Here is a 69,894-nt window from a genome sequence, read left to right on the forward strand (position 1 = left end):
CCTCCACCGCCACCCCCCCCACCCCCACAAATCCCAACCACCACTTATGAAACAGTGAGCATTGTAGGGCCACGCTCATTCGAGAAATGGTTCTTATAGTTCCCTTCTGAAAGAGTGAAACACAGAGTAACCTTAATCTAATGAAACAATTTCCTTTCTTTGCCATGCCTCCAACACAAATTGAAGAATTTCAGCCCCCACTGTGTGCAGGTTTTACTTATGCTAATAAGAGCATAGCCATTTGGCCCTTTGAGCTTGCACTGCCATTCTACCTCAACTCCACTTTTGCGCACTCTCCCCTTACCTCTCGATTCCCTTTGTACCCAAAAATCTATTACCCTTGCCTTGAATATACTCAACCACTGAGCATCCACAGCTCTCTGGGGTAACAAATTCCAAAAATTCACAAACCTCTGAGTGAAGAAATTTCCCTTAATCTCAGTTCTAACTGAATGACTTCTTATTCTGAGACTGGCAGCCTCAGATACTTGCTACCAAGGCCGGGTAGTTTGAGTCGGGAAATTTCCTGACTCAGCAGACCTGTCTTGATATAAAGGGTTCTGTCACATGTATTTTTCACCCTAGGGAGGCAGGGGCATGATTTCAAATCCCCTCAAGTGGTCAATTGTTATAAAAACAAACAAATGTCTATTCAGTAACCACATCAAAGATCTCTAATCCTTTAATAGCCTCTTAAAATTGTCAATCAAAAAAGTGAACTCAGCATCGCACCCCCCCCTCCCCACCGCCGAGATAAGCAGTTTTGAACTTATGAAACTAAGCCAAGCATTCGTAATGAGCTCAGCCTGTTATCAATGCACTCCAGCAGTTGTGATTTTTCTTTACTCTAACTGACAGCTGTAGCTTAGTTTGTTTTTTTCATTTCTAAAGGGTTGAGGCTATCAATAAGTTAAGATCATGACACTTGAACAGACCTTATCTGCTCTTCAAGAGCATTTATATCTCCTCCACAAATTTGTGACTCTCACAGTGCAGGTGCTTGGAACTGTGAAAATAGGGTCTGTTTAAACTCAACATTATTTTCATATGGCCCAGCAGATTAGTGTTACGTGCCCATGCGATTCATCCCACACCTTCTTTCCCCTACTGGCGAAAATTGTATTGGCTGGAAATGGAGGAAGGACTTCTGCATCCAGGTCCCGCCTGCCATTTTTAAAGCTCTATGGAGTTGTCCAACCTCCACAAAAATCCAGCCCCGTGACTCCTAGTTGTGGACTCTCCTGTCAGGGAAAATGTCCTATTGCATCTACCTTGTCACTCCTTAAGAATTTAATATATTTCAATTCTTTCATTCTTCCTAACTGTCGGGCATATAGGCCTAGTCTACTCAACCTCTCCTTATACAACAACCCCCTCATCTCATTGCACTCCCTCGAAGGCAAGTACATCCTTCCTTAAGTAAGGAGACCAAAAAATGTACATATTACTCCAGGTCTCACCAAGGCCCTGTAAAACTGCAGCAGGCTACGTTAACTCTATAATCAAATCCCTTTTCGATAAAGGCTAAAAGAGCATTTGCTTTCCTAATTACTTGCTGTAATTGCATGTTAACATTCCTCGAAACATCAACATTCCCCAGTCTCAGTTAAAAATATTCTATTTTTCTCCTACCAAAATCGATAATTTCACATTTGTTCCCAGTGTATTCCATCTGCCAAGTTCTTGTCCACTCACTTAACATGCTTACATCTCTTTGCAAATTCTATGTGTCTTCCTTAGGTTCTGGAACAGTCCCAGCAGATTGGAGGGTGAAAAATGTAACCCCACTATTTAAAAAAAGAGGGAGGGAAGAAACGGAATTACAGACCAGTTAGCCTAACATTAGTGGTAGGGAAAAGGCTAGAGTCTATCATAAAGAATGTGATAATAGGACATTTAGAAAATATCAATGGATTAGACAAAGTCAACATGGATTTATGAAAGGGAAATCATGTTTGACAAACCTCCTGGAGTTTTTTGAGGACGTAACTAGCAGAATTGATAAGGGAGAACCAGTCGATTTGGATTTTCAGAAAGCTTTTGATAGAGTCCCACATTAGAGGTTAGTGTGTAAAATTAAAGCACAAGTAAATGGGGGGTAATATATTGGCATGGACTGAGAATTGTTTAGCAGACAGGAAATAGGGAGTAGGAATAAATGGGTCTTTTTCAGAGTGGCAGGATGTGACTAGTGCGGTACCGCAGGGACCAGTGCTTGGGCCCCAGCTATTCACAATATATATCAATGATTTGGATGTGGGAACCAAATGTAATATTTCCAAGTTTGCTGATGACACAAAGCTAGGTGGGGATGTAAGTGGTGAGGAGGATGTTAAGAGGCTTCAAGGTGATCTAGACAAGTTGAGTGAGTGGACTAATACATGGCAGATGCAGCATAATGTGGATAAGTGTGAAGTTATCCACTTTGGTAGGAAAAACAAAATGGCAGGGTATTATTTAAATGGCGATAGATTGGGAAATGTTGATGTACAAAGGGACCTGGATGTCCCTGTACACCAATCACTGAAAGCAAGCATGCAGACGCAGCAAGCAGTTAAGAAGGCAAATGGTACGTTGGCCTTGAGTACAGGAACAAGGATGTCTTACTCCAGCTATACAGGGTCTTGATGAGACTACACCTGGAGTACTGTGTGCAGTTTTGTTCTCCCTACCTAAGAAAGGATATACTTGCCATCAAGGGAGTGCAGCAAAGGTTCAAGAGACTGATTCCTGGGATAGCAGGATTGTCGCATGAGGAGAGAGTGGGTCGACTAGGCCTGTATTTACTGGAGTTTAGAAGAAAGAGGGGATATCAATGAAACATATAAAATTCTGACAGGGCTGGACAGGCTGGATGCAGGGATGATATTTCCTCTGGCTTGGGGGGTCTAGAACAAGTGGTCACAGTCTCAGGATATGGGGTAGGCCATTTAGGACTGAGATGAGGAGAAACTTCTTCAGTCAGAGGATGGTGAACCTGTGGAATTTTCTATCACAGAGGGCTGTAGAGGCCAGGTCACTGAATATATTTAAGAAGGAAATGGATAGATTTCTAAACTCTAAAGGCATCGAGGGGTATGGGGAGAGAGCGGGAGTGTGGCGTTGAGATAGAAGATCAGCCATGATCATACTGAATAGTGGAGCAGGCTCTATGGGCCGAATGACCTACTCCTGCTTCTATTTTCTATGTTGCTATGTTTGATCAAAACTTACCCAGCTTTGTTTTGCCAGTAAATTAGGACACATTATACTTCGTTTTACTGATATGTTGCAAGTCCTTGATGCAATTTTCTAATGAAGTAACATGAGCTGGGAGATAACTACTTTATGTTGTAATTTTTTCACATTAAGACACAGTGATTAATTCAACTTCATCATTTTCATTTGTTTCTGCCCTGCAGTAATATATTATTTACACACAAGAACCTCCTTTATAGGGTGTGGTCCTCAATAGATTTCTGTGTAGGGTATTTCTAAAATTCAGAAGTTTTCCCCTAATACTTAATCCATTCTGAACTTTGCAATAGATACACAATTTGATATAAATAAATGTGCCAATTAATATCTCAAAATATTTTGCATCATAAACTTTAAAAAAGTCATTTTGTCTTAACATATTGTAGTACAACAGTTCAAAATGAAAATGTTGCACTCTGCTCTACATCATTGATTTTAATCAAGTGTGTAAATAAATTGTGAAATGTATTGATATCTCAAGAAGGAACTCTAGCCAGACAATTAATATAATAAAAGTTGAGAATCGTTTTGTGTTTCATCTCTCCAGGTCTAACCAAGAAGGAGACTATTGTAGCACATGCACCAAGACTGAGAAAGCATATCAAGCTGCTGGAAAATGACGCTGGAGAAGTAGTAGTGGGGAACAAAGAAATGGCGGAGGAACTGAATAGGTACTTTGCTTCAGTCTTCACGGTAGAAGACACGAGTAACATCCCCAAAGTTCAAGAGAGTCGGGGGGCAGAGGTGAGTATGGTGGCCATTACCAAGGAGAAGGTGCTAGGAAAACTGAAAGGTCTGAAGGTGGATAAATCACCTGGACCAGATGGATTACACCCCAGAGTTCTGAAGGAGATAGCTGAAGAGATAGTGGAGGCGTTAGTGGTGATCTTTCAGGAATCACTGGAGACAGGGAGGTTCCCAGAAGACTGGAAAATTGCTAATGTAACCCCCCTGTTTAAGAAGGGAGTGAGGCAAAAGATAGGAAATTACAGGCCGATTAGCCTGACCTCGGTCATTGGTAAGATTTTAGAGTCCATTATTAAGGATGAGATTTCAGAATACTTGGAAGTGCATGGTAAAATAGGGCAAAGTCAGTATGGTTTCATCAAAGGGAGGTCATGACTGACAAATCTTTTAGAATTCTTTGAGGAGGTAACGAGTAGGTTAGACAAAAGAGAGCCAATGGATGTTATCTACTTGGACTTCCAGAAGGCCTTTGACAAGGTGCCGCACAGGAGGCTGCTCAGTAAGCTAAGAGCCCATAGTGTTAGAGGCAAGGTACTAACATGGATAGAAGATTGGCTGTCTAGCAGGAGGCAGAGAGTGGGGATAAGGGGGTCCTTCTTAGGATGGCGGCCGGTGACTAGTGGAGTTCCGCAGAGCTCAATGTTGGGACCGCAACTTTTCACTTTATACATTAATGATCTAGATGAAGGAACTGAGGGCATCCTGGCTAAGTTTGCAGATGATACAAAGATAGGTGGAGGGACAGGTAGTATTGAGGAGGCAGGGAGGCTGCAGAAGGATTTAGACAGCTTAGGAGAATGGGCAAAGAAGTGGCAGATGGAATACAACGTGGGGAAGTGTGAGGTCATGCACTTTGGTAGGAAGAATAGAGGCATAGACTATTTTCTAAATGGGGAGAGAATTCAGAAATCTGGAGTGCAAAGGGACTTGGGAGTCCTAGTCCAGGATTCTCAGGTTAACTTGCAGGTTGAGTTGGTAGTTAGGAAGGCAAATGCAATGTTGGCATTTATTTTGAGAGGACTAGAATATAAAAGCAGGGATGTACTGCTGAGGCTTTATAAGGCTCTGGTCAGATCCCATTTAGAATATTGTGAGCAATTTTGGGCCCCGTATCTCAGGAAGGATGTGCTGGCCCTGGAGAGGGTCCAGAGAAGGTTCACAAGAACGATCCCAGGAATGAAAGGCTTAACATATGAGGAACGTTTGAGGACTCTGGGTCTATACTCGATGGAGTTTAGAAGGATGAGGGGGGATTTGATTGAAACTTACAGAATATTGAAAGGCCTGGATAGAGTGGACGTGGGGAAGATGTTTCCATTAATAGGAGAGACTAGGACCCGAGGGCACAGCCTCAGAGTAAAGGGAAGACCTTTTAGAACAGAGATGAGGAGAAACTTCTTTAGCCAGAGAGTGGTGAATCTATGGAATTCATTGCCACAGAAGGCTGTGGAGACCAGGTCATTGAGTGTATTTAAAACCGAGATAGATAGGTTCTTGATTGGTAAGGGGATCAAAGGTTACGGGGAGAAGGCGGGAGAATGGGATTGAGAAACTTATGAGCCATGATTGAATGGCGGAGCAGACTCGATGGGCCGAATGGCCTAATTTCTGCTCCTATATCTTATGGTCTTATGGTCATATGATCTGGTAGGTTAGAAATACAATAAAGACCTGACTGTTTGTCTTCTTTTATTCTTTATGTGGTTTCCTGATATTGGATATCCAATTCATCTTAACTAATGCTTTAATTTCTGAAAATGTCAGTTTGCTATCTTGGAAACCACTGCAGAGTTACCCATTGCGGTGAAGATTTTACACTGAAAGCTATTGAGAGCTGCATTTTGCCATACACCCCCACTCTTTAAAAATCTTATCATTTGTTCTCCCAGATTAAAAAACAAACAAAAAACCCTTTGGTTAAAAGTCGTGTTATGTTGTGCCCACAAAGGCAGCTGGCCTCGTGTCAAGAAACCAGCTTTCAGATGGTTTGCAACACAAAAAGCAACGGGAAATGAAAGCTGGGCGATAGAGTCAGTTGACAAAATGAGAAAGAAAATGTACTTTAGACGCAGCTTTGACACCTGAGAGAACATATATTCTGGTGATGTTTAACTCAAGTTACAATGTTAGCCTGTGTTTCCTTTACTGCTAAAGTGGTTTTCTACACGTTACATGGCAATATTAGATAATTGCTTTCTGATTCAATGTGGTAAATACGAGTTGTGAAAGACAATGCTAGGCTTACAGTGACCAAAAACAGTGGTCTGGCATTTGTCCTAGATTTCCATATAAGGATCTGTGACTATTTTATAAGAAAAACCTATGCTTAGGTCTAAACTATTGTACATACCTCCCTATAAATGACCAATTTGCAATATTTACCACTTAAATGTACCATCAATTATTTCTTCTTCTTTAGAAGCCCAGATAAAATGTGGGACCTCTAATGGAGGATTTTTAGTTATCTGTGTACACGAAAGAAATCCATTGCCATGAGTCTCCAACTCAACGTACTGGAGAACTCACACAGGTAGATTTTCGGTTTGCTTGTTACGGGATGTGCATTATTTCCCTATGCTGAAATTCCACTTACTCAGCTGCAGATTGGCAAGAGTCAAAGCATAGGGAACCCTCACTTTTGTACAAGAATGCTGTAGGAGTCTAACTGGCGAAAACTGCACAGCCTACCACTATAGAACACTAATATTCCAGCTTATCCAGTTAGGATAGCACTTCATTGGAGCATTGGCTTGCAAATTGTTTTTTGAAGATAAGCATCCTGCAGTCAATTGACCTGATATCAGATTACTGTCTGTACAGAGGGTTTGCACTTATGATGGTTCATCCTGGTTCAACTCTGATTCAAATACCTTAACTCTCCATACCTACCAATTAGGCTTTAAAAGAATGAAAGAAGCCATTCTTCCAATAAAGATAGAACAAGTTTCTAGTTTTTTTTTTACTACTCCTGTGGGGTTTTCCCCCAATTCCATGTTTGCACTTCCTTGGACTCTACCTATGCATCTTAATATTCTCATAGCCATGGCAACTGCAAACAAACAATTACAATATTTTTGATTTTTTTCCGTGTGCCCTCTTGACTCACTCCCGGTTCTGCTCATTGAACTATATTGCACTCATTTTGCAACAATTGGTATTAGGCAATGTGGTCCTTGTGGACTCAATGCTAAATACATTCAATTAGTACATTTCCCAGATATTAAATCTATGTGAACAATTGAATTAAAAGCTGTCAGAATATTCATGCTTTTTTGTACAATATACAAACTACAGTATTCTAATTGTATATTGACTTTGTAAGGGGCACTGGTTGAATTCCTACCAGTGATGCATAAAGATATTCCAACAGTCAATTACAATGTGGCTCTGATTATCAATTAAATTTATGTCACCCAACAGTAATTTTTGATTAATGATGTGCAACAAAATCAAAGAATGTACAATCTGTATGAAATATCCTGAATGAATAGCAACTGAAAAGAAAGACTTGCCCTTCTGTAATGTGCCTTTCATGACCTCAGGACATCACAAAGTGATTTACAACTAATGAAACAAAAACAGAAAATGCTGGAAAAACTCAGCAGTTCTGACAGCATCTGTGGAGAGAGAAACCGATTTGACATTTTGAGTCCATATGACCCTTCTTCAGAGCAATACTTACCCCTTAAATGTACCATCAATTATTTCCTCTTATTTAGAATCCCAGATAAAACGTAGCTCCCCTAATGGTGGACACCACATTTCTGAAGAAGAGTCATATGGACTCGAAATGTCAAATCTGTTTTTCTCTCCACAGATGCTGTCAGACCTGCTGAGTTTTTCCAGCATTTTCTGTTTCTGTTTCAGATTCCCAGCATCCACTAGTATTTTGCTTTTATATTACAGCTAATGAAGTTCTTTTGAAGCGTAGGCACTATTGTATTGTAGGAAACACGGCAGCCAATTTGCACACAGCAAACTCCCACAAACAGCAATATCATAATGACATTATGTCAAGGTCTTGGTTTAACATCTCATCAGAAAGCAGAAAGTAGTATAGATTGGTATGAAAACGTTTCCAATAAAGTTCATTTAGTATACATGTGAGATAGCCTTATTTTTCCTTTAAATTAGTGTGTGTCAGAAAACATCTTCAAGCCACTATGAAGGCAAATGACAGGATTGGACTTTTTCAATCTGTGAATAAATTTCCATGTATATAATAAACTTTACATGTGCTACAAATTCTGTGTGTGTTTTATTGCATTTCAATCAATTTGATAATATTTTCCAGGGAAAGTTCAGCGATCGTTTGAAAAGCAAAGAGATGGGAAGTCATGTTTGTTTCATCAAGCACAATCTTTCAGCAGAACACCTAGAAGCTCTTCCATCAAGTGGATAACAAACCTGTTTAATTTCCTGAGGAAAGATTCTTCAAATTGTCTCCATATGACACACATAAGTAAGTCAGGAAAATTCCAGAATGTCTATCCAATTTGTGCAGTGCATGACACATCCTCGAACAGTTACTTTGTTTTGGCATGACAATTCCATCCTGCCAGGAACTGTAATGTTCCATACTCCTTAAATGTTCTAATTAAAGGTACATTTGTGTGTGTTCTTTCTAGTGTTCTGGGATTTATTAATACATGTCCTGGTAAATGATGTTTACTTCAGTTCTAAAATACCGTGAGACATGCTGTTGAAGTTCGAGTCAAATGAAGAGAAACCAATTGTTTGAATTTTGTTTTTCAACCTGACAGTGTGATTCATTCATGTAATATTAGGGTCATTATCTACGAATAGGTCAAGAATTTTTTAACTTGTTTTGCTAAAGATCACAGACCTGAGCTTACATGCATATGTACTTGTCATTCAGGAAAGATTTCACTTCATTAAGTAACAATCATAATGCTTTATTGTCTATTAATACAAGATTCAATTCAACACAACTTATTACAATTATAAAACTTAAACATCTTGTAGCAAAACATGGCCTGGCCTATTTTCTGGGTAGTCAGGTAACTGGCAGACGTTTGGATATTTTGTTTAAAATCAACCAGTAATGGTTAACAATATTCTTCACAGAGGAAGTGACTGAAGGACAGAACATCAGAATTAGGGACACTTATTAGAATTATGAACTGAGTCATGATTTTCTACTTAATAATACTGACAGAGACTAAGATGATGGCAATGAAGACAACAACTGGCATTTATACAGCGCTTTAGGTGTAGAAATGTTCCAAGTTACTTCATAGAGGAGTGAGGAAAATGGCCACTGAGCCAAAAACTGGAGATTAGGAAGGGTGATCACAAGCTCAATTAAAGACATTAGTGAAGGTCTTAAAGGAAGAGAGAGAGTTAGAGGAGCTTTAGTGGGGAAATTCCAAAGAGTGGGACCAAAGCTGCTGAAGGCATAGCTACAAAATGTTGGTCCAAAGCACAACAAGAGGAGAGTTAGAGGAACGGACCATTTTCATGTGCGGTTCTCAGGTGGAGGGTGGGGCTATGTCACAGAGGGATTTAAAAGAGGATAAAGAATTAAATTTAGGAAGTTAGGAGTAGGAGCCACTATAGATCAAATGAGGACAGGAGTGGCACATCGCCAGCTGAGATTTATGGAAGGGATCAACAGGCTGACTAAAATTGTGCACTCCCAAATTTACAAAGCTGCACAGTCTCTGAGCACAAATAGAAACATGTCCCTTTCAAACATACTTAGGGGGTTGGGGGGGTGGTGGGAGCAGTGTTTTATTTATTGCAACCTTTACCAACTCTTCAGACAGTTTTTATGCTTTCTGCTCACTAGTAATGATCATAAATGGCCAAGATGTGGTTGGCTCAATATTCCTATATCCTGTTCTTGCCGGAAGATGAAAACATTCAAATGGTTCATGGCTAGGCTTACCAGCAATGCTCATCATTTGTCATCTACCCAAAGCAGAACCCAGGCCCGATCATTTTAAAAATGTTTACAAATCACACACGTTCAACTTTCAACTGATACAATAACATAGATAATAATTACAATAACTTCAGTTCCAGGATAAGTTAATTATTCTGATCTAAAATATATGTTACTTCTGTATAGGTTAATATACAATATACAGAACCTAGAGAGCTACAAGAGGTGCCAGTTGGTATATTACCATTTTAGTTAGCTCCATCCTTTCCTTCTGTTTCTACAAGACTGCATTTCCTCCAGCTCATAGTGAGGAAGGTGACTTGCTCTGCAGCTTCCACCTAGTCCTTTTCCAGAGTGGAGATTAGAAGCTTGCAACAGTGGCTTAATGATGACTCCCCATTGTCCATGGGGAGATGATTGGCATTTTGACAGCTCTGTAAAAGCTGCACCATAAAGTCCTGCTTTTCACCTCAATCAGTCTATGCCAATGTAGTGCACCTCTTGCCTAAAACCTATTTTATTTTGAGAGAACAGGTTCACAAGAATCTTTTGTTTTCACTAACATGTATCCTGTATAAATTTACAATGTACTGCGCCACAAAAATTGTTTCTTATGAACTTGTGGATACTTGACACAGGAAAAGCACCATTTGTAAAATTAAACAGAAAACAACAATGCTACAAAATCAAACTATTTTAACTAGCTTATAAAAGTGTAGCCATAAACATAATAGAGTATAATTTTCTTGTGCAAGTATCATGTCTTCAGATAGAAATGAATTCAATGACACGGTGTAAACTCTGTAACAGAAAATAAAAGTTTAAGATATGAAAGTAGAAATTGCTGTTTGTAAAAAAAATTCACAAGGTTTAATGTTACTTTTTGTATTTTAAGACATATCTCAATTAATACAGACTTGCCAACATTACACTGCCAGCCCATACAATGTTTTTTGTAATTATAATTCATTCCATACAGTAAGTTATATGTGGGTTTGCACTCATGATTTCTCCAAGCTACAAAATGCGAGGAAGAGCAACTCTGAGGGTGAAACACCCTGTTTTATTCTCCTTCTTCCTAACTACATGGGAGTAAGTATCAAGGCATCTGGGAAAAGATGGAGGAAATTTTAGGGATCATACCTTTTGTTCAATTTTGCCTTGTTTTATAGATGCTCTAAGATCTCAGCCTCTTATTCTTCTCCCTTTTGAGCGTTGGTGTGTACAAGGGGTTGGGGAGCATTAGAAGGAAACAGACCTATCCATCAATAAAGCAAGCCTTGAAGTGCAATGCCTGTTCTAATCTTTTCAAATGATGAATACATTTCCATGCACAAAATTATGGGGCCTTAAAGCTAAAAAGTAAATCCACCGCACAGTAAAGTGGTTCAAAAAGACCCATTTTAAATTGTGGAGGCATCAGATGGTGCCATGTCCAAAGCAGTAACAGTACACGTAAGTAGCTGACTGCATAACATCGAAATTTATGTACGCACCACAGATGTTCCTAGTAAATAGTGGGCAGGTACAGTATAATCTTGCTCAGTTGAATTGATGTGAATTATTTACATAAGTGCCTCCACAGTTTAAAATGGGTCCTTGTGAACCACTTCACAGAGTAGTGAAGGTACTTTTTAGCTTTAAAGCCTCAAAATTTTGTGCATGAAATGTATTCACTGTTGAAAAGAGTTGAACTGCTTTACACTTCAAGGCTTGCTTTATTGGCAGACGGGTCTGCTTCCTCCTGACGCTCCTCAACCTTTAATACTCAATGCTCAAGAGGGAGAAGCATAAGATGCTGAGATCTTAGAGCATCTGTAAGACAGGGATAAATTGTACAAAAGGTATGCATCATGAATAATACACTCGGAGCAGTGCTATAAAGATCATAATGCCTCATAAAATGCACAATTTTAGTAACTGGAAAAGAGGTGTTAATTGAAGGAACCAAACCCATGCCTCTATTCCAACTCACGTACATTTACTTCCTTCTAAAAGACAAGTTGAAAGTTTCTGTTTTAGGATTATTCCAAAATGCAATCAATGAATCACTTTGTGCAATGTCTACAAGTTTTTTTTTTAATCAGGTAAATTTGCTACAATAGAGTAGTTGGGTGAGGGATTGTGCCTGCAATTCCTGGTGTGAACATTTCCCAATCTTGAGGCAAGGTACTTGCAGGTGATGAATAAGTTAAAGGCTGAGTCACTGCAGGTTGCTTTCACACACCCTCACTGGATAGCTATATATTATCCTGGATGCAATCATCAAGATGTTGCACAAGGTAGAAGGCTTAAAGAAGTACATCCTGATGATTCAGTGTGTAAAGGCAATCTATAGCATGATACTTAGTCATACTTGCAAAAAAGTTCCCTGAATTAACCTCTCCTTAGCTGTTGCTTTAACCTTGTAAACTAGGAAACGAGGTGCTTGAAATGACAGATGAAAAACAAATAGCACTTATGTCAGCTGTAGCTCAACCAGTAACACACTTACTTCTGAGTCAAAAGGTTATGGGTTCAAGACCTACTCCAGGGACTATTTTTGTTCATGGAATGTGGGCATCGCTGGCTAGGCCCACATTTATTGCCCATCCCTAATTGCCCTTGAGGAGATGGTGGTGTGCTGCCTTTTTGAACTGCCGCAGTCCATCTGTTTAGAGCACCCACTGTCCCACTTGGAAGGGAGTTGCAGGATTTGACTCAGCGACAGTGAAGGAATGATGATATAGTTCCAAGTCAGGATGGTGAATGACTTGGAGGGGAACCTGCAGGTGGTGGAGTTCTCATGCATCAGCTGCCCCTGTCCCTCTAGGTGGTGGAGGTCATGGGTTTGGAAGGTGCTGTCGAAGGGGCCTTGGTGAGTTGCTGCAGTGCATCTTGTAGATGGTACACACTGCTGCCTCTGTGCATCAGTGTTGGAGGGAGTGAATGTTTAAGATAATGAATGGGGTGCCAATCAAGCGGGCTGCTTTGTCCTGGATGGTGTCAAGCTTCTTGAGTGTTGTTGGCGCTGCACTCATCCAGGCAAATGGGGAGTATTCCATCACACTTTTGACTTATGCCAACTGTAGATGGTGGACAGGCTTTGGAGAGTCAGGAGGTGAGTTACTCACCACAGAACTCCCAGCCCCTGACCTGCTCTTGTAGCCAGAGTTTCAGGTTCTGGTCAATGGTAACCCCAGGATGTTGATAGTGGTGGATGGAACAATGGTAATACCATTGAATGTCAAGAGGAGATGATTAGATTCTCTCTTGTTGGAGGCGGCCATTGCCTGGCACACTCGGTCAAATGCTGTCAAGTGCTGTCACTCTCAACCCAGTTCTTGAGTTCAGCTCTTTTGTCCATGTTTGGACCAAGTCTGTAATGAGGCCAGGAGCTGAGTGGCCCTGGCGGAACCCAAACTGAGTATCAGTGAGCAAGTTATTGCTAAGTATGTGCTGCTTCATAGCACTGTCGATGACACTTTCCATTATTTTGCTGATGACCGAGAGAAGGCTGATGGGGTGGTAAGTGGCCGATTGGATTTGTCCTGCTTTTTGTATGCAGGACATACCCGGGCAACTTTCCACTTTGCCGGTAGTTGCCAGTGTTGTAGCTGTACTGGAAAAGTTTGGCCAGGGGCGCAGCTTGTTCTGGAGCACAAGTCTTCAGTACTATTGCCAGAATGATGTCAGGGCCCATAGCCTTTGCACTGCCCAGTGATTTCCGCTGTTTTTTGATATCCCGTGGAATGAATCGAGTTGGCTGAAGACAGGCATCTGTGATGCTGGGGACCCCCAAAGGAGGCCGAGATGGATCATCCACTCGGTACTTCTGGCTGAAGATGGCTGCAAATGCTTCAGCCTCCTTTTGCAATGATGTGCTGTGCTTCCCCAACATTGAGGATGAGGATAGTTGTGAAGCCTCCTCCCCACAGTAGGTTGTTTAATTGTCCACTGCCATTCATGACTGGATGTGGCAGGACTGCAGAGCTTAGATCTGATCTCTTCGCTGTGGAGCCATTTAGCCCTGTTTATCACTTGCTGCTTACACTGTTTGGTGTGCAAGTAGTCCTGTGTTAAAGCATCACCAGGTTGACAGCTCACTTTTAGGTACACCTTGTGCTGCTCCTGGCATACCCTCCTGCACTCTTCATTGAACCAGGTTTGATCCCCTAGCTTGATGGTAAAGTAGGTGACATGCTGGGCCATGGGGCTGCAGATTGTGGCTGTAAACAATTCTGCTGCAGCGGATGGCCCACAGCGCCTCATGGATGCCCAGTTTTGAGTTGCTAGATCTGTTTGAAATCTATCCCATTTAGCACAGTGGTAGCACCACACAACATGATGGAGGGTTAGGGATACCTCAATGTGAAGACAGGACTTTGCCCCACAAGGACTGTGAAATGGTCATACCTACCAATACTGCAATGGACAGGTAGATTGTTGAGAACGAGGTCAAGTATGTTTTTCCCAATGGTTCCCCAACCAACTGCCGCAGATCTTGTCTAACACCTTTGTCCTTTAGAACTCAGCCAGCTTAGTGAGTAGTGATGTTACTGAGCCACTCTTGGTGATGGACATTGCTGTCCCCCACCCAGAGCACACACTGTGTCCTTGCCAACCTTGGTGATTCCACCAAGTGGTGTTTAACATAGAGCACTGATTCATCAGCTGATTTAGAGGAGGGGTGGGGGGGGTTGTTGTGGGGTAGGTGATAATCAGCAGGAGGTTTCTTTGCCCATGTTTGATCTAATGCCATGAGACTTCATGGGGTCCAGAGTCAATGTTGAGGACTCCCAGGGCAACTCCCCACCGACTGTATACCACTGTGCTGCCACCTCTGCTGGGCCTATCCTGTTGGTGGGACAGGATTTACCCAGGGATGGTGGTGCCTGGGACAATATCTGTAAGGTATGATTCTGAGAGTATGACTATGTCAGGCTGTTGCTTGACTAGTCTATGGGACAGCTCTCCCAATTTTGGCACTATCCCACAGATGATAGTAAGGAGGGCTTTGCAGGGTTAACCAGGCTGGGTGTGCCATTATTGTTTCTGGTGCCTAGGTCAATGCTGGGTGGCCTGTCCTGTTTCATTCCTTTTAGACTTTGTAGCAGTTTAATACAGCTGAGTGGCTTGCTGGGCCATTTCAGAGGGCATTTAAGAATCAGCCACATTGCTGTGGGTTTGGAGCCACATGTAGGCCAGGCCAGACAAGGATGGCAGATTTCCTTGCCTAAAGGATAAGTGACAACAATTGGCAATGGTTTCCTGCTCACCATTGGACTAACATTTTTAATTCCAGATTTATTAATTGAATTTATATTCCACCAGTTACTGTGGTGGGATTTGAACTGGTGTCCCCTAAGAATTAGCCTGGGCCTCTGGATTACTAATCCAGCAATACCACCACTATGCCACCACCTCCCCTTGAGTGCAGAATGTAGGCAACATTCCAGTGTAGTACTCAGAGAGTGCTACACTGTCGGAGATGCTGTCGTTTGGATGTGGTGTTAAAAACTAGGTCCTGCCTGATCTCTTAGATGGACATAGACGATCCCATGACACTTTCTGAAGAACAAGAGGGGTATTCTCCCTGGTATCCCGGCTAATATTTAACCTGTAACTAATGTTACTAAAAAAAAAATGATCTGGTCATTGTCATATTGCTGTTTGTGGGAGCTTGCTGTTAAGATGCACTGCAGGAACTCACCAAGGCTCCTTCCACAGCACCATCCAAACCAATGACCTCTACCACCTAGAAGTACAAGGGCAGCAGATACATGGGAACACCACCGCCTGTAAGTTCCCCTCCAAGCCACTCACCAACCTGACTTGGAAATATATCGCCGTTCCTTCACTTTCGCTGTGTCAAAATCCTGGAACTCCCTCGCTAACAGCACTGTGGGTGTACCTACACCACATGAACTGCAGTGGTTCAAGAAGGCAGCTCACCAACACCTTCCTAAGGGCAATTAGGGATGGGCAATAAATGCTGGCCTAGCCAGCGAAGGCCACATCCCATGAATGAATTAAAAAAAGGAAACTGGCTGCTGAGTTATCTACATTACAACAATGACTACCCTTCAAAAAGTACCTGACTGGCTGTAAAGGGCTTTGTTGACATCCTGTCATGAAAGGCACTATATAAATGCAAGTCTTTCTTTTACTCCAGGTATCAACACTGAACAACAATCAGCGGGTCATGAGTGAGGGCTCTTTTCTAATCTCTTAGGAGGAGGAGGGAGTGTAAGTGAGAGGGGAAAAAAAGTCACCTACGGACAGCTCCAATCCATCAAATTCTCACCGAGTCAGTTCCTACTGAATATCTAAGAAATCAAGATCGGTCGGTGATTTTTGTGGAATGATACTGGTTCCCATTCCCGCTTCCCTGACCATGTCATAACATGAACCAACATTCTCCCATGAGGAGGGCATTCAATTCGATAAAAGATAATTATAAAAATGAAGATAATTGTTAAAGGTAAGCATAAAAATATATGTATAACCATAACACATCAAAATACATGTTGGTGGAATGTAACACATATGCTGAATATAAATGGCAGGCTTTTAAAGAGAAAATCAGAATCCATAGACACACAGGCCAAAGTCAAAAGATGTATTTGTACGATAAAAAAGCCAAGGTAGATGACTAGTCACATATAAACACAATGTAAACAAAGCGTTCTTTGTATCCAGTAAAACAAAGAAACACAGAGATAAAAGCAAAGAACTGCGGATGCTGGAAATCCAAAACAGAAACAGAAATACCTGGAAAAACTCAGCAGGTCTGGCAGCATCGGCGGAGAAGAGCACAGTTGACGTTTCGAGTCCTCATGACCCTTCAACAGAATGGTTCTGTTGGAGGGTCATGAGGACTCGAAACGTCAACTGTGTTCTTCTCCGCCGATGCTGCAGACCTACTGGGTTTTTCCAGGTATTTCTGTTTCTGTTTTGAAAACAAAGAAACACCCTATGAATAGGTAAAAGAGATTAAGACCACCATTAGGTCAGCTACAATGTTAATGGTAAAGAGGATAATGGATGACTGTGGCAGTAATGGCAAAACATTTCCAGCTATCTTAAGTGTCAGACGGCCATCAAAGTCTGTATCGGGCTATTGAAAAATGCTCAAGGACTGCTTACATTGGACTCTCAGGTCTCGATACTAACCCCTCCACAGTAAGTAGGAGAAGGTTGGGTGGGTGTTTAGACCTTAAAAAAAATGGGGAACTTACCCTCAACTTGCTGTGTTCATGCCAGTTGCTGTCTTTTTTATGGTGATGGGTGTGAGGCGTATGTTCGTCTCATCCTGGGAAAGGCGAGGCACTTGACTATCAGATTAGGTCAGGTTCCCACAGCGCAATGAGAACCCAATTTAAATGAGCTGCTGCTGGGTGGACTTCGCAGGCATTAGGAAACTCACCAGCAAAATTAAGGCAAGAATTTCAGATTAGTGTATTTTACAGCACTCCTTGTGGGCCAGGAATCGGGAACTTTCCCCCTAGTCTGGGAAGATGCCAATGTAGCCCCCAAGTAAGTCTCACTTTTGCAATAGGCTAGATTCTCAGAGCAACAACAAGGATTCCTGATATGACTACTTTAGCCTTGTCGAACACAGCTTCTGCAAAATAAGGTTGTGCCTTATAAATGTGGTCAAATTTTCCCAAGGATTCACCAGGTTGGATTAGGGCAAACCAGTAGACATTTTCTACCTGGACTTTCGGATTGCTTTTGATAAGGTACCGCACACGAGTCTGCACTATGGATTGAATATTTTGGAATCAGTGGTAATCTGTTGCGATGGATTGAGAATTGCAGATTGTCCGTAGGCCAAACTTTGTTGTCAATGGAATATAGCTGCTTTGAGATCAGAGATCAGTCAGATCCCACAGTGATTGGTATTAGGACCCTTGTTATTTATTATTTTCATCAGTGACCTAGGTACAGTGTTTCAGAAATGATTCATAGACTTAAAGACAATACCTAGCTATGTGTGAGTGTTAGGACTATAGAGGCTGCTCAACTACCCGGGAGGAGATCTCGAGTTGGGGAAATGGGCCACTGCCGGCGAATCATGTTTAACCAGTGGGCAGGTCTATTGCTAAATAGTGAAAGAAAGAGATTTGGGTGCAATAGTGCATCACTTTAAAGGTTCATTATCAAGCCCTGGAGCTTAAATCAAATAAACTCATAGGTTGTATTCACAGAACAAGGCTGTGTGCAGTTTGATCTCCTCAGATGGTGGGTGATATTTAGGATTTGGGAAGTGGAAGGACGGGGTTTACAAGATTAATTCTCATTTTAAAACACCTTGGTTACCCAAATGGGCATAAAGAGCTGGGTCTGTTTACTTCAGCAAAGTGTTCGCACAGAAGAGAATTGCTTGAGATTTGTAAAATAATGAAGGGGCAAGATTGTGTTTAATTGGACCAACTATATCAAATGGATGGGTCCAGGGAGAACCAGCGATCACGCTTACTAGTTATGTAAGGGTAGGACTAGATTGGATGTTTCTTCTATTCTTTGGGAACAGTGAACCTGTAGAACAGGCTGCAGTCTCATGCAGCGAACGCTCATTTACTATATTCCTTCAAGACAAAGCTGGGTCTGCTGGCTGGGGGAGATCACCTTGTACAAGAACTGGGTACCCTGTAATATAAATCAGGGTCAATGTGATCTCCTGGACTAGTTTTGATCAGCTAAAGCAGTTGAAGAGGAATTTTCAAAATTTTTCCTAATTGATCTGGATTTTTATTGAGTTTTTCACCTCTTCCAAGAGATTACATCTTGCCAGAGGGGTAGGAAGTGTTTGGATCATGATGTGTAGGGACATCAGAATCATATAGGACAGGTTGGATGGAGCAGTGCGTCTTTTCCTGTCTATTATCATCACATGTTCATGCGGAGCAGCATTGCAGTTGTCTCACGTTGTACAGAAATGATTGTAATTTGAATTGGTTGCAACATTCGTCTAGCACAAATCAGGCAATGTGCCAAACTAGTTTTACACTTTCATAACATGTTGATGTAACCCCCCCGTTCTCTCTCACTCATCCAGCTGAAATAATTGATCCACAGAAACACAATCTCATCCCTTTTATAAATCTTACTGATATTAGCATTATACTTGTCTTATAATTGACAGCACTCTGCGCACTGTTGGACCTGATTTACTATTTTAATTTGTGATTAAAGCAACATGTATACATCACAGTAAAATACATGCATGGTGTACCCAATCCATATCATCTACAATTTTTGCACTTTTACATTTCCATGAATTTTGTTGTTGTGGCTTTTCTGCTGCTAAATCCCTAAACACCACACAACACAACACATTTTAAAGTGGGGTGGCTGCTTCTCAGTATTCATGCACAGCTGAGAGTTACTTTGAAGCAGGATTTACAGACAACAGATTGCTTTTGTTGTGCACTTGGCTAAGGATTAACCACTGTCTGTTACCTCTATCTTTTCAAATACTTCATACTTAAAGGTGTGTACACATCTCAGCTCCTAGGAATAGGAGAAGACAATTTGTCCCAACAAGGTCAACACATTTTCACTTACCCACCTTCTCATCTTATCCCTCAGCCTTTCTCTCTAAAGAAAGTCATCCAATTGCCCCTTGAACCCCCTAATATTGCCCACCTCAATGGCTCTCCTTGGTAACCTATTTCACAGGACTGTTTACCCTGGGGTTCAAAAGGCCTTTAGATTTTACTCTTATGTTTTGAAAGCTAGGAATTACTTCAGTGAGGAGTCTCCTGATCAGCTGCCTTAACTCCAGATTGATACACAAATTTGGCTTCTGCCAGTAAAGGCAGCCAATCAGGAGCATTTCCCAAGTAGCATTCTGGCAGAATATTTAACTTGGTTTGAAATGTATTGCCATAGTGAACACTTTCCTTCGTTAACTTTGCAAACCTTTTTCATAATTTTAACAGTTTAATTCAATTTGAAGTCCATTTTTTAAACAGGATGCGCCAAACATCTTCAACCTTCCCTCGTGACTCAAGGTTCCTGATAACAGGTACCATCTTGATACCTTCCATCCCCTCTCATGGGTGATAATATTCTTCCTCTAATTAAATGGCCAGAACTCCACAAAGTGCTCCAGGAGTTTCTTCATTGTGTGTGAGATTGAGTGCACCGTAAAGCAATGGAAAACAGCAGGAGAGAATGAGGTAAGGGCAGAGATGGTTGTCACACCAGAAATGAAAATGACCAGTCTTGATGAAGGATAGGATGTGTTTTTTAAATCTCAAACCTGGATCATCACTGGTTAGAGTGCCAGTCAGTTGAGTTTACTGATATCAACATGGGTAATAAAAGAGCAAATTTCAATTTGATGGTTACAATCCTCAGGATGAAAAAGGTAAAAAAAAAAAGCCAGTTATCTTTTTATTCTTTATGGCCAGGACTTTTCCTATGGTGGGTGGGCGGGGGAGGGCGTGGAGATGATCACCGCCCGCCTTTGGTTGCATGCTGCCATTTTACGCGGGCGGGCCAATTAAGGCCTGCTCAGCATGATACAAGATCGGTAGTGCTCAGCGCTACCTTGTGCGGGCGGGGGGGGAGGAGGGAGAGTTGGGGCCAGCGCTCTGCTGCGCATGCACACGAAAGAGCGCAGCAATCTCCCTGAGGCACGGAGCTGCCTCGGGGAGGTTGGATGGAGATTAAAACAATTCAACAAATTATTTAAAAATTTGTTTAAACATGTTCCCCTCATGTAAGTGTGTCGCATGAGTTGGGACATGTTTTTAAATTTGTGAAAATTTATTTTTTTATTTGATTAAAAGCTTCAGGAAACCTCAGCCCGCCCGTGGATGAGGTTTCCCGAAAAACGCGAAGGCCGCATGGGCTTTCTGCCTGTCCCCCCCGCCAACCTTAAGGTTAGACGGGCAGCGTTCGCAAGTGCCTCAATTCATTTCTTACTGGCTTTCGTAGGCTGTTTACATTTCAGCGGGCGCGCAGCCGACTCCGGCGTGCGCCTGTCGAACGAAATATCGCGATGACGTCAGGACACACGCCCGACGTCATCGCGCATCACTCTACGTGCTGGCGTGTTGGGCCCGCCCCTGCACGCCGATGGAAGAATCCTGTCCCAAGTGTTATCTGTGTCAAAACATTTCGAACCAGGCAACTTTAAAAAAAAACTTTTAACGCCAAGGATGTTTTCATAAAGTCCTAATGTTGGGACAATAGTGTTTCAGAGGTTATCTTATATCATTCTATTTTTGAAAAATAGGAGCATTTTGAGTATCTTTCTTCAGCATTTAATATTCCAAATTTTGTTTTGAAATTGGTCTTTTGCCTGATCATAATCTATTGATTTGGGGAACAGTTTATGTGTTTAATTAGGCTAAAAATGACAGAATATTAAGATCTGTGTATTCGGTGATTTAAACTTGGAGATTAGAGGGTTAGATTTCGGCTTTGTGATAGCCCATTCTACATTTCTCTTGATTATTCTTCCAACTGAAGTTAATGAAAATAAAAATCAAGAGATGTAGAACACTCTGCCAATTTGCTATTGTCCGTTTTACACAGTGTCAAGATCTACCCCACAGCGTTACATTGGTTTATAAATGCTGAGCACGTAGGTCAGATGTTATTTTGCTATTTTAATGGGATATTAATCATGTTGAAATAAATAAATTAATACCTTAGTTTAATTACATATGCATTAGGTATTGCTAATCTAAAAGGGCACACTGTAATTTCCAGGCTTTAATACAAACGGGGAAGTCTTGTGATGCAATGGGCAGCATTGCTGCCTCTGACCCAGAAGCTCTGGGTTCAAGGCCAACTCCAGGCCTTGATGGCCAAGGAAGGTGCGCTCATAACACAGCCAAAATAACTTGTATACCTTCCAACATGCGCCAATGGTAGGCGGTGAGAGCAGAGATTCTGGGTCAGCCATGTGATGGAGAGTAATTGGAGCCTCTATCAGGCCACAACATGCATGTAAAAGTGTATGTTGCCACAGCAACTGGTAAGGGGGTGGTGGGGGGTGGGGGTGCATGATTGGCTCAGCTGTCTGGGAGTCTGGTATGGATCAGATTGGTGCCAACAGCATGGGGTTCAGACCCTGTTCCGGCAGGGGTTGATTTGGGACCTCCTCCTTACCCTACCCGGGGCGGAGGTTGTGACACTGTTGGTCAGAGCTACCTTTGAGCAGGGAACTCAAGAAGAAGAATTACAAGTGGTTTGAAAATAATTTTCAATCCACATTCAGGTGTAATTGTTGTTGTTGTGCTTTGCAATATAACACCTTCTTGAATAACAAGAAGAGCTTTTTCCTCCCAAATGTTAAACTCATTGGGCAGCATTTCCCTCCCACCCCACCAGGGGGTACGTGTGGGAGTGGGCGCGGGCGGGTGGGTTCCCAGTCGGTGCCCCCCTGTTGGGGATGTGCTGCCATTTTACGTGATGTCCACTCGGAAGCGCTATGCGCTCCCTGTGCGGGCGGTGGGGAGTGCTTGGGGGATGGTTCCCTGAGCCGGGAGTGAGCTTTTCCACACATGCCCATGGAAGAGTGCGCAGGTCTCCCTGAGGTTAAGTGCCGCCTCAGGGAGATCGGTGGAACTTTAAAAATTTTTTGGAAGGGTAGAAAAAATATTCCTGACATATCCCTTCATGTGACACTGTCACATGAGCTGGGACATGTCAACTTCTTATATTTAAACATTTTATACACATTTTAAATCCCTCATGGAACCTCACCCCGCCCGTGGATGAGGTTTCATGTGTTTTATGAAGGCCGCCTGGGCTCTTCCCCTGCCCGCCAACTGTAAGGTTGGACGGGCAGCTCCATTAATTGGTTTAATCACCTTTGTAATGGCCTTAAGTGGCCCTTGACAGTTTGGCGGGTGCGCAGCTGACTCAGCTGCGCGCCCGCCGAACTGAAAATCTAAATGACACGGGGTGACGTCGGGATGCACACCCAATGTCACACTGCGCCATTTTACACATCGGCGAGTGGGTTCCCCACCCCCCCCCAACCCCGCTCACCGACTGGAAGATGCAGCCCATTAATATTCCACAACAAAGCTGTCAGATGGAGTCTGTGTGAGCCACTCCCTACCAGTGAATATCCAGTTTAGTCACCCGCTCTAATACCTTTATGGTATCAACTTCATACGTGATGAGAGTTGTCTGAGGGCCCAGACATCCATTAAGCTTGTTGAAGCTCCTTTGCCCCAGAAAAAACATTGTTTGGTTGACATCTCAGGCTCTCTAATCTCTGATGCCAATTCCACAATGTTTTTTTTTACACAAGTTAAGTGGCTTCAAGGGTTTGTGATTTTTGTTATTGATGCTTGAAAGGGCCTGGATGGTTGACACTTTAATTGGCTTGTAGTGAAATGACTTCTTATTCCCAAATAGTAGAAAGCTATGAATGGATCACTTTTCTTTCGGAAGGGCAGAGCTGGGCATAGGGGGCATTTGGGACCGGGGGTGGGTGGAAAGACAAATCTTGGCATGGGGACATGAAGGGTCACAGGATGTGAGTAGAAGGGCAGAGCTTAGCAATGGGGGCACGAGGAGCACCTTTTGAGCTTATCTTTTAAAACATCACCTCATGCAGACTAGGGTTCACAGCTCCTCCGAGGTAACCATGAACAACAACTCTTTAAAAACTTGGCCCAACTCCATGAAAATTGCAGAGGAGTAGGAGATGTCCATATCCACAGTGGAGCCAGCAAGGCCCGGAGTGCCGGATGCGGGCTTTTGACAGGAACCCTTTAAAGGCACTCCGGAAATCAGACAGCCCGAAAATGGGGTCAGGAATCCCAGAATCAGAACCCCCCGCCCCCGCCATTTCATCCTGAAGCGGTGAAAATCCAGGCCATTAAATCTGTTCCTCTCTCAATACAGATGCTGCCATAACCTCCTGAGTCTTTTTCAGCATTTTCTGTTTGTTAAAAGAGAGATGTTCTTGTTAACCAGCAGTGCTTATTTTGACAAGTGCTCACTCCTAGATCACTCTCTGATTCTTTCATTGCTGTTAGCAATTTGGTGGATCTTTTTAGTCTTGAACACGGTCACAAATCAATGGAAATAAAAGTGTGAAAAGTTGAAGACTAACCTGTTACACTGGTACCGCTGAAGATGCAGAATTCTCTTCCTCGGTTTCAGGAATTCCAACTGTTGGTGCTCTAGGATTGAAATGCAATGCTCATTTTGTACTGATTATTATTAACAAGTTGTTCAACCTAATTTCTACTCTAAGACGGCTGTATCAGCTTGGTTAAATGATTGAGAAATGGGCGGAAAATCTACCCAGGTTTTGTAAAAAAAAGTGGTACACATCAAGGATCGCTGATGTGGTGACAGCATTGTATCAATCACATGTATCAGAAATAAATAAAAGTTTTGATGGAATGGTCCAGAACCGCCATTGGAAATGTCAATAATTGACACGGAGGATGAATTTTCCTGTTGAGCAATTTGTAACTCTGGAAATGCTTCACTGACTGTCTCAGGAATTACCACTGCCTGAAATATCTTCCCAAAACAAGATCCTATTCAAGGCTAATGCAGCACAAATGGGGGCCATTTGATTGATCATACCTGTGCCCGGTCTTTGAAAGTTAGTCCCACTACGCTGCTCTTAGGTGTCAGTTGTGGCTCAGTTCATAGCACCCTCACCTTTGAATCAGAGGGTTGTGGGTTCATGTCCCACTCCCGGAAACCAAGAACTGTGATTGTACTTGAAAGAGTTGCAATCTGTGACTGTTGATAACTCGAAAAGAGTTTCCCTCTAATCCTACATATTTTTCCCCCCCATTTTAAGTATTTATCCAATTCACTTCTGAAAGTTATTATTGAACCTACTTCCACCTCCCTGTCACTTCTCCTCATTTTATTTCCTATTGGAGTTAACAGATTGAAAATTGGGAGAGTTGTACAAAGGGAAACTGAGCTAATCACCTCTGTTTTACACAATCTCCAAAAGTGAAAACTATGTCCCTTAATGTTCCTTAACTGAATTCTCTATTCACTGGTGAAAGTAGATAATATGCTACTAACACAAATACCCATTCTTTACAGCTGACAAATAGTGAAACCACTGTTCAACAGTTTCATGTAAACAGTGACACTCACCATCTATTTCCCTTTCTAAACATCAAATACAGAGAATTAGGATTAATTTTACTGTCCGTTGGACCTGTTGTTGTTATTCCAATAGTAGGCTAAAAAGTACTGGAGTTGGTGGAGTCCCTTGGCCTAACTGTACAAAGGAAATTAACAATAGAGGAAAAAGCCATTAACTCAGGTTTTCCTGAGTTGCTGCAGCTATCTTTCATGGTCGAGTTCCGCAACATCTTTAGGATAGATAAAATCATCAGCATTTAACGTTTAAACAAAGATTTTTTTAAAAGCTATTGAAGTCTCCTTGATGGTTCAGTTAGTAATATATCTGTAATTTAATAACAAACAAGATTTGGGGGGCCACGGGGAAAAGGTGGGGAAGTGGGGCTAGGCGAATTGCTCTTGCAGAGAGCCAGCATGCTCATGATGGGCCAAATGGCCTCCTTCTTTGCTGTAACCATTCTATAATGCTATGATTCTATTTACATTTATGTCACTCATTTAATATAGTGAACACTCCAATGAAGCACATAACAGAAAGAGAAGCAGATATCTAGCAATGGAAGGACCGGTGCTTTTTTTCCTTTATTCTTCCATGGGACATAGGCATCACTGGCAAGGCCAGCATTTGTTGCCATTCCCCAATTGCCCTTGAACTCTGAGTCTTGCTAGGCCATTTCAGAGGGCATTTAAGAGTCAACCACATGCTGTGGGTCTGGAGTCACATGTAGGGCAGACCAGGTAGGGGGGGTGGCAGATTTCCTTCCCTAAAGGACATTAGCGAACCAGGTGGGATTTTACCATGGTTGGAGATAGTTTCATGGTCCCATTACTGAGACTCGCTTTATATTCCAGATTTTTATTAATGGAGTTAAAATTCCACCAGCTGTCGTGGATTACTAGTCCAGCGATGTTGTACTATCATCTCCCCTTAAAGGAACGTGATCAAAGGTGTAGTTGAAAATAAAGCTTTTGAAGCTGGAAGTTAAGAGATTAGGGTGAATTCCGAGAATAAAGCTGAGATGGCTGAAGATTCTATGTCCAATGGTGGAAAGTTGGGAGAGGGTGAGGCACAGGAGGCCTGACTCAGAAGACTTGAGTGTCCAGGATGGGACGTAGGGCTGGAGGAGAATGTGGAGTTAGATTTGCTCAAGGCAATGGAGAAAATGATAAATGAGGATAAGGATTTTGAATCAAATGAATTGGAAGGCAGCCAGGTTACATCTACGAGAACAGAGGTTCTAGGTAGTTAGGTGTTAGTGTGACACTGGCATGTGGTTAGTGGTGTTTCGGACATGTTAAGAGTTTATGTAGGGTGGAGCATGGGTGGCTGGAAAGATGAATATTGCAGAAGTCGAGTTTGTATGTCACAAAAGTATGGATAAGATCGTTGGCTGTGGGAGTAAGTAAGGGCAGAGGTGTTTGTTATGATAGAAGCAGAAATAACCAGACTTGATGCAGGATATGGGGTTTAAATCTCAAACCAGGAAGATACCTGGTTTGGTCTTCAGTTTGTGTTTTGTTAGCTGCTGACAGGGGCTGGAACAGTAAACATTTGAGGTAAGAATGAGGGAGAGGAAGGAGAAATCAAACAGGGTTCTTGCTCTTGATCATCATACTGTGACTTCTGCTAGAAAGTGCATGCACATGGATATGAGGAAAGGTTTGGACTCAGCTCTGAGGGAATCTTCATAAACACACACAGACTCACAAAAAAAGGTCTAAGTTCACCCATGAAGAATGGTCATTTGGATACCGTACAGATGACTCTGAGCACAATTAACCAGCTTCAGGAGAAATGGGGGTAATTGCAAGGAGTAAGACGAGAAATAGTAAGCTTAGTGAACTTGTTTCTATGCATTTTACAAAACTATACTGCAAATCTGAAGGCAACACCACAAAACATACAGCAGCTATACTTACTCTGAATGTGTACTTTCGGGGTACATGTCAGCTACTGGGACAGAGAAAGTCCCAAATGCAATGACAGCATTTGCACCATAGGGATCGTCCACAGGCTGCACAGGTTTCTGTCAAGAAACAAAGAAAGATATCATTTTAACAAGGCACATCTCCGGCCATGAATCAAGATGGCACAAGCTAAAGATCTCCATGACATATATGTGTTTCTATATCCAATGCCAACCTCTTCTCATTCATTTGCGAACCACATTGCAGTGACAGAATTTGCATTGTACGTGACATTACCATGGTAATGATGATGTAGTGGCACCAATTTCTTTTTAAGGTAATAGGTATATTCAAAAGCACAATTCCTTAAAAACCTGTGCTTCTTACGTTAGACAGGCAGAGCCAGATTCCTGTGTCCTGCAACTCAATGAGTTATAAAATCTTTTTTTTAAAAAAAAACAGATTTTCAACTTGCAATTGGGTTATACAGCTGATGTTGTGAATCAGCCACCCAGTACAGAAAGCACCATTTTTTATTTCCATTGTGATCACTGGCAGTCTCTGCAAGGCGTGGCTGACCTGCAATACTATCCTTACACCCGAGCAGCAAGTTGAAAATTTATTCTCTAAATTCCGAAAGAGGCAAAAAAATGTATTCCTGTTACTGCAAAGGTGTTCAGTAAATTTACTTTTCAGCTCTTGTGCCAAAATCAAGTTTTACATTACACGCCTGAAGAGCTCACTGCATTTGGTTATGTAGCCAGGTCATATAAACCACTTCTATATATCATTGCCATCAGTCTTATCCACTAAACATACAGCACAATTAACCCTGTATTTGACTGCAATATCACAGAAACATACCGACTGTGTTGCCAAAAAAAAAAGCTTTTAATTGAGACAGTGATGCACAAATCGAGACTTTCATTAATTCAACGCACGGTAACTCCCAATAAAACATTAAATAGCAAGATTGGTTGTGCTGTTTGTTCAGGGGATGAAACTGTCGCTAATGGTGCATATTCTTAAAAGATTGGTATATTTGGCCAAACATATTTTTTTTCTCTAATGAGCTATGTAATGCGAAACTTGACTTTTATTTGCAGTGGATTTTTTTCCTGCATTTTTGGGTAAAACACCTAATGCCAACTTAAATTTCAGAAATGTAAAAATATCCCATAATATTTGTTTGTGGTAAGCTTTTAAATAATGTACTTCTGTTTTACAGCTGCAAATAATTTCTTTATTATATCTTTCTATGAGAGTATTCTAAGTGCCTTGGGACATTTCACTACATTTAAGGCTGTATATAAATGCAAGTTGTCGTCTATGACTTTATTTATATGTCTGAATACAATGAAGTTAGAGGTAGCTTCAGTAAGTTTACAGCTGCTACTTAATCTGAAAGTTTGTGTGACATTGCTCTGATTCAATCCTAACTACTATAATAAATTAAAGTCTTACTATGTAGTCCCATAATAATAAACTATAGGTTATAAATAAATCCAAACCTCTTCTCATTCACTTGCCAACCACATTGCAGTGACGGAATTTGCTTAGTACATGATATCACCCATGATAATAATGATACATGTCTCTTCATTCTCCCTAGTAGTGGTAACAATTTCCCTTTAAGGAAATAGAGACAGTATATTCAAAAGCACAATTCCTTAAAAGCCTGTGCTTCTTACATTAATTTTATACCTGTCAAGTACCAGGTAGCAAACAATAAAGCCTTATGAAACCATTCTCCATTCGCATCAGTTATGAATGACGGTCAATATAATTCCAACTTCAATAAAACACATGCATTGATAGCAACAATAATTATCACAATTGCCTGGTCAGTACTCATCTCCTGTGGTGTCATTATAACTAGCGTGATTGCTCTAAATGATCAGCATTCGGAGAGAACATAGCATATGAGATGCTGCTCTAATGCACTGTACCATGGTGATAAGACAGAGATTTGACTCTACAAACTGGTTACATTAGTCTGACCAAGCAGAGGTCCAGGGATGGGTCACTGTGGGATCTAGGAAGAGGAGTAGTAGGCAACTAAATTACATTTAAAAAGTTACAGCTGCATAACAATGACAGTCAACCATGGAAAGGCACAAACAATCCAGTCTCAAGGATGGTTTTCTCAGGGTTTTATTTAACTTCCTCAAAGAGCTGAAACCTCTTGAAGTTTCAGTTATTGATTAGAATAGTTCCCATCTCATTTGCTTCATAAACATAAACCTGCAACTTTTTAAGTGCTTGATACATTTTTGGGAAACATTGTCTTCACTCATAGGGAATTTATGTGAAAAATGGCTTCATGATGTAGCGTTGTTGAATCAGTTTAAATTTCACAAGTGAGAACTCATTGAAGATAAAACTGAGAGTGTGGTCTTTAGGTATTTGTTGTCAGTGAAACTAAAGCTGATTTTCAAGAGTGATGCATTGATTTATGTTAGTCATTGGATGTTCTTCATTAGTTTTGAAGAAAAAGGTCTTTGACTCGATTTCATTTGGTGTGGGCACAAATCTGGAGGGCACTTTAACACTTTTACAGGTACTAGAATTGGTTTTCAGATCTCTTCAGATATTTTGTCCTTCATGGTGGGAATCCCCTAAGTAGGTTCAAGACTTCCCCTCTTAAGACCACTGAAACGTTGATACTGTGAATGACTGCAACAATTTCAGTCACATTATTTATTAGTGTTTGGGCCTGAGAGTACAGTATAGAGCAATAGCTAAAAAGTGCTGGCTTTGTAAAACAGACACAAACTTGTAGTATTTTCAAAGTTGGCTCCTAACAGTGTAGAATAGAGATTTGGAGACTAGCAGGGGCAGAATATCATCACTGCAAATGATTTTACGTCAATAGGAGCTAACAGTACATTGCAAAATTTGAGAATTTATTGTTCCACTACGGAGCTGAATTTGATGGGATAAACTATGTATTTTGGTGAAATTCAGCGTCTTCTGACAGACCAATCCATATCTATGCCACCATATGGCAAAGTTTCCCCCTTTGTGCTTTGTGTGACAAAATTCTAAACACAATCCTTGATAAATGGGGACAGAATATGCTGGAGAAACTCAGCAGGTCTGGCAGCACCTGTGGAGAGAGAAACAGAGTTAACGTTTCCAGTCCGTATGACATCTTCGGAGCTAAAAGGAAATAGGGCTGCGATGGATTTTGTACTGATTAAGGGGGGATGGAGCAGGTGAAGCAAAATAGCAGGTCAGGGATAGGTCAGGGAGAGAGCTAAGGAGAAATTCGACAAAGATGTCATGGGACAGAATCTTTGGGTAAAATGTCACGCAGTGATGTCAGGCGTGTGTCCCGACGTCACCGCGCGTCATTCAGATATTCAGCTCAGCGGGCACGCACCGGAGTTGGTTGCGCGGCCGCCAAACTGTCAAAGGCCTATTAAGGCTAGTTAAATATCAATTAAAACACTTAACTGAGCTGCTCGCCCAACCTTAAGGTTGTCGGGCAGGCGAAGAGCCCAGGCGGCTTTCGCATTTATCATGGAACCTTATCCACGGGTGGGATGAGGTTTCATGAAGGTTTTTAAAGTTTAATAAAATTTTTAAATTAAAATTCATTGACATGTCCCAGCTCATGTGACATTGTCACATGAGGGGACACGTCTTAAAAACGTTTTTTTGTTTTTATTAAAATTTTTATAGATCAAACCTAATCTCCCGAGGCAGCTCTTTGCCTCAGGGAGATTTCTGTGTTCTTTCGCGTGCGTGCGTGAAAGAGCGCACTCCCCGACTCAACCTACTCCCCCGCCCCCACCCCAGCCCGCACAGTGCTTCCAGGTACACGTCACGCTGGGCGGGCCTTAATTGGCCCGCCCGTGTAAAATGGTGGCGTGCAGCCAATCGCGGGCGGCAATCGGCCGTGCTCCCGCCTGCACCCACGCCTGTCCAACAGGGACAAAATTCTCCCCATGGATACAGGATGAAGGGAGTGTTAATGGTAGTGTTAAAGATTAAAGAAGGTGCTGATAATGGCACAAAGATAAGAGCAGAATGTGTTAACAGCAGAACAAGGGCCAGCGCTCTGTGAAATCAAAACATAAAAACAAGTGACAAAAATGGCCCTGTGTGGTGGGGCCGGTGGGGTAAGGGAGTGCTGGTGTTGGGGAAAACGCATAAAAGAATACATTTTTAATGTTTCTGATTTTAGTTCAGGCTTCCAGCATCTGCAGTATTTCGCTTTTACTTTGATAAATGGGTTTACGATGCAATTACATGTATACAGAGAAAATATAGCCCTACAGTGTACAGATCTGTGATGAATTTGTCTCACCCCCTGATTCTGCCTAGTATTGGTAAAGCCATAGAAAACGCACAAGGACATTTTCCTTATATACAACCCATGCACTTATCAACATTGCTGCTAAGGCTGTGAAAGTTACCAGACTTAACACAGCACATTGGGAATTTGCAATAAAAATATTCTGGAAGGCACTTTCTTCATTGTGCTAATCTTCCTCAGAAACATGTTAAAAAATAATTCACAGCAGTAAAACTGTCCCATCCCCAAATAATAATTGATTAACAATATTAATAAAATCAGTTTAGTCACATGGGGTTATAATAGTTCCAATTATGTGACTGTCTATTACAATGTTGCCCGATGCCTAAACCTAGGTTGTCAGTAACACTGACACAAATATATTTAACACATTCATATGAGGTTCCTCCATCTGTTACTTTAACTGGGTTAATGCATTATTAATATGAGGAACATGTTACAATAATATCAAGCATTTGTACACCTAACTCAGAACTCAGAGTTTTGATGAGAAATGGGAGAACAGCAAATTCTACCTCGCCAACAGAAATTCAAAGTCTCTATAATACAGTAATTATTAATCAATTGACATTGGTATTAGCTACATAGGTCAGATGACTTATCATGGACTCCACCCAATTCATCTTGTTCTTTAAAGAAAACATTTCCAAGCTTTCTCCCTGACTCTCAAAGTAGATCAATTAAAAGTCAGCAATACCTCTTTAATCCCTAATTATTTATCCTAAATCAACTGCCATATTACATAAGAATGATATTAACATCTCTGGAATAATTGTCTTCCACACAGCATTTAACTCTTACTGTCTTTATGATGCTTACCATTTCAGAACCAGCTTTATTTCATGCCAAAGCAGTTACACCAAGACAATAATTAAATTATCAAAGTGTAGGTACTTTACCAATTGCCTAAATATTATATTCCAGTTTAACTCCCATGTTCTAGCAGACACACATTGATTTATATTGGATTCTCTTTTTACAGTACTTTGCTTATGACTGCATGATATCAACTTTATATAAAAAAAACGCCCTCAATTGATTCAGAAACCCACGTTTCACCAAATCATAAGTAAAACTGTATGATGCATATGGAGTTCTGATGAAAGGTCATTGACCTGAAACATTAACTCTGTTTCTCTCGCCACAGGTACTGTCTGACCTGCTGAGTACTTCCAGCATTTTCTGTTTCTTATTTCAGGTTTCTGTCATGTGCAGTATTTTGCTTATGATTTGCCTAGCAAGAAATGCTGGAATTGTCCATCATGAGTTGACAACCCGCTATATACATTTCTTGGAGGATAGACAGGTCAACACGACAATATCACAGCTATAGAGCAAGGATGCACATGTACTGTTCCAGGGGAGGGAACCTTGCAGTTAACTCAAACACTTAACAATTTAGAATGCTCCAACTCTCTGAAGAGCACCGACATAACAAATGTTAACATGATTGGAATTCTTTTCCTTCCACTCACAAGAAATTGAGAAACGTTTCCACACACACACACTTCCATGCTTCACTGAATAACAATGGAAAGTGGGAATGGTTTCTCCCTTCCTAACCTAAAAGCTATAATGTCAATTGTTGCACCCCCATCCCTATCCTTAGTTGAGATCAGCAAATACTGACCAGGGATTGAAGCACATGCACTTTCCTAGCTTTCATTTGCTCACTGGATAAACTTGTTGAAGCATTGGAAAATCAAATGCTTCTGTGCCTGTACATTACCGATTCTGATTAAACTAATAATCTACACGTCATAATCCAGGGTGGTCAAGTAGTCTCAAATGATCATATTACTGGAAATATGTAAAAAATACACATATACACACACATATATATGCATATATACACACACACACTATATATATATATACACACACTATATATAATATATATTTCCAAAATGTTCCTTAAAAGGATATATCTTAATTTTACATTCTTGACAAATATACAAGAAGACTGGAAAATCTATTCTACTCTTAAAAGAGCCGACTGAACTTTAGTCTCTGAAGGTGCTGGCAGACATACCCCTCACTACTAAAATGTCTGACTTCTGAAATCAAAATGCTCGTTTCAATTTATGTTTGGATTTCAAAGTGTAATCACAACACCGGTTTATCATAGACTACTTTGAAATACAAATAACACACTATTAACAAAAAGTTAGATTCAAGCTGAAAACTTTGTAATAACGAACATTTAGTGAATGCAACGGAGATTTTCAAAACCCCAAAGTACACCCATAGGCAGAGAAATATGCAGCAACAGGAGGTTGCACAGCTTGTTAAATTCACGACTAGGTCTGCTAGTCCTAGTGCTAGTGCTAGATGACCACTGCACGTGAACAGCTGCTTTATGTAGATTCTTCAGCTGATAAGATATAAAAGCCATGTAGACAAACTTCACAAGTAAAACCGTAAAGCCTGAAGACAATTTAAAAATTGATCTTTATCACAAAACGTGCAGTCATCTTTGTATTAAATTGTAATACTGGAATTTTGTGATATCTAACGATGTTAAATACACAGAAGGAAGTCTGTCCAAGACACAACATATCTGTTCTATACACTTTCAGATAGATGGAAAAAAGGATTACTAATAGCTAAAACACACACCTCCGTTACCTTAGTCATTGCAAGCAATAAATGAAATTATTCATTTTCAGGCAATTTAATTATAGGTCGTCTGTAACCAAAACAATGTATAGATTCTCATTCTGTAGTGCCCAAACTGCTCTGATAAAAACCCAACCAGCACAAGGCAGCAATAAGTCCTCCAAGCAAACTTAACAAGTTGCAATCGCTGAAAAGTTTATGAAGTATTTTCAATTACAAACCCCAATAGTAACTTCAAAGAATGGTATCGCCATTTTAGAGCCACGTAACCACCAACTACCACGCACTCAATCGATCTCACGATATGAAAAGCCATTTGACAGATGACGTGTGCATCAGGTGACGCAGAAGGCTTGAACTTACAGGATCCACCTCGAGAGCAAGTTGGGTTTTTGTGACTGGAGCTTTGAGTATGATGTGACACCGAATGGATCAGTGTCGCCCTTGTTTTATGTCACATATTATCATTAGCTGTCATTAACTGTTCCAAATAATGTGTTTTGAAAACATTTTTTTAAGCATGATTAAAAGGAGACCTTCCTGCTATCCACACTTTTTCAGATCGTATACAAATCCATTTCATGCTCTGAAAACACTGCAACTTAAATAATAGGATTTACATTGTGTGTAGTGTACTCCAATAATGGGTTACAGAGTGATGGGATGCTGTGAAATAATTCAATTCATGATGATAGAAAACCTGTAATTTGCTCTTTGGCTTTAAGTTTATGTTCTCCTAATGTCACTTGGGGGATTATTTTCTGTTCTCCCACTTCTCCCAGCTAATGGTTCTATTACACTCTTAAACTACTTGTTTTCATGAGGGTCACACGGCAGGTGGGCTTTAGTCACACCACCCAATACAGTTTGAAATAGATAGATTAATAACGGACAGTGTGATTTCATGGGAATGGGTATCTGCGCTATTATTGGAAAGAGCAATTCATCTCAATGGTTTCATTGGTCAATGACCAAAAATCAGATACTGTAACCATACAGGTCTGTTACTTTCATCTCAGAGGGCTGCCGTTTTAAACTGGTATAGCGGTAGACCAGCGCATCCTCAAAGACTTTCACATTCTCTGGACTTCTACAGAGACTTCAGATCCACAATCTTGCTGAATAAGAAACAATCAATGTAACTTTAGAGCTTATGGTTTAAGTTTTTACAGTTACCTCAACATCATGTATTGGAAAATCACGGGGCCTTGGTCTTCACCTTACATACCGGTGCATGGAGAATCGTGCCCACAATTTTCTTAGATGCACTGGTAGCAGGTGAGGTCCCACCAATACTGGCAGGGACTCAGAACATTTATCCCAGTAGGTTGTCTTTTAAAAAAATTGGTTCTTGGGATGTGACCCCAAAAGGGCAGTGCTTATTGCCTATTCAAAGTTGTGCTGAGTGCATTAAACAGTTAATCATGAAACCTGAGACTGGAGTCACATGCTGAAACAGTATGAATCAGTTGAGCTTTTACAACAATCCATCAATTTTTTTCCTGGTGCCAGGAAGGTTGACAGGGCTGAATTTTCTGGCTCCCTAATGGCTGGCTTGGAGACCGGGTCCAGGGAAATAGGGAGGAATCGCATCAGGATGGCTTCCCACCACTGCGGAAGCTTTCCCGTGGAGATGGGGAGTCAACCGAGCTGATTACAGACCCATTTATGTGCAAGTTTGTCTGCTTGTTGGAGCTGGTCTTCCCTGTGATAATCCGAGGAGTCATCGGGGTCAGAGGCTTCGTAGCCCAAAGACGGGTTCACTGGCAGGAAAGGCCTAAACAATACAAACTGGAGGAGTTTCCCCTCCACTTTGTGGGATCCAAGGATTTCACCCCTAATAATTTTAACTTTAAAAACACTTAGAGGCGCGATCCCCGACCCACCGTAGCAACTCACACCCATCCCTGTAGGTTTGCCAAGGGCATAGAGATTCTGGCACTTTGATTGGGCCTGCAGTATTGACAGCCTGCCCGCCATCCTTAATAGGACGGAGACCAGGGACGTGGCCAGTTAGGAGGCTGCTTCTGGGAAGGTTGCTCTGTTGGGTGCACACCTGGTAAGGGCGGTCTTGGGACCCTATTTGTTCCTAATGTTGGGGGTCTCGAAGCCCGGAGTAAAATCCAAAATATAGGATCATAAAAATCATCGAGCACATCATATCTGTGACAGCCCTTTGAAAGATTGACCCAATTATCCCCACTTCCCTACTCTTTTCCCAAAGTCCTGCAATGGTTTTCCCTTTTGAAAATTACTATTGAATCTATTTCTGCCACTCTTTCAAGCAGTGCATTTCAGATTAGAATAACTCACTGCTTATAAGTAAATTTCTCCTCATCTCCTCTCTGGTTCCTTTGCTCACTACCTTAAATTTGTGCTTTTTGGTTACTGGCCCTCCTGTCAGTGCAAACAGTTTCTCCCTACTTACACCTCTCATCATTTTCAACCCCTGTATAAATCTTCACTTAATTTTCTCTGCTCTATGGAGGACAATTCCAGCTTCTAGGGTTTCTCCAAATATCTGAAGTCCCTGATCCCTAGTCCCGTTATAGTCAATCTCCTCTGCACCCTCTCTAAGGCCTTGGCATCCTTCCTAAAGTGTGGTGCCCTGAATTGGACACAATACTCCAATTGAGGCCTAACTGATGATTTATTATGCTTCAGCATAACTTCTAACTTTGTACTCTGTACCTTTTGTCCCATCTAGGACCCTGTCACATGACTGAGACTTGCACTGTCTGAATTCCTTTAATTATACAGCTTTTAAATTTTATCTTCAGTTGCGACTTAAGCTCTGAAGAGAACCAGACTCCAGGCTAGCAGCCTGCCTTTGACCTCCATCTCTCTCCAAGCCTGATTTCCAGGAAGACCCCTGTATTTTGCCTCCAGAGTGAACTAACACCAAGGATACAAGAATACTTTTCTGCATCTTCAACGGACTCAACCTGCAATGTTGCTTTACCCGCCCGCCACTGCACTTAGTGCCATTCTGGGACGATTCTGCCCATAATCTATTGAGTAAATGCCCCATCAACCTCTTCAACTTTGCCTGGGTGCAAGTCAGGTGAAGCACACCCAGACAATGACCTGCCTAATCAGACCTGAACTTGTCTGTGTTCACGGACATGATATCCTAAAGTGCGATTATTACCAACATCTGGGAACCGAAGGAAACAAGGGCACATCAGAAGAGCCCTCCCTCAGCACAACACTCAAGTGCCAGGCTGGACAATGTACTCAACGCTTGGAGTTGCAGTTCAACTCACAATATCCTTTCTCAGATGCAAGGGTGCTACCGACTGAGCACATTGACATTTAGTAACAACATAACACTCACTTCAGTGATCAATTCACCAAAATAAAAAAAAAATCATAACATAACAGTCCTATTTAAAATGAATGAGGTGCTCACATACAAAGGAGTATCACCCAAATAAGAGCCTTGAACCCAAAATATTTTCCCATTTCACTATGGGAAGAGTAGTCCTATGAGGTGACATTGAGTAGAATGGGCCTACATTCCCTAGTGTTTAAAAGAATGAGAGTCGAACTTATTGAAGTGCATAAAATTCTTAGAGGGCTCGACACGGTAAATGCTGAGAGATTGTTTTCCAAGGCTGGAGAGTCTGGAACTAGGAGTCATAGGGTGGAATCGTCCCCGATTTGCACAAAGTGTGTTGGCGGGTGGGATTAAAGTCGTTTTGCCTGCCGGCTGCAATGACAGGTTTTCGCGCCGCATCGTCCCATTCCCACCTCATTAACTATGCAGCCACAGGAAACTCGCCGTCTTGCTGATGGGTGACCTCCAATTTGGCCGCCAATGCTGTTACCTCGCCACTTCCTCACTCCAGGCGCCATATTTAAACTGCAGCCGCAAGCGTACTTCTCAATGCTTACAGCTCAGAGCTGCTCCGGTGAAGGCATGCCCCCAAAAGCCAAGAAGAGTGCAGCCCCCCCCCCACCGATTCAGTGACGCATCCCTGGGATGCCTTCTGGGCACCATGGAGGCCTTTCGCGATGTCCTCTACCCCCGTTCTGGCTGCAGGAAGTCCATCAGTCTCACCACACCGGCTTGGGAGGCGGTGGCAGAGGTGGTCAGTGCCAATGCTGCACACAAGAGGTTGGCCATACAGTGCAGAAAAGGGATGAGTGATCTCATCCGTGCTGCCAGGATAAGGCAACCATCTCATCACTCTAAACTCACACAGTCACAAGGCCATCACATATTTACTGGCATCTCACTCACTGTCAAGAGCTCACTTGCACAGATCAATATGTGCCCCCACACGCACCCTGGAATACCCCCACTTCCCCAGTACAGCCCTTGCCTTGCAGCTTCTTCCATTGCCTGAGGCCACTTCTCTCCCTTGTACAGTTGTGAAACACGTTGGCATGCAATCATGCCAACCTGCCTAGATAACCCAGCTTGGGGGGGATGATTCCGGTGAGCAGGGCTTATAATGAGATGCTAAAGTATGGAAATTAGATTCCCGATGTGTGGCGGCGGGAAATGCAGGCCGCCGTTGACAGGTAGAGTGGACGATCGCAAACTGGTTTCATGATGGTGTGAAACCAATTTTTGGCCATCCTTCCACATTGTACCCCCACCGCCTGCCATGATCCCGATGCCAACAGGGCTGGAAAATTCCTGCCAAAGTCTCAGAATAAGGGGTCAGCTATTTAAGATTGAGATGAGGAGAATCTTTTCCCTCAGAGTGTTGTGAATCTTTGGAATTCTCTACCCCAGGAGGCTGTGGTTGCTCAGTCATTGAGTATACTCAAGACTGAGAGTGATAGATCGTTGAACTCAGGGATATGGAGATTGGGAAGGAAGATGGAGGGTAGAAGATATGGCCTTACTAAGTGGTGGGGCAAGCTCGAGGGGCCAAATGGTGAGCTCATTCTCTTAGTTCTTATGTTCTTAAGAAACTAGACTTCAGTGGGTCAGTAAATTCTGAGTTACTTCCAGTCAAACATTTATCTGTCCACTAAATATGAAATAAAGCTGGAGTGCAAATAACTGAAGTTATTGTTAAAACTTTAGGCAAGATCTAGATATTCTTATTTTTACTTCCTGAATGAGTTTGTTTAAAACTTTAGGCAAGATCTAGATATTCTTATTTTTACTTCCTGAATGAGTTTGTTCCTGAAAAATCTCCTGCCAATTGTTTGGTGAATATTGTTTTAGTGTCCTGGTGGTAGTGGGGTAGCTGGGTACAGGGGGAGCGAACAGAATAAACCATTCAGTGCTCATTGGACTGGAAAAGATAAGGTGGGGAATTGCTGCTGGATTCCGTGAGGGAACCCTTCCCTGGCTACCAACTCTATCCCTTTCTCTACCAACTGCCTGAGACTAAACCACTGTTTGCAATCTTGCTTTCATATCTGATCCGAAGTTGAACTTCCAACCACATATCTGCATCATCACTACACCTTCATAACATCGCCCGGCTTCACCCCTGCTCAGGACATCCACTACTGAAACCCTCATTCACATCTTTGTTACCCTCTATACTTGACTATGCCAATGGCTGGCCTCCCACATTCTACCCTGTAAACTTGAGGTCATCCAAATCTCTGCTGCCTGCACCTTAACTCACCCCAAGTCCCACACACCACTTCACCACCCACTTTTGTACTTGCTGATCTACATTGGCTCCTAGTCAAGCAACATCTTGATTTTAAAGTCTCTTTCCTCTTTTCAAATCCCTCCATAACCTTGGCCCTCCCTATCTCTGTAACCAGCCCCATAAGTCTCTGAGACATCTGCACTCACCCAATTCTGGCCTCAGAGCATGCCCGACTTTAATGGTTCCACCATAGGCGGCTGTGCCTTCAGTTGCCTAAGCCCTAATCTCTGGAATTCCCTTCCTAAATCCCTCTGACTCTCTACCTTCTATTTAAGATGCTCTGAATAAGTTTTCGATTATCTGTCCTAATTTTGACTTTTGTGGCTTGGTGTCAAATTTTGTTTTATAGTGCTCCTATTTAAAGAGAAGAAACAACAAAGCTTTAACTTTTTTTTTATTCTTTCACGGGATGTGGGCATCACCGGCAAGGCCAGCATGTGTTGCCCATCCCTAATTACCCCTTGGACTGAGTGCCTTGCTAGGCCATTTCGCAGGGCAGTTAAGAGTCGACCACGTTGCTGTGGGTCTGGAGTCACCTGTAGGCCGGACCAGGTAAGGACGGCAGATTTCCTTCCCTGAAGGGACATTAGTGAACCAGATGGGTTTTTACAACAATTGATGATAATCAGCTGTCAGACCTGCTGAGTTTTTCCAGCTATTTTTATTTTTGTTTCAGATTTCCAGCATCCGCAGTATTTTGCTTTTATTATGATGATGATAGTTTCATGGCCACCATTGCCGAGACCAGTTTTCAATTCCAGATGTATTAGTTGAGTTCAAATTTCACCAGCTGCTGTGGTGGGACTCAAAACTGTGTCCCCAGAGCATTAGCCTGGGCCTCTGGATTACTACCAGTCCAGTGACATTACCACTATGCCAATATCTCCCCTTACACACCTACACTGTGAAACAGAACTCAGAACAGATTAGTTACACGCATTCTGAAGACTAGTCATGATTATTCCATCTAATGTCCCTTTGCTGTGTGTACTCATTGTACTGTGCGGTCCCTTTAAGGTTATTGCATGGCTGCACATGAGCGTCTCTTAAAGGTACCACTTTCTGTGTCCAGCCTGTTTGTCCCCTACGCACTAAAAGTTCTGGACTGTAGCGTGGTCGAGCACCCACACAGCTGAGAGGAAATGTTGCCAGCGAGGTAGTTAAACAGCCTTCATGCATCATGAGATTGACTTCGTTCAAAAAGAATTACGGTAGATGTGGTTACGGTACAGATCAAGCATGACCTAATGGAACACCGGAACATGCTCGAGGGGATTGGGATAGGAAGGGTGACGACAGAGGGGGCCCAAGATCAGGAGGAGCGGGAGCTGAAACCAGCTCAGCACGGACAGATGTTGACAAAGTGTGATATGTTATTGACAAAAACTTGGAAGCACGGGTCACAATTTCAAAACTTGCAGATGACATAAGGCTTAGAAATATTGTGAATTATGAAGGAGAACCCTCACAATTCACTGTAGAATTCTCCACCACCGAGGGCTATGGAGGCCAAGTCATTGAATGTAATTAAGAAGGAAATAGATAGATTTCTAGACTCTCGGTGGGGGGGGGTTCAAGGGATATGGGGAGAAAGCAGGAGTATGGTGTTGAGCTAGAGGATCAGCCATGGTCATATTGAATGGCGGAGCAGGCTCAAAGGGCCGAATGACCTACTCCTGCTCCTATTTTCTGTTTCTATAATAGCGATAGACTTCAATAGGATCTAGACGGGATGGCGGAATAGGCTAACAAGTGGCAGACGACAAACATCCAGATGGGGAAAAACAGTTAAAAGCAACTAGGACAAATGGTTGAAAGAGATAAATAAACACAGGGTGAATCCACCATGATCATATTGAATGGTGGAGCAGGCTCGATGGGCTGAATGGCCTACTCCCACTCCTATGTTCCTATCAAATGTAAAGGGAGATACATGAAAGCTGATACAGGGTTAAAGAAACATCCACAGCACCCACATTACATGCCTACAGCACTAGGGAAATCTGAAGGTTACATTGCTTCAGAGATACCCTATACTCTAACAAAAACAGTCACCAACACTGCCATTTTCTGAATACATAGTTTTACAATTAGGAGAGGGTCTATTTTTGGCTGTTTGTAAAGTTGTGGCTAAATCATTTACTTTTTCACACAGCTGAAAAAGAATGGGAAGAGCAAAACAGCAGCATCAACGGATCCAGATTTGAGAATCACACCATTATTAAAAAGTATTGTGAATCACCTGGTTTGGTCTGAGTTGTTCATCTTAGTCATGTCAGATGTGGTTCAGCTGGTGGCACTCTCTCCTCTGAGTCACAGGGTTGTGGGCTCAGGTCTCACTCCACGGTTTGAGCACAAAAAATCAAGGCTGACGCTCCAGTGCAATACTGAGGGAGTGCTACACTGTCGACGGTGCAGTCCTTTGGATGAGATGTTAAACTGAGGCCCTGTCTGCTCTCTCAGATAGCCACACAAGACCCAAGGGCACTATTTCGAAGAAGATCAGGGGAGTTATCTCCTGATTTCGAACAAATATTTATCCTCAGTCAACATCAGTTTATCTGGTTGTTATCACATTCCTGCTTGTGGGAGTTTGCTGTGTGCAAATTGGCTGCTGCATTTCCTACGTGACAACAATGACCATACTTCTTTGGCTGTAAAGCACTTTGGGATAGCCTGCGGTTGTGAACGGTGCTATATAAATGCAAGTCCTTTTCATGCTGAACCAGATTCAACCCTTAAGTTATGTCATTGGCTGATCTCAGCCATAACTGGGAATGGGCACAGAGTTCCAGAGCCGGGGGAAAATTCGGGCTCTGGTTGAATTAACTAATTTGTAATTCAAGAACGCGGATGAGCAACGGAAGATTTTGGAACGGTGTCCATCCCTGACAATTTTACCAAACACAGCAAGGAGCTGAGGAAGACCCCAGGCAGTGATACTTTGGTTAGAATAGTTACTATTTCAGGCACTCTGGAATCTGGATTGGTCTGTTTGCACTGCAAGTGGCCACTCTATTTACATTGAAAAACTCTGAGGCTTAGCAAATAATGTAAGCAGTGCCTTATCAAGTCACAGCATGTGCCAAGTGCTTCAAATCGAGCAAATTACTTCTGAAGTAGAGCCATTCAATATACATAAACCACGTCTCATTAACCACATGAGGGCCGCAAACAATTAATTGGTTGAGGGAGGGCTATTGGCTAGAACGTTTATTTTTTGTTAAGAAGGGCATTAAGAATTACAGTAGATGTGGTTACGATACAGATCAAGCATGACCTAATGGAACGCCGGAACATGGTCGAGGGGCTTGGGATAGAAAGGGCGACAACAGAGGGGGCCAAAGATCAGGAGGAGCGGGAGCTGAAACCAGCTCAGCACAGACAGATATTGACAAAGTGTGATATGTTATTGACGTAAACTTGGGAGTACAGGGCACAATTTCAAAACTTGCAGATGATCTAAGGCTTAGAAACATTGTGAAGTGTGAGGGAGAACCCTCACAATTCATTGTAGAAAATTCTCCACCACCGAGGGCTATGGAGGCCAAGTCACTGAATATAGTTAAGAAGGAAATAGATAGATTTCTAGACTCTCAGGGGGTCAAAGGGTATGGGGAGAGAGCGGGAGTACGGCGTTGAGATAGAGGATCAGCCATGATCATATTGAATGGCGGAGCAGGCTCGAAGGGCCGAATGGCCTACTCCTGCTCCTATTTTCTGTTTCTATAAAAGCGATAGACTTCAATAGGATAAAGATAGGATGGTGGAATGGGCTAACGTGTGGCAGACAAAATTTAATGTAGAGAAGTGCAAAGTGATACATTTTTGGTAGGAAGAAAGAGATGAGGCAACATAAAATAAAGGGTTCACTTCTAAAGTGGGTGTAGGAAAAGAGAAACCTAGGGCTGTATGCATACAAATTGTTGATGGTGACAGGGCAGGTTAAGAAAGCAGTTAAAAAATGATGTGGGATCCTAAGCTTTTTAGATAGAGGCCTAGAGTACAAAATTAAGGATGTTATGATGAACTTGTATAAAACACTAGTTCAACCTCAACTAGAATATCGTGTCCAATTCTGGGCACCGCACTTTAGGAAGGATGTGAAGGCTGTTAGAGAGAGTACAGAAAAGATTTATAAGAAAGGTTCCAGGAATGATGGACTTCAGTTCCGTGGATAGACTGGAGGGGCTGGGGTTGTTGTCCTTTGGGAAGAGCAGGTTGAGAGGGGGTTTGATGGAAGTGCTCGAAATCATGAGGGGTCCTGGGCAGAGTAGAAAGGGAGAAATTTTTCCCATTGGTGGAAGGGTAGAGAAGCAGAGGCACTGATGTAAGGTGATCTGCAAAAGAACCAATGGCGATACGAGGAAAACATTTTTGACGTAGCAAGTGGCCATGGTCTGAGATTGAATTGATCAGGCTTTCAAAAGGGAATTTGATAAGAACTTTAAGGGAAAAAACTGCAGGACTACAGGGTAAGGGCAATGGAGTGGGACTGGCTGGGTTATTTTTGTAGAGAGCTGGCATGTACTCAATGGACTGACTGACCTCTTTTTGTTGCACAGCCTATAATTCTAATGAATTACTCTTGTTCCTATCCCCCATCTTCTTCAAGTAATGCAGTAGAATCTTCAGTATTCCCCAAAGGGAGGGATACAGACCTCAATTTAACATCCTATTGAAAGGGTGGCACTTCTAACAATACAGCACTCCCTCAGTAGTTCGCAGCTGGGGAGTAGAGGTGGAACACACACGGCTCAAGTGTTGAGAGTCTTACTAATGATGTGACACGAATGAAACATTTCTTTTTCCCAAATATTGAGACAAATGGGATTAAAATATATCCCTGCTAGTTGACCTTTTTCAAGCTAAAGAGAACATGCTTTATGACAAAAAGAGATAAAATGCTGAAAATATTCACTCGGGTCCGTATCACAGACCTTCCCTTTTGTCCTTTCCTCCTCTCCTCTCTCTCTGTTTCTTTACTTATCAAACCTGTTAAATGGCTAACTTTTTACAGTTCTGACAAAAGGTCACAGCTCTGGAATGTTAACTTTGTTTCTCTCTCCACAGATGCTACCATAACCTGCTAAATATTTCCAGCATTTTATGTTTTTAATTTCATATTTCCAACTTTGGCAATATTTTGCGTGGCGATTATGGTACAATTGATGGTACATGCCTATAGCTTGGTCCTGCAATGCAAAAGGTAGTTAACTGTGTATTGCTGAAAAAAGGCCTGCTGTCAAAGCTTTTCATCTTGCACTCATCAGGACAGATTCACAAGAATACCAAACCTAAAGGGAATAACAATTTATACTGCACGAGAAGAGAGTTTTGATAGATTGGCAAGTGGAAGTTGAAAGTTTGCAAGTTTGGCAATAGGGAAAGTACTGACCATACCAAATAAGCTCATGCTTGCAGACTCAAAACATAATGTCCAACATTAGATGTCATTCCGTGATTTGACAGCACTTATTAAACAATCCTGATTGTGCTAAGAATGACACTGACAACCAATTTAAGATTATCAGTTGGGGTTTGCAGTGTGGCTCACTTACATGTGTGAGAAGCTATGTATATTCACACACAGGGCTCTGTCCTTTGCAAACAGAAAGAGCATTTCCACATATTGTGCCTTTTTCAGCTAAACAAAAGCTTGGGGGAACAGCCATTCCCTGGCTCATTCCCCCTGGCAGTGCCTTGAGCAATGAGAGTTGACCTGCCTGGTTTGAATTTAAACAAAAGTTTGGCAGTTAACTGTTCCATGATGCATTCTCCATAGCAATGCCTCTACCAATCAATCAGCACTCTCTTCTTATGCAATATAAATTATTGTCCCCTTTAGAATTGGTATTTTGTCCTGATGAGTGCAAGACAAAAAGCTTCAACAGTATGTCTCATTTTTCAGCAATATTCAAGTTCTGTACGACCAAATTACTATTTGTAGTTAATTATTATAATATCTGTTGATTGTAGGGCCACTGGTCTTATTCATTGCTCCTGGTGGGCTAGAGAAGTGCTCATTTCCTCCACTGACATTTGATGAATGGATCAAGCTGTTTCATCCCATTTCAATATCCCATGTATTTGAAGACCTGAGGCCTTATTGCTCTGATTGGCAGGCCTGAGGCGATGATCTTTAATCTCCCTTATTCCAGGGCTTCTTCTTAGGACAGAGACAGAAAATACATGAAGCATTCAGCAAGTGTGGAGAGGTGGACAAATGAATGTTTCACAAGTGGACCTTTTGCCAGTTCTCTCCACAGATGCTGACTGATGGTCTGGCTGTTTCCAATATTTTCTACATTTTGGCTCAGATATGCATACCAGGTTAGTTTTGGCTTCTTCTTCCTAGAAATTTAGGTTAAATCTTGCTTGAATTCCAAGAATAGAAGTAACTATGTGATAGCGAAGTGTAAGGAGTGAGCATCAACGTTTTGAGAATCTATTTACATTGGGAGTTAGTGCAGGAGAAACATCTTTGCCCTTTTGGTAGTTCAATGAGAAAAGTGACGATATTAAATCACTGTTTGCATTGGGTACTGTTTGTTTGAGTTTAGTGTTCAGTATATTTATCTGTTGGTTTATAGCCTGCGCTACAGAGTGTGCAGCCTTCCACCCACTAAGGCAGTGAAAGATATTCCAAGGGAAGAATTTTCCCGTCGGCAAGTGGGGGCAGGGCCCGCTCGCTGACGCGGAAAAAAAATGACGCGCGGTGACATCATTTAGATTATCAGTTCAGCGGGCGAGTAGCCGGGTCAACTTGTGCGCCCGCCGAACTGTCAAAAGGCCTATTAACAAAGTAATTAAAGTTGGTAAGAACGCTGCCCGTCCAACCTTAAGGCTGGCGGAGGGGGTGGGGGGGGTGGGGTGCGGGCAAAGAGCCCAGGCGGCCTTCGCATTTATCATGAAGCCTCATCCACGGGCGGGATGAGGTTTCATGAAGGGTTTATTAATTAAATAAAATTTTTTGGAAAAATTAACGGACATGTCCCAGCTCATGTGACAGCTTCACCTGAGGGGACAGGCCCTTAAATTTATTTTTTTTACCTTTATTATATTTTTCACAACTTAAACTAATTTCTGCACTCTTTAGCCTCCGGGTGTGCCTTAATTGGCCCACCCACGTAAAATGGTGGCACCCACCCGATCGGGGGGCGCCGAACGGATTCACGCTCGCTCCCGCCCGCCCCCGCACAACCCCCCCAGCCCCAAGTAGGTTGTGTTCATTGTTTACCTCTGAGTCTGCCACCTCTACCCCAGGTATATGTGGGCAAAGGCAGAAGGAAAGAAAAAGAAGAAAGTCTGAAAGTCATTGTTATCATGTAGAAAAAGGCAGCAGCCAATTTGCACACAGAAAGGCCCCACAAACAGCAATGGAATAAATGGCCAGGTTTGGTGATCTTGCTTGAGGGATAAATATTGGCCAGGATACCAGGGGAACTTTGCGTTCTTTTTTAAATAGTGCAATGGGATTTTGTTTTTTTTTTACATCCAACTTAAGAGTGCAGGCAGGGCCTCAGTTTACCATCTCCTCCCAAAGGTAACACCTCCAACAGTGCAGCATTCCTTCAGCATTGCACTGAAACGTCAACCTGGATACGTCATCAAGGTCTCTGGAGTGGAGTCACAAACATCTAACCCAGGAGTGAATGTTAGCACCTTAACATGATGTGAAGGCCACTTACAGCAATGGCCAATGATGTTAAAAGCCCCAAAATACAACTTGCATTTATATAGCACCTGTAACATGGTTAAAAAGCTTCCCGGGCCACATCACAGGAGGATTTTAAATCAAAATTTGACGCAGACTCGAGGAGATATTAGGACATGTAACCAAAAACTTGGTCAAGTGGATTGGGTTTTAAGGAGAGTCTTAAAAGGAAGAGAGAGATTTGGGGAGCAGGTATCAGGGCATAGGAGTCAGGTAGATGTGGAACGATGGAAATCAGGGTTTGTTCAAGAGACAGAGTTTGAGGAACACTGACCTCAGAGGGTTGTAGGGCTGGAGGAGGTTTAAGTAACAGGGAGGGGCAAAGCTTTCTAATTCATTGCCCTGAACTGAGGCAGGCTAACACTTAACTGCAGATGGCCCAAAATTCACCAGCCAATAATGTGGCAATCTGATCTTAATCACTGAGCTACGTTTTCTGGCAGGTGCAATCCACAAACTGGAACAAGTGAGATTTTCATTAAATCATCCTTGGCGAAGTTGTAGTGCAAACTGGGAGCCAGACCTTCATTTTGAACCATTGTAGTTTTTAAACATGCGCTATAAGTGGGATAGGAGCAAAATGTCTCAGGGGGTAGCGAAAGCAGAATAAGGGAAACAATAGTTACACCAATTGACACATATAGGGGAGGCGGTGGCATGGTGGTATTGTCACTGGACTAATGTTCCAGAGACCCAGGGTAATGCTCTGGGGACCCGGGTTTGAATCCCACCCATGAGCAGATGAAATTTGAATTCAATAAAAATCTGGAATTAAAAGGCTGGTGATAACCATGAAACTGTTGTCGATTGTTAACCCATCTGGTTCTCTAATGCCCTTTAGGGAAGGAAATCTGCCACCCTTACCTGGTCTGACCTACATGTATGTGCAGGAATATGGTTGATTTTAAAATGTCCTCTGAACAAGGGCAATTAGGGGATAAATGCTGGCCTTGCCAGTGACACCCACATCCCATGAACAAATTAAAAAATATAGCTGTGTGGGATCAAGAAAACAGTTTGCAATAAATGTAAAACAGTTCATGATGGTGTGAAGCCTGTTTGAACAGTTCAACAGACTAAAAGCCCATCATTATCACAATTAGGGAAATTAACAGACTAAATATTGAATTCAGGAAGGAGTAGAAAAGTAACTGCTTACCTACACCCCTCAAGCTGTCTCAGCTAATATGAAGTAATTAAAAAGTGTTAGAGCTCAGATAACCAGGCAGTGAAGGATAGAACACTAGATTCTAGTCTTTATATACTTAGAAGCTTTTGCAGAGACACAGAATAACTATTATATGCCTCTGATCAACAACATCTCTTAAAGGCTGCTTCTCTCTCTATTCCCATCACCTGACTACAATTAAACACCCAATTGATATACAATTAACATTAACCTGGCCGAACATTTTATTTAAAGAGATATTCAGTTATTCTATTCAGTGTATTTACCTCAATTAGAAAGGAATTTAGACCTGGATATTTATTAAATTCTTTCGAGTTATCAACAGTCACAGATTGCAACTCTTCTGAGTACAATCACAGTTCTTGGTTTCCAGGAGTGGGATATGAACCCACAACCTTGTGATTCAAAGGTGAGGGTGCTATGGACTGAGCCACAGCTGACACCTCTGGATATTTATTAATGAGAACTTCAACCTGCAGTCACTGAATCAAGGAATTAGACTGCACAAGAGGCCAATCGGCCCATTGTGCCTGTACTGACTGTTTGAAAGAGCTATTAAATTAGTTCCACTGTCAGCTGTGGCTCAGTTCATAGCACCCTCGCCTTTGAATCAGAGGGTTGTGGGTTCATGTCCCACTCCCGGAAAACCAAGAACTGTGATTGTACTCGAAAGAAGTTGCAATCTGTGACTGTTGGTAACTTGAAAGAGTTTCCCCTGCTCTTTTCCCACAACCCTGAAAAGTATATAATTCTAATGTGACCCTTTAGAAGATGGTTTGTTCTGGATTGACAGGGGATATAGTGGGTAAATTCCAATTAATATTTCAGAAAGAAAGAACCTGCATTTATATGGTGCCTTTCCTGACCTCAGGACATCCCAAAATACTTCCGCAGAAAATTAGATATCGTTGAAGTGTTCGGACATTGGTATGATTGTCTTCCCAGTGGGCTGACTGTCATGAATCTCCATCTCTGCCTATCCTGTGCTGCCCTTACACATTCCCATAAATCAGCTGCATCCACTCCATTATATCCATCATCGTCTTCTCCTGTTTCCCTGTCCCATGTTTTCTGGCCAAATTTTCCTTCCAACAACTGTCTCTGTCTGGTCTAACGATAGAACTGAAGTATTGTATCGTTCTCTCTTTGATGCCAAGCACTAATTTCCTTTTTCCCCAGGCCATTCCCTGCACTTCCTCCTTAGACTTTCTGTAGGAAATGTGGAATATCCCGAAGCGTCATTCCATTGTAATGTTGAAAATACTGTGAGGTCCCACATAAAAGCAATGACATAATGACCAAAAACAAAAATGCCTGGAAAAACTCAGCAGGTCTGACAGCATCTGCGGAGAGGGATACAGTTGACGTTTCGAGTCCATATGACCCTTCATCAGAACTAAGAAATATAGAAATGAGATGAAATATAAGCTGGTAGAGGAGGGGTGGGACAGGTAGAGCTGGATAGAGGGCCAGTGATAGGTGGAGGCAAAGAAGAGACTGCCAAAGATGTCATAGACAAAAGGACAAAGGGGTGTTGATGGTGGTGATATTATCTAAAGGCTGTGCTAATGGGGACATTAAGGGAAGCAAGCTAATGGCAGATGGCCCTAGTGTGGGTGGGGTGGGGGGAGGGGATCGAAATGGGCTAAAAGGTGGAGATGAAACAATAGATCGAAATAAATTTAAAAATAATGACCATCCTTGGTTAAAGGATGAATATTAGCCAGGGGAACCAGGAAAACTTCCCAGCTCTTCAAAAAGTACCGTGGGGTCTTTTACATCCACTGAAAGGGCAACAAGGCCTCAATTTAATATCACATTCAAAAGTTGGCGCCTCTGACAGTGCAGCACCCTCACAGAGAAGAATCAGCCTAAATATTGGCTCAAATCTTAGGAGAATTTTGAACCCATAATCTTCTATGAAGGTTGACACTTTACTAATGGCTTTGCAGAGTTCCAAATTGTATACTGTTACATTTTATATTTTGACTTTAAAATATATTTCAAGGAACACCTGCTATTTTTTTTTGATCTGGTATTCTCTAGGGGAGAGACTAGGAGCTAATTTTGGACTCCTTCAGGCTAATACTGGCAGTGTCTTATTGTGCTAGCAAACCTTCATCCCCCATGGTGGAGAACTCCACCTGGTGGAGACAGGCATAGTTGCAACATTATATTTTTAAAGAGCTCGGAAGAAGGGTCACACGGACGCGAAATGTTAACTCTGGGCACGGTCCTCCCCCCGCCCCTCGGTGGGTGGGGGGGGTGGGGTTGTGCGGGAGCGAGCGTGAGCGGGTGGGTTCTTGATCGGCGCGCCAGTTCAGGTTCTCACTGCCATTTTACATGGGCGGGCCAATTAAGGTCCACCCAGCGTGGCGTCCACCAGGAAGCGCTATGCGCTCCCCGTGTGAGCGGGCGGGTGGGTGGGGGTGGGGGGAATTCCCTGAGGCAGCATTTTGCCGCCTCAGGGAGATTGGCTCAGGTTCGCAAGCTTCAATAAAGAAGGGGGAAAAAAAATCACTGACATGTCCACTCAGGCGATACTGCCACATGAGCTGGGACATGTCAATTTCTTTTATTTAAACATTTTGTAAAAATTTTAACACCCCCATGAAACCTCACCCCGCCCGTGGATGAGGTTTCATGTTTCTTCAGAAGGCCGCCTGGTTTCCCGCCCTGCCCGCCAACCTTAAGGTTGGACGGGCAGCTCCATTAGTCATGTTAATTACTTTTTTAATTGCCTTACTAGGGCCTTTGACTGCTCTGAACTGAACTGAAAATCTAAGTGACGCGGGGTGACGTTGGGACACACGCCCGACGTTGTCATTTCATGCGTCGGGGAGCAGGCCCCACCCTCCCCCGCTCGCCGAACAGAAGATTCTGCCCCCTGTTTCTCTCTCCACAGATGCTGCCAGACCTGCTGAGTTTTCCCAGCATTTTCTGTTTTTACTTTACATTAGGTTTTTAAACTCTGCCCAGTTCCTTTGGATGACTCATGCTAAGCACGAGGAATCATTCGCTGAGCAAAGCTGCCAGTCATTCTTCAATACCACATCCATGTGTCCACACCTGAACAATGAGTGTCGGCAGGTTATTCAGCTGTGGAAGGCATCAGAGCTGTCCTCATTCAATATTCACACCCACATATTTCCGATGGGTATAATAGTGGGGAGCTCACTGATATCACCTTCTCCAATCTAGGGTAGCTGCACCCAGCTCTACGGCTCCTACACACTTTGGGCTGAATTTTCTCCCCCACTGTTGGGGGGGACGTTGATGGGTGGGCACGTACGGGCGCGTTTCCGATCGGCGCCCCCGATCAGAGGCCATTTTACGTGAGCGAGACAATTAAGGCGTCCGCACGGAAGTGCTATGCGCTCCCTGTGCGGGCGGTGGGGAGAATCCCAAAATCGAGGGTGCGCTCTTTCACGCATGTGCATGAAAGAGTGCACTCATCTTCCTGAGGCTAAGTGCAGCCTCAGGGAGATCGGCTGTAAATGTCAAAAAGACAAAAATAGAAAAATAACATTTCCCTTACATGTCCTGGGACGTGTCCATAATTGTTACAAAATCTTTATTCAAATTTTTTAAAGCCTACATGAAACTTCATCCCGCCGGTGGATGAGGTTTCATGTTTTTTCTAGTTCCCGCCGGGTCTCCTGGCCTGTCCGCCAACCTTAAGGTTGGATGGGCAGGTCCTTTAATTACTTTAATTGCTCTGTCAATTGGCTATTGACAGGTTGGCGGGTGCGCAGCTGATTTCCCTGTGCCCCCGCCTTCCTGAAACTTTAAATGGGGCGGGATGAAGTCGGGAGTTCCCCCCGATGTCACCGCGAGTCATTTTACGCGTCGGCGAGAGGGCCCCACCCCCACTCGCTGGCTCGTAAAATTCTGCCCTTTGATGCCCTTTGTAACCTGTGTGTTAAACCTGGGCAGAGAGTAGAAAGGAACATCTGGCTGGGAGGAATATATGGCGATAACAGAAACTGGCTGGCTTTTCTTCCATTCAAATGAAGGCAGGTCCTGTAAGGGCCCTGGAGTTCCAAGCCAGATTTCCCTTCCTGACCTCTGCTCAGATGGTGATGATCAAAATCCACCCCCTTCTTGTCCAGGAATATTCCCTGGAGGCTTTGGCAACACAGGAGGGGAAATTCTTAAGTCTCACAGAAAGTTATCACTTTGACGAGAATACATGGCAAATACAAGAATAGGTTCACTGATCTTTGAATGTGTGGCTACCTCCCAAATATGTGCCCACCTTGCTTGGAATATCATGTTTGAATCCCTGCAATCAAATTTCCACTCCCACCATCACACCAAAAAAGCTCTTAACGTAGTCACAAATGAAATCCTAGTCGACTGTGACAAAGGTAAATTATCCCTCCTGCTCCTTCTCACCCTGTCCGCCATCTTTGACATGGTTGACTATGAAATTCTACTCCAACGTCTCTTCACCATTGTCCAGCTGGGTGGGACTGCACCCACCTGGTTCCATTCTTATCTACATAGTCATAGCCAGAGAATCACTTCAATGGCTTCTCTTCCCATAACCACTATTCCCTCTGGTGTCCCCCTATGATCTCTCCTGATCACCTCCTATTTCTCACCTGGATGCTGCTCCCATTCCCCGGTGACATCATTCGAAAATACAGCATCAGTTTCCACATTTATCCTGACGACACCCAGCTCCTACCTCACCAGCACCTCTCTCAGCTCCTCCACTGTTGCCAAATTATCACACTGCTTATCCGACATCCAGCACTTGGTCAGTAGAAGTTTCCTCCAATTAAATATTATGAAGCCATAAGAAACTGTCTTCAATCCCCATCATAAATCCCATTCCACTGACTCCATCCCTCTCCCTGGAAACTGTCAGAGGCTTAACCAGACTGCTCACAAACTTGGTGTCTAGTTTAACCCTGCTTTTGACCACTTACCCGTACCCCATTACTAAGATTGCCTATTTCCATAGCATCTCCTGGCTGCACCGCTGCCTCAGCTCATCTGCTGTTGAAACCCTCATCTATGTCTTGGTTACCTCCAGACTTGACTATTCCAACAGCTGCCCACAAACTTGAGGTAATTGAAAACTCTTGCTGCCCTGTCCTAACTCACACCAAGCCGTTCTCAGTCATACCCGCTGTGCTCGTTGACCTACATTGGCTCTTGGTTAAGCAGCACTTTGATTTTAAAATGCGTGTGCTTGTTTTCAAAACTCTCCATGGCCTCACCCCTCCCTTTCTCTGCAATCTCCTTCGGCCTCATAAACCCCTGAGATCTTCTTGGCCTTTTGAGCATCCTCGATTTTAATCACTCCCCCGTCGGTGGTCATATTTTCAGTTTCCTAGCCTCCAAATTTTGGAATATCCTCCGTCAACCTCTCTGCCCCTCTACCTCGCTTTCCTCCTTTAAGACACCCCTATCTCTTTTGGTCAGCTGATCCAATATCTTCATATGTGGCTCGGTGTCATTCTTTGTTTGATATTGCTCCTGTGAAATGCCTTGGGACGTTTCATCACATTAAAGGCGCTATATAAAAATAAATTATTCTCGTTGTCCTGTCCCTGAGCTGCTGTCTCCTCCTGCTGAGTGGAAAATAAAAGGTAATGGGTATGATAGCATAGGGATAATGTTACTGGAATTAAAATCCAGAGAACGTGGACTCAATTCCCATGATGGCAGTTTGAAAATTTGAAATGCGATGATGAGGCTGTTGGGACATCATAAAAACCCAATGAGTTCATTAAAGTTCATTAAAGGGGAGGAAATCTGTCATCCTTCTTCGGACTGCACTAGGTTTGACTTGAGTCTCACCAGCATGGTTTTCTCCCAGTTGCCCTCAGACGTATCAAACTCCTACCAGTGGTTCAAGAAAGTGCCCCATTGTCGTCCTGTTGAATGTGCTCAGGGATGTCTCTTGTAGGTTGCATGCTCCCTCTAGATTGTTAAACTTAAAACTGATGATAGTCAAAAAGCAATGGGGGACTGGACAGTTCCAGAGTTATACCAAGACATTTGTAAAGTGATGCTAAAGTGACAATACAACTCAGGGTTGAGGTCCTGATTTGAAACTCAAGAGTATTAAAACCAAAGAGGTTTCCTCCAGGAAGCCATCTCATATCAGACTGAGGATCCACCTGGAGCAGTACACTCTGGCTGGATGTTGTATCTTATAGAGTGTCAGGCTGGTCCACTGATCCTTCCGGGATCTGGATAAACTCGTTATCCAAGGATTAAATGCTAATTGAAGGCGCAAACTCCTCCTTGCTCTGCCTCTCTCAACAGCTATCTGGGACAGAGGTCAGGCACCAACAGACGCGGGAATTCCTTTGGAGCTGACCCCTGTGTTCAGGTAACACCTTTCACATCCTCATGACATTCCAGAAGTGCTTAACTGCCGATGAGTTGTCTTTAGAACTGTTGTTCGGTTGGCAAAATGTGATTTGCGGTTAGCAGCCTGGCAAAATTTGCAAGCTGAACATGACAATCCATAAGATACAGGTCAGAGACTAATATATACACTTTAAATAAAGTCTAAGTCTAACCTCTCCCCATCTGTGGTCCTCTGTTTATTGCCTGATTCCCATCCAAGTTGGCACTACTACCGTGTCTATATATAATTGTTTTCTTTTTAACTGTGGCCTCACATTCTTCAGCAAGTCAACTTCTCCAAAGACTTATTATAAAAAAAGATTCTGATAGTTGTTAGAAACTTGACCCACCGATCAAAGCAAGACATCAAAGGTAGAAATTTTAGTCGGTCTGCCATCAACTCCATGAGGAGTAGTAATCCAATCACAGGGAGATGATGAATACAATTATTTTTATCAACAACAACTTACATTTATATAGTGCCTTTAACCTAGTGACCTGTCCTAAGACACTTCTCAGGACCGTAACTAAACAAAAAAAATTGAGACTGAGCCAAAGGAGGACATTAGGACAGGTAACCATAAGCTTGATCAAAGTGGCAGGTTTTAAGGAGCGTCTTTAAATAGGGAGGGATGGGTAGAGAGGTGGACAGATTTAAAGGGAAGCCTAGGACTGAGGACTATAGCAACTTGGCAACATTTTCACACCTGGTCTGAAGCTTGATTTGAGCTCCATGCCAAGGCCTGAAGCAAAGAATTGGCCCCAAATTTCCTCCTGGATTGTCCCGGTTCTCTCAACGTTATTCCAGTGTTATTGGGGTCACCGTCAACCTTTTGGGAAGGGTGATTGCCAATCTCCTGTCAAGATTACGTTTAGAAAACTGGGACAAGCTCCACGGAATTTCAGAGCCTCTATATTTGGATCAAGCCCTCAGAAAGTTGTGAAGTACTTTACTAACAATGGCACACTGTTTGAAGTGAAATTACTGGGTTATATAAATAACTTGGACTCAGAGTTGCATAGCTCAAGGTATCAGCAAACAATGAATGAAGAAATTATAGAATGATAGAATTATTACAGCACAGGAGGAGGCCATTTGGCCCATCATATCTGTGCTGGCTCTCTGAAGCATCAACACAGATTAACTTAGGCCAAGTCCCAGTCTGCTGTGCTCACTGACCTACATTATCTCCCGGTTGACCAACACCTAAAATTTAAAATCCTCATCCTCATGACAAATCCTTCCTTAGTTCACTTCCCCAACCATAACAATCTTGTCCAAACTCTGGAACCAACAACTCTGCTTTCCTTCAACTCTTGGCTCTTGTACATCCCCTAGTTCCTTTGCTCCACCAGCGACAGCTGTGCCTTCAGCCATCTAGGTCCCTGAGTTCTGGAATCCCCTCCCCACACCTTCTAGCCTTTTCCATTTCTCTCACCTTCTTTAAATGCTGCTTGACATACGTGCAGCACAGAAACAGCCATTCTGCCCAGCCAGCTCATGCTAGCTCCTCCTGTCTTTCCTCATATAACTCTATCAGTAAAACCCTCCAATCCCTTCTCCCTCATATGCTTGTCTAACATCCCCTTAAATGCAGCTATAGTGTACTTCATCCACTCCCTGTGGTACTGAGTTCCATAAGAATGCTTCAGTCACTTCTCACCAGCGCCCTCTGTTGGATTCCATGTTCTCACCGCTCTCTGGGTAAAGAAGTTTCTTCTGAATTCCTTATTCTTGGTGACTATCTTATACTTACGGCCTCTAGTTATGCTCTTCCCCACAAAAGGAAACATTCTCTCTGTATCCACTCTATCAAAACCTTTAGGAATTTTAACGACCTCTATTAGGTCACCCCTCAGTCTTCTCTTTTTGAGAGAAAGAGCCCCAGTCTGTTTATTCTCTCCTGACAGGGATGCCCCCTGCTTCAAAACCTACCGCTTTGCCCAAGCTTTTGGTCATATTTCCTAATATCTGAGCCAAACAGATCCAAAAAGTCCAAGTTCCCAGTCTGGGCTGCAGTAGAGGTGGTAAAATTAGCCACATTACTCCTGGGGGTAGGCATTGGAAAGTCAGCCAGGGCCCTCTCTCCCAGTCGATGTATCTCTTCTCCCATCTACTGTTTGGTACTAATCTCATTTGTAAAGTTCACTAAGATATTGTTCTAGATTGCATATCGGGGGAGATGGTGGCATAGTGGTAATGTCACTGAGCTAGTAATCCAGGGACCCCAGCTAATGCCTTGAGGACATGATTTCAAATCCAATGCACAGCAACTGGTGGAGTTTAAATTCAGTTAATAAATCTGGAATTATAAAGCCAGTCATCAGTAATGAAGACCATGAAACTAGCATCAATCCCCCTTTAGGGAAGGAAATCTGATGTCCTTGCCCCAGTCTGGCCTATATGTGACTAAACACACAGCACAGTGTTTGACTCTTAACTTCCCTCTGAAAATGTTCAGTTCAAGGGCAACTGGGGATGGGCAACAAATGCTGGCTTTGCCAGCAATAAAAGAAATACAGGCTGGTATTGCATTTACTGCTACTGGGCCAGCCTTGGATTAGTGCTTGCCTATAGGAAACCTTTGACCTATCATAAGAAGCAGGAGTAGGCCATTTGGCCCATCAAGCCTGTGCTGCCACTCAATAAGATCATGGCTGATCATTACGCACCTTTTCAAATACAGCAGCGAGTAATCCATTTGAAAGTTCTGTTGCTCAGAGAGATTCAGCATCGGATGAATAGGAACTTTTTTACTTGCTGAAATGAGTAACATGAGATCATTGTCCTTCATAAAACGGAACATCTGACTGAGGTATGACTGAAGCAGTGTGCACCATAGAAACCCCAGAGAAACTCACTCGGGTTTAAAATCCAGCAAAATCCAGTGTACAAACCACATTTTACAGCTGTCAATATAGTACAAAAACTTTAAAAGTTACAGTTTACAGTAACAGAGCACAAGAGGTTGAAGGTGCAACCAATCAGATTTTTCAGCGTGTTCTAAACTTCTAAACTTGTGAAACTGTAAAAGAGGGGTAGTGAAAATAATACTGCCAGTGTCTGTTAGAGGCAGTAACTGAATTTCAAATAAATCTGCTACAGGCCAAACTGCAAATTGTATTGGGTTTTGTGCAGTCAGCAGCGTCCAAGAGGTGAAGGGTCCGACGTTGTAACATAGTTTACCAGCACTTTCCAACAAAATCTCAAAGATTTGATCCAACACAGCGGGGTACAATACGATCACTAATACATTTAAACAATGTTGATCAGGAACACTTGCAGTTTAAGGTTTCCAAACTTCACCAAATCAAATAAATACCAGGGTGACTGTGACTTGGTTTCCCCACTAGTGGGCAGTATACACACACACTTGAATAGGAATTACAAGAACAACTCTGCAACTCCCTACAACAGCACCCGTCTCCATAATGAAAAGCTAGTGACTTAGAGTTTAATAAGCCTGAACATCGCACATGCATGTTGGGTTGAAGGGATGTTGTGTGATGTTCATAATAAACAAACTTGTATGAAATTTTCTCAATTGTTATACCAAAGACGCTGGCCCAGGTTTTGCTGTATTAAGTGTGAGGTTATCAGCATTTGCTGTTGTCAAAGTAAATCTGACAATAACTTTCGGCATCCACAATGCACGGTTAAATGTGGGAATCCCAAGTTTGCTTTCAGAAATACCCTGCTCCTCCAGAAGGTGCACTGTTGTGGTCCTCGCTGATAGACTGAACACTAAAGCCCCATCCGAACTTAGCAGGCTGCTGTCAGAGTAGTGAACAGCAAGTGTCGTTCCTTCCCCACTGACTGCAAAATCCAAGCCATTACTTAATCCTTTTAAAGTGTGCATTTTTAGGAAGGGAAAGATAAGGGAAGACACTGGAGGTAACTGCGTTTCACTTAGAGTTGGTGATTTATGGAAAATTAAATTTATTCTTTCATGGGGTGTGGGCGTCGCTGACAAGGCCAACATTTGTTGCCCATCCCTAATTGCCCTTGAACCGAGTGGCTTGCTAGGCCATTTCAGGGTCCAGTTAAGGAATCAACCACATTGCTGGGGGTCTGGAGTCACACGTAGACCAGACAGGGTGAGGGTGGCAGATTTCCTTCCCAAAAGGACATTTGTGAACCAGATGGGTTTTTACCAACAGTGGATGATAGTTACAGAGCCAGCAGTGACCAAGAGGTGAATGTAAAAGGTCCACCTACTTTATTCTTACTGATTAGCTTCATATTTCAAGTTTGTTTAATTGAATTTAAATTCCACCAGCTACCATGGTGGGATTTGAACCCATGTCCCCAGAGCATTAGCCTCGGTCTCTAGATTACTACTCCAGTGATATTACCACTGTGCCACCATTTCCCCTTATGGATAGCAAATATGGATCTGGACTTGGAGATCCCAAAGAACAAGCCAAAATGGACAGAATGGAGGGTTATGGACTGGGTGCAGGTCAATGGGACTAGCGGACTAATATTTCGGCACAGGCCGAATGGCCTGTTTTTCTGTGCTGTAGTGTTCTATGGTTCTATGGTTCTAATTGAAGGAGGCAGAGCAGTACAGAGCTGGGCCTCAAGCTAGAGGGAGTTCTACCAGCTGTCTAAGTAACCTCCGGTCTAAATGACAGGACAAGCTGAAGGCATTGTATGGACTTTGCAGCAAACTGTCTGCTACAGGGGAAGCAGAGATTGCACGCCAGCTCATATCCTCCAGTTCCCCGCAACACGCCGCTTCTCGTTTAGAGGCATTATCTTTCAGGTCACATCGTATCAGATCATTGACAGAGGGCCAGGGCAGAAAGAAAATAAGAATGAAACATTGCATCGACACACATCATTAGAAAAGTAGCTTAACCGTAGCAGAAGTTGAGAAGGCAAATGATCCCAATGTTCAAGCAGAAAGAAGATGAGAGCATGCAGAACCGGCAAACTCAATAACAAGCCTGTTTGCGGCGATGAGGTGGGTGTGACCAGTAATGACCCATTAACTTTAGAAATTGATCTCCTTTTAAAACCACTAAATATTTTCCTGTCAACAGCACGCAGAAACTTGCACCAGTTTAGTCGACAATCTTATGAGATTGAGAAGAGATTAGGAACAGTCTATAATAGGTCTGATTGTGCTGGGGTTGTGGAGGAAGTGGGCCTGTTCAGTTTTGCTAGTTCATTACCTCCTATTGTTCATGTCAAAAAGGGGCATTTCGTACTTTCAGATTCTCATTTCTCAACTCAACCCAACTCAAGTCTCAGATTGGTTGGCAGGAATTTGGAACCCTCGCCCATAAATGGCAATTGATGCTGGATCATTTGTTACTATTAAATCTAAGACTGATAGATTCTTATTAATCAAAGTTATTAAGGGGTTTGGGTCACAGGGGGGTATATGGAATTAGGCCGCAGATCAGCCACGATCTCAATGAATGGTGGGACAAGTGCAAGAGGTTAAATGGCCTACTCCTGTTCCACGTCCCTATATTCCTGACCCTGCTGCCTGATGCACCTTTGCTGTATGTCCACTTTATGGATGGGGTGGAGAAAAAAGGTTGTGCTATTGTGGGGGCATTTCTAAACTTGAGGTAGTCCAGCTACCGTTCTGTACAATCTTCTTAAGAGTGCATCCCTGTGCTTGTCAGCGTGTTATCACAACCCTTGAAGGAAGGCTATATCAGCCTTCAAAATGCACAAACTTTTTTCCACATTATACATCTAATTTTCAATTTAAAGCAAATCTTTTAAAGTTTCCAACCAGTAACTGAATATAGAATGAATGGGTTATTTAACCTGTAGTAATGTGGCCGCACTGTGATTTGATAATTGAACAGTGAGTACCATATGTGCCCACTCTCTACCCTTGATGGATCGATGCTCTTCTAGCGACAGGAGTAGACTTTGAGTAGACTATGGCTGGTCCATACATCAACTCCATTTACCAAATTACTATTTACCATTGACATAGCTTTCCCCACAAGAGAGCGGGCTCACCGAGAGCATATCACCTTCATCTGGCAAGGGAAGAGTTCAGAGGAAACATGTGAACAAGGTGTCAGCTCCGCTGTGAGGAACTCACTGATCCACAATTTGTTCAGGACGTCTCCTCTCCATCCACCCCTCAACTCAAACAGGGCAAGTTAACTTACCTGTATCTATGCTTCAATGCTGTGCTCCACTACAGAGGTGAAAGACCAGCTCTACGAGGAGCTTGGCACTGCTAGCAGCAGAATCATTAAGTCAGAACACCATTACCCATGGGGGGGGTTCAATGCAAGAGTGGGCGCGGACCATGATATGGCCTTTGACATCATGGCCTGGGAAAGATGAATGAGAACAGACAGAGGCTACTTGAGCTTTGCTGCTACCTCGAGCTTTGTGTAACCAACACTTTCTTTCGGAACAAACCATGCCACAAGGTGTCCTTGAGACATCCAAGATCAGAACATTGGCACCAGCTGGACCTGATTCCTGCCAGATGTGAACAGCATTCTCAACACACACAGCTGCCTCAGCACTGACTGAGAGACAGGTCACTTCCTGGTGTGCGTCAGGGTTAGGATGCAACCCTTGAAGGCTTTTCATACAAAGTGGAATGCCACCCTCGTATGATTGTCAGTTACACTGCCACCTCAAACAAAAACCACCAGTCTGTCGACTCGATTGAACAGGTGCTGTCCGGCATTCTGACACAGAGCGCAGAGGTGAAATGGAACAGACTCTGAGACGCCATCTGCAATACCGCACTCTCAACATGGGAAGCAAGAGTGGAAAAACGCTGACTGGTTGAAGGCCAACATCACTATGATGGATAAAAGCAAAATACTGCGGGTGCTGGAAATCTGAAAAAAAAACAAGACAATGCTGGAAAAACTCAGCAGGTCTGACAGCATCTGTGGAGAGAGACAGAATTAATGTTCAAGTCCATATGACCACTCTGAAGAAGGGTCATACGGACTCGAAACATTAACTCTGTTTCTTTCTCCACAGATGCTGTCAGACCTGCTGAGTTTTTCCAGCATTTTCTGTTTTTGTCGCTATGAAGGAATCTGTCTTTGACACCGAGCAGTCCACTCTCATTAATTGCAAGAGAGATCTGAGTGAGTAGACGCTGAATGCACTAAGAGCAACTCAAAGTAATGTCCAACAGTTTGCTAGCTGGTGTGCCAATGACCACTGGTTACAACCTTGCCAGAATATCCAGATGTTCTACGACACGGGGAATGTCTGGGGCATATATGAAGGGGTCATAAGGGTAACATCCGTCAGCAAAGAAATCGACTCCATTGAAAACAAAGGCAGGGGAGGTCATCACCGACTGCAGTAAGCAGCTGGAGAGATGGGCGGAACACTACCTTGGGTTGTACCCCGGGGAGAACACTGTCACTGAGGAGGTTCCAGACACCGCAGAAAGCCTGCCTGTCCTGACGGAGCTGGGATAGTGAACCCACAGTGGAGAAGCTCAGCAGGGCTATTGCCTCACTTGCCATGGTCAAAGCTCCAGGTGCTGATGCTATACTGCTTGAACTCATCAAGCACGGGAGCCGGCACACTCCTGCATAAGCTTCTCTGCCTCTGTTGGAGGGAGGGGGCAGTGCCCAAAATATGCAAGGGCAATGGCAGCAAGTGCAACAGCTATCAAGGCATCTCCCTGCTGAGCATTATGGGAAATGTATTTCCTCATGTGCCCTTGTCAGATTGCAGAGCTGGGCTGGACACATCTATCCCGAACCCTAGCATGGCCTCAGAACTGGAAGATTTACAATTGGCATAACTTTCTCAGACAAGCAGCTGCAACAGAAATGCCCTGAACAAAGGAGACTACTATATATTGCCTTCACTGATCTCAATAAGGTATTTGACCATGTGAACAGAGACGGCCTATAAGCTGCTGGAGAAAATTGGCTGCCCACCAAAGCTGCTCAAAGTGACCTCTGATTTCCATGACAACATGGTGGGTAAGGTCAGCTATGATGGGGCAACATCAGAACTCTTTGAGATCTGCAGTGGGGTCAAATGGGGTTGTGTTCTGGCACCGACACTCTTTGGCATTGTCTTCTCTTTGCGGTTGTCATATGCCTTCAGGTCATCCACAGAAGGTGTCCACTTACATCCCAGAACTGACAGAAAGCCGTTCAAACCTGCCCTCCTGAGATCCAAGACAAAGGTGAACCAGGTCCTCATCAGAGAGTTGCCAAAGCTGTGCTAGCTGTACAAGCATCCCACACCCAGGAACACCTTCAGCAACAGATGGACAGACTCTCTCACGCCTGTCAGGAGTTTGGTTCGATCATCAGCATCAGGAAGACAAACATCCAGGATGTTACCATCTTGCTGTCTATCAGCATTGACAGTGTGATGCTGGAGGTTGTTGATAGCTTCACACAGTTGACAATATGCCAATATGCCAGGGTCCTGCCAGCAGGGGGAGTGGGGTTGACTTCTGCTATCGGCCCAAGCAGTGGATTTCACCATCACCTTCACTGACAAAATTCAACCCCCTGTCTCCTACCTCCAAACCGATTACTGATCTATGTCACAATGTTGCTTCCAATGTTGTGCACTCTCTACTTAGCTAAAAATCTTTTGTGTGGATGTTTATCAAAAGCCTCCTGGATGTCCATGTAGACAATGTAGGAAAACCCTTATCCAACATGTTGGTGACCTCAAAAAATGAAACTAAATTAGTCAAACATGATCAACACTTCAGAAATCTCTTTGCTTAGCTAATGCTCGTCCAAGTGCTCAGTCACTTTGCATCTGAAGATAGGTATTAGTAACTTGTCCATAAATGAGGCTAAACCGACAAGTCTGTAGTTACCTGGTTTCTCTTCCTATCTCTTCTTAAATAATAGAGTGATATTTGCCGTTTTTCAATCCAAGGGCACAATTCCTGAGGCTAAAGAGTTTTGGAAAGTGATGACAAATGCATTGCTTCCAAACCTATTTTAACACAATGTGGAGTGGAAACCATCAGGTCCATCAGGAATTTCTATCTTACATCCCATCATGTTCTCCATTACTACTTTTTAAAAATTATATTAAATCCGCTAACTTTTTTCTCTTGACTTATTTTGGGCTTTCCTTGCACTGTTGATATTTTCACCTCTTCCCTCCATTGTGAAAACAAGTGCAAATTAACAAGTCTGTTATTTTCTTATTATCCATCACAGTCTCATCTACGTCCTCCCTTGATGGCTCCATATTTCTCCTTACATTAGCCAAGCCTTTTTCTGGTTACCTTTAATATCCTTTGAACATTTTTTAAATATTCATTCATGGGATGTGGGCTTTGCTGGTTAGGCCAGCATTTATTGCTCATCCCTAATTGCCCTTGAGAAGGTGGTGGTGAGCTGCCTTCTTGAGCCGCTGCAGTCCACATGGTGCAATTACACCCACAGTGCTGTTAGGGAGGGAGTTCCAGGATTTTTAACCCAGCGACAGTGAAGAAAGGGCGATATATTTCCAAGTCAGGATGGTGAGTAGCTTGGAGGGGAGCTTCATATGGTGTTCCCATGTGCCTGCTGCCCTTGTCCTTCTAGACCGTAGTGGTCATTGGGTTGGAAGGTGCAGTCTAAGGAGGCTTGGTGAGTTCCAGCAGTGCATTGTGTAGATGGTAAACACTGCTGTCACTGTGCGTCAGTGGTGGAGGGTGTGAATGTTTGTGGTTGGGGTGCCAATCAAGCAGGCTGCTTTGTCCTAGATGGTGTCAAGCTTCTTGAGTGTTGTTGGAGCTGCACTCATCCAGGCAAGTGGAGAGCATTCCATCACACTCCTGACTTGTGCCTTGTAGATGGTGGACAAGCTTTGTGAGTCAGGAGGTGAGTTACACACTGCAGGATTCCTAGCGTCTGACCTGCTCTTGTAGCCACAGTATTTATGAGGCTAGTCCAGTTCAGTTTCTAGTCAATGGTAACCCCCAGGGTGCTGGACTTGTTTTCTCATATTCCTTTTGGCTCTTATTACTTTCTTTGTAAGCTGCGGCTGGCTTTCCCAGTCTTTCTGATCTCCCCTTTTCCCTGCGTTTATGTGACCCTTTGCTTTTAGCTTGATATATCTGACTTCCTTTACTGACGACGCTGGCTGAACTACACATGCAAATTCTTTACATTTTTGGGGTAAGTATTTGTTTTTTTCTATTATCATACCAGATACTATTTTGAATACTTCCCACTCTTTGCCTCTAGATTTACATATTAACCGTTCAAATCAGTTTACTGCAATCAATTAATTTCTCATCCCTTTGAAATTTGCTGTGCTTAAACTTAAAAAACCTGTGCTCCTCCCTTCTCCCTCTTAAACCCGTTGGCCTAGAAATCACGGTTAGCACCAAAGTGAAGAACGCTGCCCACAAAGATCGAGTGATCTCTGTGGGGCGGACTTCCCCTTTCCCAATGTCAGTTTGAACATGACGTCAATTTGAGGGGGATCTCCAGGCAAAAGAAACGCCATCAGACAGGGAAAGTAGCCAATCACCTTGAAGGAATCCCACAGACAGAAAACCAGGAAGTGAAATGCACGAATTTTCCTTCAGCTGTAATTAAATCTTGCAGAGAGCAAAATAAATGATTGGGACATGCACACGAGATTAAGTTAGGAGCTGAAATACCATTAAATTCTTCTTTATAACAATGTCTCTTTTAAAAATCTATGACTCTTTTTATCACCATGGAGACATTTAACATTCTAACAATTTAACAATTCTAATTCTAATAATTTAACAAATATAAAATTAGTTTTTTAGGGCTAAATAGCTGGTTCACCAATAAATATGGGCACAGAACAATGTTAAAATCACAGTTACATCTCAGACAACAAGGATTTTTAACAGCAGGACTAAAACCATAAAAGGGCATGTTCTTGTCAGTTCAGTGATTTCTAATTTCTGCTTGTCAGTGGAGGACTTCAGCAGCACACACCTATGGAGAACCGTAGAATCACTGACAGCATCTTTGGGATTTCTGCTCATTTATGGGCTCCAGAAGCTACTGTGAATTTCAGAGGAGTAGTGATGGTGAACGCTGACAGCTGCACTGTCATCATCATGACAAATAATGGGCCAACATCAAATTTATTCACATTATCGTCACTATTCGCATGATGGCCCATGTCACTGAGCTTAATAATCCAGAGATCCAGGCTAATGATGTAAGGACATGGGTTCAAATCCCACCATGGCAGCTGCTAGACTTCAAATTAAATTAATAAATCTGGAAAATAAGTTAGTCTCAGTAATGGTGACCATGACAATGATCATCTATTATCGTAAGTACCTATCTGGCTCACTAATGTCCTTCAGGGAAGGAAACCTGTCCTTACCCGGTCTGGCCTCCATGTGACTCTAGATCCACAACAGTGTGGTTGACTTTTAACTGCCCTCTGAAATAGCCTAGCAAGACACTCAGTTGTATCAAATTACTACAGAAAAGTCAATAAGGAATGAAACTGGACAGATCACCGGACATCGACCTAGACACCAGAAACGACAACAGCACACTCAGCCCTGTAGACCCTGCAAAGTCCTCTTTATTAACATCTGGTGGCTTGGGCCAAAATTGACGTCGGACACCATGAAGTCTCATGGCATCAGGTCAAACATTGTAAAGGAAACCTCCTGTTGATTACCACCTACCTCACCCCCACCCCCACCCCTCACCTCAGTTGGTGAAACAGGCCCCTCCTCCATATTGAACACCACAGAAGAAGAACTGAGAGTGGCAAGGGCAGAGAATGTATCCTGAGTGGGAGAGTTCAATCACCAAGAGTGGCTTGGTAGTACCACCACAACTGACTGAGCTGGCCGAGCCCCAGAGGACATAACTGCTAGATTGGGTCTGCGACAGGTGGTGAGGGAACCAAGAAGAGGGAAAAACATACTTGACCTTATCCTCACCAACCTACTTATCGCAGATGCATCTGTCCATGACAGTATCAGTAGGAGTGACCACCGCACAATACTTGTGGGGACAAAGTCCTGCCTTCACATTGAGGATACCCTCCATCATGTTGTGTGGAACTACCACTGTGCTAAGTGAGATAGATTTCAAATAGATCTAACGACTCAACAGTGGGCATCCATGAGGCGCTGTGGGCCATCAGCAGCAGCAGAATTGTACTCAAACACAATCTGTAACCTCATGGCCCAGCATATCCCCCACTCTACCATTACCATCAAGCCAGGGGGTCAACCCTGGTTCAATGAAGAGTGCAGGAGGGCATGCCAGGAGCAGCACCAGGCATACCTAAAAATGAGGTGTCAGCTTGGTGAAGCTATAAAACAGGACTACTTGCATGTCAAATGCAAAAGCAGCAAGTGATAGATAGAGCCAAGCGATTCCACAACCAACAGATCAGATCCAAGCCATGCAGTCCTGCCACATCCAGTCATGAATGCTGGTGGACAATTAAACAACTCACTGGAGGAGGAGACTCCACATATAACCCCATCCTCAATGATGGGGGAGCCCAGCACATCAGTGCAAAAGGCTGAAGCATTTGCAACCATCTTCAGCCAGAAGTGCCGAGTGAATGATCCATTTTGGCCTCCTCCAGAGGTTCCCAGCATCACAAATGCCAGTCTTCAGCCAATTTGATTCACTCCACATGATATTAAGAAATGGCTGAAGGCACTGGATACTGCAAAGACCATGGGCAACATTCCGGCAATAGTACTGAAGATAGTGTTCTCAAGCAGCATTTACTCAGCAATAACCTGTTCACTGATGCCCAGTTTGGGTTTTGCCAGGGCCACTCAGCTCCTGACTTCATTACAGCCTTGGTCATGGACAAAGGAGCTGAACTTAAGAGGTGGGTTGAGAGTGACTGCCCTTGACATCAAGGCCGCATTTGACCAAGTGTGGCATCAAGAAGCCCTAGCAAAACTGGAGTCAATGGGACTCGGGGGAAAATTCTCCACAGGTTGGAGTCATACCTAGCACAAAGAAATATGGTTGTGGTTGTTGGAGGTCAGTCATCTCAGTCCCAGGACATTGCTGCAGGGGTTGCTTAGAGTAATGTTCTAGACCCAACCATCTTCAGCTGCTTCATCAATGGCCTTCCCTCCATCATAAGGTCAGAGGTGGGGATGTTTGCACAACGTTCAGCACCAGTCGTGACTCCTCAGGTACTGAAGCAGCCCATGGCCAAATGCAGCAAGACCTGGACAATATGCAGCCTTGGGCTGATAAGTGGCAAGTAACACTTGCGCCAAACAAGTGTCAGGCAATGACCACCTCCAACAAGAGAGAATCCAACCATCGCCCCTTGACATTCAATGACATTACCATCACTGAATTCCCCACTATCAATATCCTGGGGGTTATCATTGGCCAGAAACTGAATTGGACCAGCCATATAAATACTGTGGCTACAAGAGCAGGTCAGAGGCTGGAAATTTGGTGGTGAGTAACTCACCTTGTGACTCCCCAAAGTGTGTCCTCCATCACCAAGGCACAATTCAGGAGTGTGCTGTAATACTCTCCACTTGCCTGGATGAGTGCAGCTCCAACTCAAGAAACTTGACACCATCCAGGGCAAAGCAGCCGCTTGATTGACAGCCCATCCACCACCTTAAGCATTCACTCCCTCTACCACTGGTACACAGTGGCAGTAGTGTATACTCTCTAAACCAGGCTTGTCGAACCTTTTATCCTGGGGTTGGGGGGGCCACATTTCAATTTTTCTCACACTTGGGGACAGATGAGCAAGTTTCGGAAAGATAAGGTTTGGCGCAACATTAAACAGGAATTTCAAAAAAAGTGCTGACGTATGATAAGAAACAACTTGCTGAGCAAAATAAAATTACAATAAATTGATAACTAAAAAATGAGTAATAAACAAAGATCGCCATTCGAGTGTGAAAGGGTTGGGAGTGTGTGTGTCCAGCTAACTCTGAGTCTCAGGGTGTGCACTCACTCACCCTCACTCACTGTGAGAATGCCTGTTGGTGTGTGGAGTGAGGGTGAATGAGAATCCTGTGACTGGGTGTGAGCCAGACACATCTCCCCTCCCTATCACCCTCCTCTCTCACACAGAGGCACGCACAGGTGTGCACGCTCACCCTCTCTCCCACACACATTCACCCTCTCTCCCACATCCACCCTCTCTCCCACATTCACCCTCTCTCCCACACACATCCACCCTCTCTCCCACACACATCCACCCTCTCTCCCACATTCACCCTCTCTCCCACACATATCCACCCTCTCTCCCACACATATTCACCCTCTCTCCCACATTCACCCTCTCTCCCACATTCACCCTCTCTCCCACATTCACCCTCTCTCCCACACACATCCACCCTCTCTCCCACATTCATCCTCTCTCCCACACACATCCACCCTCTCTCCCACACACATCCACCCTCTCTCCCACATTCACCCTCTCTCCCACACACATCCACCCTCTCTCCCACACACATTCCCCCTCTCTCCCACATTCACCCTCTCTCCCACATTCACCCTCTCTCCCACACACATCTACCCTCTCTCCCACACACATCCACCCTCTCTCCCACACACATTCACCCTCTCTCCCACATTCACCCTCTCTCCCACACACATCCACCCTCCCACACACATCCACCCTCTCTCCCACATTCACCCTCTCTCCCACACACATCCACCCTCCCACACACATCCACCCTCTCTCCCACACACATCCACCCTCTCTCCCACATTCACCCTCTCTCCCACACACATTCACCCTCTCTCCCACACACATCCACCCTTTCTCCCACACACATTCACCCTCTCTCCCACACACATTCACCCTCTCTCCCACATCCACCCTCTCTCCCACACACATCCACCCTCTCTCTCACATTCACCCTCTCTCCCACACACATCCACCCTCTCTCCCACATTCACCCTCTCTCCCACACACATTCACCCTTTCTCCCACATCCACCCTCTCTCCCACACACATCCACCCTCTCTCCCACACACATTCACCCTCTCTCCCACATCCACCCTCTCTCCCACACACATCCACCCTCTCTCTCACATTCACCCTCTCTCCCACACACATCCACCCTCTCTCCCACATTCATCCTCTCTCCCACACACATTCACCCTTTCTCCCACGTCCACCCTCTCTCCCACACACATCCACCCTCTCTCCCACACACATCCACCCTCTCTCCCACACACATCCACCCT

The 69,894-nt window shown here is 43.2% G+C and overlaps 1 long non-coding RNA gene across 1 annotated transcript; it reads right to left on the reverse strand.

The window, feature by feature from the left end:
* Nucleotides 1-8,879: 8,879 nt before the first annotated feature.
* On the reverse strand, nucleotides 8,880-27,012 carry LOC144684154 (uncharacterized). Its single transcript, XR_013577414.1, has 3 exons — nucleotides 26,900-27,012; nucleotides 23,970-24,039; nucleotides 8,880-10,693 (listed from the first exon to the last, which is right to left on the reverse strand). It is a non-coding gene; the product is annotated as an uncharacterized LOC144684154 (long non-coding RNA).
* Nucleotides 27,013-69,894: the final 42,882 nt, after the last annotated feature.

The sequence above is a fragment of the Cetorhinus maximus genome, chromosome 9 (genome assembly GCF_964194155.1).
Source record: "Cetorhinus maximus chromosome 9, sCetMax3.hap1.1, whole genome shotgun sequence".
NCBI classification, from domain to species: Eukaryota; Metazoa; Chordata; class Chondrichthyes; order Lamniformes; family Cetorhinidae; genus Cetorhinus; species Cetorhinus maximus.